At 37.8% G+C, this 72,089-nt stretch overlaps 3 protein-coding genes and 1 long non-coding RNA gene across 17 annotated transcripts in view; 3 read left to right on the forward strand and 1 right to left on the reverse strand.

Moving 5' to 3' along the window:
* The first annotated feature begins 777 nt into the window (after nt 1–777).
* On the forward strand, nt 778–15,364 carry LOC106077143 (uncharacterized). 2 transcript variants are annotated; one of them, XM_056016064.1, is made up of 8 exons: nt 778–794; nt 1,131–1,284; nt 1,442–1,476; nt 2,036–2,182; nt 3,342–3,445; nt 8,413–8,589; nt 10,849–10,876; nt 13,229–15,364. In XM_056016064.1, exons 2-8 carry the CDS (start codon nt 1,155–1,157, stop codon nt 14,735–14,737), a joined length of 2,130 nt encoding a protein of 709 aa, XP_055872039.1. In that variant the 5' UTR covers nt 778–794; nt 1,131–1,154; the 3' UTR covers nt 14,738–15,364. The 2 variants fall into 2 exon arrangements, with proteins under 2 accessions (XP_055872039.1, XP_055872036.1); XM_056016061.1 differs by lacking the exon at nt 778–794 and adding an exon at nt 861–982.
* A 10,389-nt stretch (nt 15,365–25,753) lies between these two features.
* LOC106078007 (uncharacterized) lies at nt 25,754–35,539 on the reverse strand. 4 transcript variants are annotated; one of them, XR_008775716.1, is made up of 6 exons: nt 35,525–35,539; nt 31,201–31,307; nt 30,710–30,773; nt 27,679–27,814; nt 26,245–26,323; nt 25,754–25,839 (listed from the first exon to the last, which is right to left on the reverse strand). It is a non-coding gene; the product is annotated as an uncharacterized LOC106078007 (long non-coding RNA). The 4 variants fall into 4 exon arrangements; XR_008775717.1 differs by lacking the exon at nt 30,710–30,773; XR_008775718.1 differs by lacking the exons at nt 30,710–30,773; nt 31,201–31,307; nt 35,525–35,539 and adding an exon at nt 30,529–30,549.
* Nucleotides 35,540–36,680: 1,141 nt separating this feature from the next.
* LOC106078006 (uncharacterized) lies at nt 36,681–53,745 on the forward strand. 4 transcript variants are annotated; one of them, XM_056016089.1, is made up of 7 exons: nt 36,681–36,819; nt 38,505–38,673; nt 38,892–38,926; nt 39,075–39,227; nt 42,382–42,491; nt 43,407–43,583; nt 51,939–53,745. In XM_056016089.1, exons 2-7 carry the CDS (start codon nt 38,559–38,561, stop codon nt 53,077–53,079), a joined length of 1,731 nt encoding a protein of 576 aa, XP_055872064.1. In that variant the 5' UTR covers nt 36,681–36,819; nt 38,505–38,558; the 3' UTR covers nt 53,080–53,745. The 4 variants fall into 4 exon arrangements, with proteins under 4 accessions (XP_055872064.1, XP_055872056.1, XP_055872046.1 ...); XM_056016081.1 differs by lacking the exon at nt 36,681–36,819 and adding an exon at nt 36,826–37,036 and having other exon boundaries at nt 38,492–38,673; XM_056016071.1 differs by lacking the exon at nt 36,681–36,819 and adding an exon at nt 36,826–37,036.
* A 16,704-nt stretch (nt 53,746–70,449) lies between these two features.
* Nucleotides 70,450–72,089, forward strand: part of LOC106050751 (shiftless antiviral inhibitor of ribosomal frameshifting protein homolog) — an 8,724-nt gene continuing 7,084 nt past the window's right edge. The window contains exons 1-2 of one of the 7 annotated variants that reach the window (XM_056016156.1): nt 70,450–70,579; nt 72,066–72,089. The exon at nt 72,066–72,089 is cut by the window's right edge and continues 82 nt beyond it. The gene's annotated coding sequence lies outside the window, so the exon portion shown is untranslated. Of the gene's footprint in view, nt 70,580–71,002; nt 71,510–71,602; nt 71,693–72,065 lie in introns of those variants that run through there. The other 6 variants (XM_056016116.1, XM_056016139.1, XM_056016107.1 and 3 more) reach the window with 6 other exon arrangements.

Below are 72,089 nucleotides of genomic sequence, written 5' to 3' on the forward strand. Positions count from 1 at the left end.
AACAGTTAAGTACCATTTCTTTCCCTTGTTCGATACCAAACAAAATAAATAATTACTAATAAATAATTAACCAATTGACTATTTTTATTGTTTTTTTTTGTTGTTGTTTTTGTTGTCAGGTACAAGAAATATTTGTGCGAAGGTTCAACTTGACCCGTTAATCGGTGTGGGAGAAATAAAATGTTCAAACTTTTTACAAGAGAGATCACAGACAGACAGATAGACAGACAGAGGGAGTTGTTATAGGTTTTGTAAAAAAAAAAAAGAGAAGGAAGGCAGATATTAGAAATAATGGATGTGTTCAACACTGAGGTTATTTTAAAGACCACAGTTAAGCGGTTAAGGTCACACAACGACTTCAAGGAGATGTCAATGTACAAATGAAGGTAATACTCTGCAGCAATAATTCACTGCTAATAATGATCAAACCATGGTTTAAAGTAGTTTAAACTAGTTGCAAGCTTCTTGGTGTATCCGGTTGACAGAAAAAAGGAAATGTTAAAAAGGTTTTATTTTTTTAAAGCTTAATGATAACTGAAAATTATTATATAATAATTAAATAATTTATATTAAATTGAATCATTTATATTATACAATAAATAAAATTGTCTCATCTCTTCCGTTGTTTTAGCTTTGAGTTAGTTGGCAACAGTGAGGTTCTATCAAGCGTCCTTGACATTGATTTGGTTTATAGTGATAGTCTTCCATACAGAACCTATGCTGACAACACATACCACATGTTTATACATAACTTTATCTAGAGCTCATGTAACAAGTAATATAATCACTATAATGTAGGCATTTAAACTTAAGAGAAATTATCAAGATTGTGTCTGATAGTGATAATGTATGATTGTATGATACTATTATCTTCTAGCTTTATTAGAAATGGAAAAGATGGTCATCATTACACTGATCTGTTTCGATATTGATTTGGTTTCAATAATTGTCAAGAGTGTACATTGATTCAGACGGAAATTATGTAGATTATAATGTTTCGTTTAAACCAATTTGACAATTTATTTAAATTAGGAAACGTCTTAAAACTTACAGCATTGTATCTTTGAATTGATTTTTTTTTCTTTATTTAAATGCGTAAATAATGCCACACTCTCATTATGCATCTTTAGACTCAGAGACTAGACTGTATAACCATGGAGCATATTAGTTTGGAGAATGAAGCGAGAAGACTGCGTGAGCTCTTCAAAGGAAGATTTAACCAACGAGACGCCATACTGTTAGTTACACATCACGGAGAGAACGCAGCCAATTATGTGTTACAAGGTAATCATTGTATATAATTGTCATCTACACCGTTCACGATATTACATTACAGTACACTTACATATGTTGACATTACCAGTAGTCCCCTTGTGTTTAGTCCTTTATATTCTACAGTGCCGATTAGTAACATTTCTAATATTAAAAATTTTGTTTTCAGAAAGTCCAGAAAATGTTGCTAAATTTCTTGAAAAGGTAAATTATTTCTGATTGGTATTTTTCTCTGTATATATTATTGTTACGGAGTGTATGCGCGTGTTTCTGATGTAACCTTTATTAAAGGTGGGCGGATGGTTTGGTTGTCTATGATAAACAAATTCTGGTGGAAGCGATAGGTCGTCTGGCGTGATTCAAGTGAACAAATAGGGGTGAGAACAAGAGACGAGTGTCAGCCAGACAGGCATTTTTCAGAGTGAGTTATATTTTGTTTAAAATTTTTAAAGATCTTTTTTTACTTGTGTTTCTTCATACATCTACATTGATGTTGAAAGCTGTGTATATTTATTAATTAAAATTGTATTCAGTTTGTTAGCATTTATTATAAGTTGTACATTACAAATATAATACTCCCACTAAGTTTAGTTGTACTAGCTGTTTAGACCTGCAAACCAACGACCAAGGTATCAACAATAAAGTAGAAACATTTACCTACCAATCATAGAATTTTATCACCAATCATTTGCTCTGAATTGAGAAAACGTTTTTTTCACTTCAACACTAGTATGATAAGTACAAACATCATTATCTTGTGCAGGACCGCACTGTCAGGTTTTCAGAAGAGGAAGTTGCCAGAGTGAATCGTCTGCTTATTGAAGGACTGGAGTCGGAATCTAAACCTCGTCTTTTTGCTTGTCGGAAGTGTGAAAAATGTTGGTGGAAAAGAGTTCCAACTAGAAAACAGGTACACGATGTTGTTTATGGCCGACCCGTCTTTCTTGTGATACTATTGTCAGTGTACATGGACTTTCCTTTCTATAGTTTCTTTTGTTATGTTGTCCAATTAAAAACTGAATCTTATTAAAGACTGGAAATAAAAAGTCCTGATAAAAAATTAGGTTCAAAGACTCAAAAACACAGATTTACTGCTGCACGGGTGATCGACTGTATAGAAAATACGATAAATTTGCATATTTGTAACCATGTCGGACCAAATAAAACAAAGGACATTAGGGCTACGAGGTCTTCCTCAGCTACAAAACAAACAAACAAAAAAAGACAAATAATTAACACAAGCCACAAGTTACTGGTTTTGATTTAGTCTTGAGACGGGGCAGAATCTGGAGCGACTAATCTAGCCAATTCTGCAGCGGCAGAGTTTGTCTAAGTTCATACATGTATAAGCATCTATTTTAGGGCTAGCTGATAGAGCAGCTTTCTTTTTCTTTCTCTTGACTAAGGCCGCTTCGTTTCTTTTGCTCTCGGCGAGGTTCGTACCAGCCTGCACAGTCTGTCTCCATGCTGTCCTGTCTTGGGCTATCTCCTCCCACATCTTTCTATTTTAAGGATTCAAATCCAATGACCCCAGTTGAATCTTTATTTCGATGAATAATCATTACGAAAGAAGGGACTCTAATGATTGAAGTAGAAATCATAAAACATTTGAACTTACAATAAAACGTAATTTCTGAATAATTTACACAAGTATTCATCATGAAGCTTGAGAGTTGTGAACTGAACAGACTGATCTCTAGACCCTGTTATATTCATAGACATATTTATTGAAAGTACATGAACTTGATCGGCTACTTAGCTACTGTGACGCAAGTCATTGTGTCTTCCCCAGTTATAGCCGTCATTCTTGAGTGTAACTTGAAATAGTTACCTGTAATACAAAATCAAAGACTCTCGTTTCCCCCCCCCCCTTTTTTTTTAAAGGAAACATAAAAATAAAGAATTATTTGTAATTATAAAATTGATACAATTCCAATGCTTGCGAACAGAGCGAAGTATAGATACTGAAAACTGCTCTCTATTAAAATTTGTTTAAAAATAATTTCACTAAATGAAGAAACAACAAAGACATTAGTTCGACTAAAAACTAGAGGTTACCGTATCGTCAGGTATCAAGATGTTTCCAATGTTCCAAGAAATACGATCCAGTGCCAGAAGAGGATGAGTGGGGGCTTGGGGAATTCGAATGCCACTTCTGCGGTTACTTCTTTCGGTAAGTAATATTCATAATTCCTTGTCATGTTCTAGACTAAAATACTGCACTTTTTGGGCTGAGTGTTTAAGCGCTCCGCTTTTGAACCTGGGGGTCCTGGGTTCGAACCTTGGTGAAGACTGTGATTTAGAATTTCGGGATTTTTAGGGCGCCCATGATTCCACTCAACTCTAATGGATACCTGACTTAAGTTGGGGCTAGTAAAGGCGGTTGATCGTTGTGCTGGCCACATAACACCCTGCTTGTTAACCGTTGGCCATAGAAACAGATGACTATAACATCATCTGCCCCACAGATCGCAATGTCTTAAAGGGAAACTTTACTTACTGCTCTTTTTACACTGGTTCAAATTGTCGATACTAGGTCGTTGGTTTGAAACTCCAAACAGTACTGGATTTATTTACCTGTATCCAAACGAAGCTATAGCTTGGTACCACAACAAATATTTGAGACTCAAAGAAAAGCCATTATTGAAGACAGGCGCAAAAGACGGACGACGGCTTTGTCTGCACAAAATTCGGGAAAATATGAAGGTCGCAACTGGGTTTGCGGAGTTATGTGAAACACTGGACTCAGCCTTAATCTTCGAAATTGAAGGCAAAAACAGCTCATATTATCATTATACAAAAATTATGTCAAATAATTTGCAGTGATTACACACAAAAATTAATCTCATTCTCATGACTTTCTTTAAAATCCTAATAATAGTCCCTTTTTTAATTTTTGAATATTAGGGCCTACTGTTTTTAGGTTTAATTGTCATTGAACGTAGAACATAAAGACAATAATAACAACTTTAAGTAATATTCCAGTACATACAGTGAGTTTTCGTAACAACACTTTAACAATGTTTTTTGTTTAAAAAAAAAGGTTAAATTATTCTATTTGTTAGCTTTTTTTCAATTAACATTTACATATCAATATTAATATAACCCTGTCATGCACACCGCCATTCAGGGCAGTGCAGAAGGTGCGCACTGCTAGAAACTAGACTGAGAAGGATGTTGACAACTAGAGAACGAGTCCCGCCCAAGTCTAGAGCCGATATGAAGAGACTGTGCTAAAGATAGATGTTGTTTTATGTACTTGTAAATAAATATCGTTGCCTCGTTTTTTTTTCAATTAACATTTAAATATTAATATATTAACATATGTAGATCAAATAAACTATAATGTAAAAGGCGTATTACCTACTTTTTTTTTATCAAATCATAAACGTTTACGTGGGTAAGATCTAAGAACACTAGATACCCTCCGATTACAGCGAAAGAGCAAGAATTTAAAAATAGAAAATGGGATTCCGGAACTCAGTTTCTAACGTTGTTTCTGTACTTAAATTAGAAGCAAGCTAACCATAATTTGTCTATATTTAGTTTGACAGCTTAAATTAGCGCCCCCCCCCCCAAAATCTTGAAAACGTCCCCAAGGGGGCGATAGCGCCCCCGTTGAAGGCCACTGCTGTAAATGAACGCCCCTCAACGTTGTAAGTAAAATGTGACGACTGCTCGCGAGTGAAGCAGTTTGAGCCTTATATGTCGCTTGGTCGGAAATAGGAATTGGAATGGACAGCATGGGATAGATCACGAGATAGGTCAAGATAGATAATGTGACATCCGGTCAAGATTAGCTATAATTGTGCACATATAAACCACATTGGCGAGATTGCGCACATGTTAACCCCAACTGGGTGCAAAATAAACGTCGTGGCCAGTAATGGGACTCATGTCTATGAAATACAATTGTGTATGCACCAAATAATGTTGAAGGTTAACAAGCATGTTAGATCTATTTCACTTGCTGGTCTGAATCTTGTTGCTAATGTATCGACTGATTGCATTAAATTTTGTAAAGACCTGTTAAAGAACATATCTCACTTCTTGTATAGGTATATTATTTTATAATCTTTATAATTCTAACTTCTATATAAGTTAAATCCTCTAATAATCCGGAATTCATATTTAGTAATGACATTTCCCCCTCCCCAAAGTCAAATAGCTTATGGCTTTTTGAAGTCTATAACCGGCCAAGGCTTTAAACTTCTAGTACATCTAAGCCGGTGTACATCAGAAACACACGTACACACTCCGTAAAACATCTTTAAAATTGAAGATTCTTATATACTCAATGTTATTCACAAGGATGTGTTCTTTGCTAATATATAGTTGATTAAAAAAAAAAAAAATAAAAAAAATACGAAAATGATAAAAATTGTTGATAGTTTTTTTTAATGTTTAGTTGATCAAACTATCTTATTTTGTACACTAAAGGGACGTTTATATTTTTTCTCTACAATTTAAGAAAAGGTAGAATAGTGTTAGCCTGTGCTAGAAATTACTACTTAAATTAGGAAGGTGTACTTGTGAATACGAACTCTACTATCCACAATAGCAAATATATCTTGAGAAATAAAATAATAATTCACAATAATTCCTATAATTGACTTAGACCTTATAGCAATATTCTCAAACTGTGTGCCGCGCACGTGCTGCCGAAGATTTGCAGGTGTGCCGCGGGAGTTTTCAGAACGCCACACGTGCAGCGTTACACAGGTCTGCCTACTAGTAAATTTTTATTTTACGTTGCGATGACATCCCCACTTGCAACGACCAGCAATAGTAGTGGGTCGCTCCATATTGACGGAAAGGGCTGTTAACTCTTCAGTTCATGGAATTGTCCACTATACATATATTATTATAAAGACTCAAATGTAGGCCGCCTTAGCAGACGCACAGCAGTTCTTGAATTGGTAACGATAATAATAAGCGATGTGTTTCATGTAAATTTGTTAGGTTACTAATAGTAACAAATTATTAATAAGCATTATTCATTGTTATCCATGGAGAAATACGTTAGCAAGAATGAAACTGCGAAAGCGTTAAATGAAAAGCAAGGAACCAAACGAAGGTACAAAGACTATTACATCGGATATGTTTTCATATCTTCGGGACCTGTAGATGCTCCTTTCTGTCTGATCTGCAATGCAAGTCTGTCGAATGAGGCACTTGCTCCAAGCAAATTGAAGAGACACATGGAAAGAAAACATCCAGCTGTAAAAGTGCAACCGAAGGAATACTTTGAAAGCATCAGGGCTCAACAAAATAAACAAGCTAAGAAACTTAAGAACTACCTAAAGCTTCCAGAAAAGATATTGATTGCAAGTTATAAGGTTGCTCAGTTATTAGCAAAACGCAAGAAAGCACATACAGAGGCTGAATCAGTCATTGCACCAGCTTTAGCAATAGTTGTTGAAACTATCCTTGGACCCGATGCCGCCGAAAAAGTTAAAAAAGTTCCTTTGTCAAATGGTACTATTTTGCGCAGAATTGAAGACTTATTGTCAGATCTACAAGATCAAATATGCGAACACTTCGACGTGAGTGACGATGAAGTGTCTCTGCTGTGGTCTCTTCAAGTTGATGAATCCGCTAACATTAGTGGCAAATCCCAGCTGCTAGCTTTTTTTTTCTTATTTTGCAAAGACTTACCAACTACGACCAAAGGCGAAGATATTTTTAAGTGGTGAACAAAAACATTTTGCTCTTCAAACTACAGAGGAGAAAAACTGTGTCAGCGTTTGCACCGATGGCTGTCCTTTAATGCAGGAAATAGAAAGGGATTCGTCACTCTTGTGCGTCAAGAAAATCCAAATGTATTAGTTGTTCACTGCATGATCCACAGAGAAGCTCTTGCCTTCAAATCTTTGCCGAAATGTTTGATGTCTGTTCTGGATCAAGTGATTGAAGTTGTAAACTTCATCAAATCTCGACCGCTTGCATCCCGACTTTTCTCAGAACTTTGTGAAGCAATGGATTCAGACTACAAATGTCTCCTGTATTACACCAGCATTCGTTGGCTCTCCAGGGGAGAGGCTGAGCTGACTTTATTCTTGGAGGCTGAAACAAAAGACTTTGGATTTTCTATTCATGACGAGATCTGGTGGGTTAAGGTGACATTTCTCTCTGATTTATTTGACAAATTAAATTCATTGAATTTGTCTTCAAGGACCATCGGAAACCATCATCATTGCATCCTCAAAACTGAAATCATTTGGTGAAAAATTTATTGTCTTTGTGGCAAAGTAAGATCTCGAAAGGACTGCTTTCCTACTTACAATGAATGGGCTTCAAATAAAGAAATCACCCCCGAAATTCTGGACACTTTGACACACCTGCAGTCAGCATTTCAGCATTACTTTCCAACTGTTGGAAGTCATGAGTATGGATGGGTCAGCTCTCCATTTGGGAACAATGGCAAACAGAGTACAAATACTCCTTCTTCCCTAGTGCTATTAGAGCATGGAATGGGTTGCCTGAGCTAGACTGGAAAACCAGTGACTTGGCAGAATTTAAGTCATTGGTTAATATGCATGACTAAATGCATGACACGTAAGACGTAATCATCTTCTTTTTTGAAGTAACGTCTGTATTATATAAGATAAGAAGAATGAAGCTACAAATCTTACAACTGAAGAAAAAGAGCAGCTCATTGATTTGAAAAAAAAACGATGCAGTTCTTAAGTCGAGTTTTGCCGAGTTTTGGATTTCAATCAACAATTTATATCCAGCAATCAGTTTAAAAGCAATCAAAATAATTCTTCCATATGCATCTTCATGGTTTTGTGAGTTTGGATTTTCAGCACTGACTGAAATCAAGTCTAAGAAAAGAGAGAGACTTTTTACAATAGACAATGAAATGCAAGTTTGTTTGTTGACTTTGGAGCCTCGATTAGATCGCATTTGCTCTCAAAAACAGGCAAACCCTTCACATTAAATATAATACCCGGTACTTAAAAACAGGTAAAATCATTTTTTTAAAATTATAAAACAACTGTTCCTCTTCGTGGTGTGCCGCGAAATTTTTGTAGTTTGTTTACACAAAAAAGTTTGAAAAACACTGCCTTATAGAATTCAAAATATGCACCTTTCTTTCTATTTACATTTCAACTAGAATCTATTCTATTTTTTCAGCTCAACGGCTATTATGAATATAACTGAGTGTGTATGCCATAAGTGTAATCATACTGTTAAAGTAAGTAGAATTACTCCTCCCAGCAAAAAACGAAGACAGGTTCCCAATAGACAGTATCACCACTGCAATGGAGAAAACTGTTATGCTCGGTTGACGCTACCCTCAAAATGTGATGGGTAAGTCCATTCATTGGCCGCCTTCAGTCTAAGACTGCTAAGGCACCTCTCGTAGAGATTTTTTTTCTGTTGTTGTGGCTATAAAACGCCTCACCCTTTTAAGAGACATTTTATCACGCATACTTTGGTTGTGAAAGTAGATTTTCTGTTGGAGGAGCCAGTCTTTTTTTTTTATTAGCTTATATCATCTGAATCCGTCTGTCTGTTTGTCCGTCTGTCTGGTACACATTTTGTATATGTTATTTTTCAAACTTCCCATTTTCAGATCAAGTTAAAACTTTGCTCAATTAATCATTATCTCTAACAAAACAGGAATCCGTGAAAAAATTAACCAGTTATTTAATAAATGGTACCATAGCAAAACAAGACTCTCGTGGGGGTGCCTAAGGAGGTTGCGAGAGCATCCTTATTGAACTGTGTGGGGTTGTATTAGAGCTTCCACAACCGTCTCACAATCCAGGCGCCGTTCCTCAAAGGTCCGTTACATAAATGGCGTGTCCCGCACAGTTAGCCTGGTATAGAAAAAGAAAATGGAGGGGATCCCTGTGTACGCGGCCTCTGGCGTGACCTCCGTATGTCGAAGGTGCCGCCTCTGGCCGCGACTCTGACCCCCCCCCCCTCCCTTCGCCAGACAGAATAGTGTACACTGTTCTCATTCAGGCTTGTTTATTTTTCTTTATCGGCAGAGATCATAGCGACTTCGTGGTTTATCCTCTTAATGGAATGTAATAAGAACCAACTTAATCCAGATATTAACGTAACGTTTCGAAATGATTTGTTAGTTACGTCGTTACGACAGACGATGTTAATTTAATATGCCATGTTTTGATTGTATTATTAAGAAAAAGAAATGGGTAAGGAAGAAGCCGGTTACAGAGAGACTAAAATATAAAAATATCAATCTTATATTGAATATAATTGTATCCATTATTTTTAACCAATCTTGTAATTAATTTTATTTTTATCAGCGTAACAAAAATAAATTTTGTGCGATTGGGAATATTTTTACAACGCTTAGGCTCTGCTAATTCACTCCGTCTGTCTGTCTGTCTGGTGAAAATCTTGTACACGTCTTTTCTACTACTTCCCATTCTCGGATCAAGTTGAAATTTTCCAAAATTATTTCATAGACGATGTTCATATATATTTATATATTTTTTTTTACTTAAGTAAAGAATTTTTAAAATAATGAATGACCATAACAAAACTGTGTAGGGAACCATCAATGGTAGAACAAAGGTTTCATAAATCATGTAAAAAAGGGAAATCCAGATATTTTTATGATTTATAGTCCATAACTTTATTTATCTTAAAGTCTCAAAAAAACCCACTAAAACTAAAATACCAACCTATTATGGATTGTATGTGTGTGTGTGTTTCTATGGTGACGTTGAAAAGAAGTTAGCGATAGGTTGGTAGCTATGCAGTGTAGATGATGCAAGTAAGCGGAACTATCATAAGATATCTTCGGTACGCCACACTTCTCCAGAATGCCAGATTGAAAAGACGTGTATTTTGTAGTGAGTTAGATTTTTGTTTAAAACGCCATTTTATATTATTTCTAAAGTCTATTACATTTTTTCATTTTATCTAGAGTTAATTTTTTTCTATATCGTAATAAAGGTTATATTTAGTTTTGTTACGCTCTCAGTAAAAGGGATTTCAACAGAGGATGCACAGCCGTGATATGACTGCATTTAAATATTCCTGTTAAATATCAAAACTGTGGTCAAAATGAAAAATTGTCATTTTTAGCTATTCCTTAACATAAACAGCTGAAACTAGATTTAGTGCTGTAAGAAACTGAATGAGTAATCAAAGAAATAGACTGGATGCAGCCACTAGTTAATATCTTCGCCTTACTTTGACCTATTTAAAGCCTGGCATTTCTCATATTACCAAATTGCAATAGGCACAAATAAAATGCTATTTTCTAAATTTACCTTTTCTTAACTAGTATTTGGGGTGCAAAAAAAAAAGGTGGGGAGGGGGGGGGCGCTGGGAGATTTTAAAACAGAAAATATACGAAAAGGGGGCGTGGGTAAAAAAAAAGTTTAAGATTAGTGATATAATAGATAGGTCTGTGAGCTATACATCATGTCAGTTATAACGTTCTTTAAAGTAAAAGAAGAGTTTCATCTAATATATTATTATAATGTACATTGATAGTCACATTAGTGATATGTCCAGTATTTCTTTTTGTGTCATAACGTTTGACGTTTAGTTCAGTATTAATGAAAACCTTTGTTTCTGCTACAGATGTGCAAACAATGAAAACAAAGACGTGGTAAAGTATACAAAAAGTATTTGTAGAATTCATAATTTATATAATACAATACAGTATAAAATACACGACAATAGAAGCAACGCTCATGCCGACATGGTAACAAAAAGATACTTTAAAAAGTATTATAATGATATCTGCTCTAACAAAACAAAAAATTAAAAGAATATAAAGTTCAAAAAGATCAAATAAAACAAGCTAGCTTTATTTAAAACATCTATCATCACATTTTCCACTATATATACGAAAATATCACTGCCGTACGGGTTACCATGAAATTTTGTACACAGGTTAATATTATCTCCTAGGCGCTCACTAAAAACCGGTTTTGACAGATTCGCAACCTGACGAGCGCATTCGCGAAAAACAGCAAACTTTTATCAAATTCAAACCTTTACATTTTATTTTCGGTATTTCCCCAAAAGTTCATATTTTTAAAATATCACACATATTCCGTATTTTAAAGCAATTTATATATTTTTTCTTAAGTCTACTTATTTTTAATAATGCCTTGCGTTATTTCTGCTTACTTTTAGACGCGGTCAAATAAAATAAAAAAAAAACTAAACCTAAAAGCATTAAAAAGATAGGTCTAAATTCTCTTTCTTATCATTTAAGGGTGTAGATAAAATGTTTAAAACTAACCTTAAATCCTATATATAGATTCAAACTCTGAATAGTGTGTGGTGATCAATCGACTAAATACAATTTAAAAAATGATATAGGTTAAATTGTGAAGCCGAAGAAAAGTCATAGAGTGTACGAAGGAACACATTTTTGTGTTGGCCAGGGGGCGGGAGTAGGGTATAAGTCAAAGTGATACTAGAATTAACGGGCCCAAAATATGAGAACGTGTGCGATTCGTGGACGCTATAAAGTGTGTCTTTCCAAATCAAGTCAAAAGTGTATGTCGGAAAAATTACAGTGCGCTGGTTAAAGCTCAACAAAATGGAGGTTTTCCAGAGAGCAAAGAGAGAGAGAGAGAGAGAGAGAGAGAGAGAGGGAGCGGGCCATGAAACTTCATTGTAACAGATACATTAAATGATGTGCTAAAAAAAAGTATGTTACATTGATAATAAAAATAAAAAACAACAAAAAACAAATGGGTGTTCCGGCCATAATAAACATTATAAAGTCAGGGAACATATCAACGGATGTAGCCGGTATGTACTGCTAGTATTATTTAAAAAAGATGCCTTTCATTAACATTTAAATCCTTAAAGACAACTAGCAACCATTAAATCACAGATCTAGACGAAATGATCGCCCCCTCTCTTTAAGCTTTGTACTGTAAGATTTTAAAACTTCATTATTCCACTTTAAGTCAGAATGTCGCCGAGAAGTGCCAAGAAGTCTAATCGCTTAACGCACTGGTAGTGTATGTGTGTGCGTGTGTGAAGCACGTGTACATGTTCTTTGTGTTTCTATCTACAGGATGGTCGCTAGAAAAGCGGAAAGTTTAAGGGTCAGGTGAGCTCATGAACAAAATGCGTGCTTACTTAGGTCTATTTTGATTTGGAGCTTGTTATTAACAGAGCTTCAGAATGGACCGCATTCACCAATCGTAAACAAACAACATTTAGCCACGTGCTGCTCTATCTCTTCTATATAATTTACGATCTCATGTTTAATTCATGATGGTTGTCACGTGACAGTTTATTTAGTTGTTTTATCAATAAGATCACGTGACTAAATGTTGTTTGTTTACGATTGGTGAATGAGGTCCATTGTCGACGTGTCATAAACTCTGTTAATAATTTGAAAACGAGCTTGGGAAGAGCTCTGAACGAAACGAGATCTCACAAGTTACACTTTAAAACACTACAAGAGCTTGGTACGAGATCTCACAAGTTACACTTTAAAACGCTACAAGAGCTTGGTACGAGATCTCACAAGTTACACTTTAAAACACTACAAGAGCTTGGTACGAGATCTCACAAGTTACACTTTAAAACGCTACAAGAGCTTGGTACGAGATCTCACAAGTTACACTTTAAAACATTACAAGAGCTTGGTACGAGATCTCACAAGTTACACTTTAAAACGCTACAAGAGCTTGGTACGAGATCTCACAAGTTACACTTTAAAACGCTAGAAGTGCTTGGATTTCTAGGTTAAGACACTGCCCTAAAGTAAACGGACAATATTTTGAGTATCTATGAATGCAGTATAACATATGCCTTTAAAACGTAGTAAAAGTTATTCTTCGTAAAAATAAATTGCTCTTTTGAAATTTTGAATTTTCATTTGTTTGGACCAAAACAATTATATATAATATTAATATTATTATTAATTTCTACTGGATTGCAGCCTATAATATTTTAATTTTATATTTTATATATATATACCCTCTAGCCTCACAATGATGTAGTTGCCGAACCTGAAGCTGACACTTGCAAATGTTCTAGGAGACCTGATCGAAGAGGAGGGCTTCAAAGACCATTCAATGACAATGAAATGGTTCAAATTCGTGCTAGCGAGCCACAAGGACCAGGCCACGAGAAACAGACATATCAAGATGGTAATTTTGTAGGGATGAAGCTTCCTAACAAAGAGCTGAAGACTCGTCAGATGCAGCTAGACTCTCATGAGATTGGCCTGAAGCTGCAAGAGGTTACGTTGGAAGAACTCCACATAGACCTCGGAAAGCGGGAAGCTTGTAGGGAAGAACAGGGAATGAACCGCAAGAAGAAACTGGCTTGCCAGATACAACCGGCAGGAGAAATGAAGGAGAAACTGGCTTGCCAGATACAACCGGCAGAAGAAATGAAGGAGAAACTGGCTTGCCAGATACAACCAGCAGGAGAAATGAAGGAGAAACTGGCTTGCCAGATACAACCGGCAGGGGATATGAAGGAGAAACTGGCTTGCCAGATACAACCGGCAAGAGAAATGAAGGAGAAACTGGTTAGCCAAATACAACCGGCAGGAGAAATGAAGGAGAAACTGGCTTGCCAGATACAACCGGCAGAAGAAATGAAGGAGAAACTGGCTTGCCAGATACAACCGGCAGGAGAAATGAAGGAGAAACTGGCTTGCCAGATACAACCGGCAGGAGAAATGAAGGAGAAACTGGCTTGCCAGATACAACCGGCAGGAGAAATGAAGGAGAAACTGGTTAGCCAGGTAAAACCGAAAGGAGAAATGAAGAAGAAACTGGTTAGCCAAATACAACCGGCAGGAGAAGTGAAGGAGAAATTGGTTAGCCAAATACAACCGGCAGGAGAAATGAAGGAGAAACTGGTTGATCAGGTAAAACGGAAAGGAGAAATGAAGGAGAAACTGGTTAGCCAGGCAAAACCGAAAGGAGAAATGAAGAAGAAACTGGTTAGCCAAATACAACCGGCAGGAGAAATGAAGGAGAAACTGGTTAGTCAAATACAACCGGCAGGAGAAATGAAGGAGAAACTGGTTAGCCAGGTAAAACGGAAAGGAGAAATGAAGGAGAAACTGGTTAGCCAGGCAAAACCGAAAGGAGAAATGAAGAAGAAACTGGTTAGCCAAATACAACCGGCAGGAGAAATGAAGGAGAAACTGGTTAGTCAAATACAACCGGCAGGAGGAATGAAGGAGAAACTGGTTAGCCAGATACATCTGAAAGGAAAACGTTTGCTCCATAAGGACGAATTAGAGCATGATGAGCAAGCGCTGAAACCAAATGAACCGGTTGTTGAACGACCACTTTGTTACCATCCGTTTTCTGTTCAATACTTACCTAAAAAGGCTGTGGTTAGAAAATTTAGTGAGGAACACGAAAGTAAAGCATCAACTGTCACAACTTGCTTAGACCAGGGTAGTCTGAAGACCGAGCCTCTTCGTGTTGCTTACACTTTGTATTCTAAGCAGAAAAAACATAAACATTAGTTGAATCACAGGCAGTTCTCAATCTTGTTCTTTCTCTCCATCTCTTCTTCTCGCTTTCTCTTTCTCTTCTTTTTATCTTCCCTTTATCTCACTTTCTTTCTCTTCTCTAATCTAAGTTCTCCTTTCAGATTTTGAAATCTATTGTGGATGATGTTACTAATGTCGGGTACCCATTATAGACGCGCAGTTCTGGAATCCCCAAAATAAAAAAAAATCCCAGTCTTCACCAGCATTCGAACCCGGGACATCCGGTTCGGAAGCCAAGCGCTTTACCACTCAATCACCTAGCTAACAATTAATCGCTATTATGAAATGAAACTGTATATGCATCTAAATTTCAAAATTTCTTGTATAGTCATGTTTTGGTTTAATAGTTATAAATATTTGATAATGACATGTTATAATTTTGATGTATTCTCCTTACAATGGAAACAATTATCACATGTTTTAAAATAGTATTCTTTTAAATATAACGAACAATCCATCGTGACTTAATGTAATTTATGATAATCTGTTTGATTGTCCCCACTTTCATTTGAAATGAGATCATTTTTTAATGCAACTTTATTGTTTCAATATGATAGTTGTGATTAATGTCAGTTCTTTATTAAATTTTTTTACATAATACTTCAAGGGCCTTTTTACAAATGGAATTGTTTTGGCGTATTCTGAATATTTGTTAGTTTTACATGTTTCGGGTGTTCTATCAGAGTCATGGTCGCCCGAAGGATTTTTTTGCAGGGCGGTGCAAGCTGCCACCTATGGCTTCAAGTCTTACCCTCAACTTTCTTGTTTCGGAGAATATTAAAGAAAAGAACTGTCCCCTCTCGGCACATACCTAATCGATATTAAGTGCACTGTAAATACTTTTTCAGGAAATAAAAATCTAAGAAACTAAACACGTGAACAAAGTATTTACTGTACACATTGTTAACTTTAACCGTGAGGCCCGTGCTTGCCTACGTTCGATCAAACAAAAACTGCAAACGTTGACTGTAGCTGCCGAAACTGTCAATAACTTTACTAATGTATTGCTTTTCGTCGCGATGGACAAGCTGGTGATGAACACCTATCGTGCAGTTCTGATATTCTTTTTTACGTTGCAGCTCTTGCATCGTTTTAGGATGAAGACAAAACAAGTTAAACTGACCATTTTTATCGCTCAAAAAGCGAGAAGTAATGGAAGAAACTAACGAATACGGAATGTAGAGCCGTGCTCTTTAATTACTCCCGAATCCAAACATGTGGGTTTTGCCAGGTGTGTCTCTCGACTGCGAATTGTCGGCAGCACCAACTCAATATCCGGTATTAAGTTTTTCTGCCACCAGTCTCGTCCTCCTCAAGATGCCATCTCCGACTTGTTCCTCGGCATGGTCAAGTTGGTTTTGGATTATTTCATTAATGTGATTGCTGATGTGCCGTTCAACGGCCTCTATGTTAAGTTGGATAGAGTGCAACATCAGAGAAACTGGTTCAAAAACAAATGAATATTTGATGACAATGAAAAGACAAATCAGAAACAAAGCATTTACTACACATGCGCAGTTTGTCTGGTTTCACTTGCAGTCGTTATTTAAAGATCCACCAAACAGTCAAAGATCTCAAAGTTGAGACTTAAAGTATTCTCGGTTTTGTTACGGGTAAATTTAGCACCATCGATATCGCTAGGTAATGTTAAGGAAGAAAAATACTGGCTATCACGTGGAGGCCTTGGCCGATAGTTTGTCCATGTCTAGAATGTACATAATGTACCTGCTGACAATGACAACAGGAACTAAAACCAATGAAGTCGAATACAATTGCCTTCAACAAAACGAACACTCAAGACATCTGCTCAGTGCCTGAGACATCTGCAGTTTAATAATAAAAAAATACCCAGCAAATGCAGTGAATTCATGATGCTGCTGCTCGTATTTCCTTGTTTCTGACAGTGATTTATTGATTAGTGTTGGCGTCTCTATGTTACTCTATGTTACGTTTTACTGGTAAAGTATGACATTTATCATTCTATAGAAAAACAGAAGTATGCCCTTTTTGATCAGCTTTGAAAATAAAGAATGGGAAAAAGTGAGCTTATTCAAACAGTGCTGGGATCAGCCCAAATAACAGAAGTCGTCAAAGATTCATGTAGGCAAACATTAAATTTTAACAAGAAAAACATTTTTAACAAGTTTACAAAGACAGTTTGTGTGGAAACACAAACTCAAAATCGGCCCCCGAAGTGGTCCACCCAGGCAGGCTTCAATATTTTCAGAAAGAACATCCGAATGACATATCAAAGACAAATGAGAGATAAGAATGGAGAAAGAAGGTTAACAGATCTTGTGTAGTGCCCCAACTTTCCCGCAGATCAAAAGATAGGTGAAAGTGAATGTAAAGTTAGATGTGAACCTGGCCTAACTAGTTCCCCTTTCAGACCTTGTGGTCTATAGGGCAGATGATGTTAAGTTCATCTGTTTTTGTGGCCTACAGTTAACGAGGGTGTCATGTAGCCAGCACAACGACCAACCTCCTTTACTTTTCCCCAACTAATGTCAGGTACCCATTAGAGCTGAGTGGACTCAGAGGCGCCCAAAGATTCCAAAGTTGAAAATCCCAGTCTTTACCAGGATTCGAACCCGGGATCCCCGGTTCGGAAGCCAAGCGCTTTACCCCTCAACCACCGCACCTCCCCTGGCCTAACTGATGTCTTATAATTGATCTAATTGTTTTGAAAAATTTCAATCTGTTCTTTTTTTTTTTTTGTCAAGAAATTACAATTCATTTAATATCTACTAATTTGTAGTCATTTTCAAAAAAACTAAAAATAAAACATTAGTGGTCAAGAAATTACAATTCATTTAATATCTACTAATTTGTAATCATTTAATTGATCTAATTGTTTTGAAAAATTTCAATCTGTTATTCTTTTTTTTTTTTGTCAAGAAATTACAATTCATTTAATATCTACTAATTTGTAGTCATTTTCAAAAAAACTAAAAATAAAACATAAGTGGTCAAGAAATTACAGTTCATTAAATATCTACTAATTTGTAATCATTTAAAAAAAATAATAAAACATGAGTGGTCAAGAAATTACAATTCACTTAATATCTTCCAATTTGTAGACATTTAAAAAAAAAAATTAAACATTAGTGGTCAAGAAATTACAATTCATTTAATATCTACTAATTTGACAACGCTGAGGTTGTCAATTGTAGTCAACCTGAATTTAAGTTATCTTATCTTGTAGACATTTTCCAAAAAAATTAAACGAAACAAAGAAAACTCTGTAGTGTGATTGTATCCAATTAGTTTATGTTTCCTTTTAAGCACTTGGCATTTGTCATTGTCACTCTATGGCTAAAGGGGACATAATGTATTGAACTTGGTGGTAGTACGAAGAGAAAAAAGTGACTGATTTCATCCCAAGCCTCCATTCTGTCTCGTCAAATAGTATTTTAGACATATAATAATATTTAATTTTACACAACAGAACCACATCTTTTCTATGAAGTAATACAGAGAGAAAGAACTTCCTTGATAAGTAGACTCAGTATTATTGCTTTAACAGTAACAATCTTCAACATAAATGAGTTCATTAACAAAGTTGCACAGCAACATTAACAATCTTTCAGGAAATTGACTCTGAAGCAATGCTATGTTCCCAGGTAATAGCAAGTAATTAGGCAAGGCAAGCCAATATAGGGTTTTATACAGCTGCCCTGTATGCCTTATGTATTTAAAAAAAAACTGATCAGGTCTCCTTGAGATGTAAGAGGGCTACTCTGGTATCATCAAGGTGGCCCTTAAAGAGTCATTTTGGGATAGTTAACTAAGCAAAGGTACTGCTGTATCACAATTGTTCAGGGTTCTGTTAGGGTCATGTGTAAATTATTTCAGGATAGGGGTGTCGATTAAAGATTCTTTTTTCTCTCATTACGAGGGGTTTAAAAAAAAAATAAATAAAAAAATAGCTAATTTGTCTTAAAATATTACATTATTCATAAAAGATTCTTGACTTTCAATTGTCTGCCCTTGTCTATATTCTTTAGGAAACTAATGCAGAAAGAGTTTACAAAAAGTATATAAAAATTAAACACTTAACCCAAAAAGTAAGCAGACAGCTGCAGAGTGAATACATAAACAATGTAATATCTAAAGATAACAACAAAAACCTATGGTCATACAATGTCATACATTAAGTCTAAGAAAATGGAAACAACAGGCGTAGCGCCATTAAAAGATGAACATAACATAATACATAATGATAATGAAACTAAAGCAAACATTCTAAACAAATTCTTTGCATCAGCATTCTCAGCCCCAGGAGACAAAGACATATTACTGAATTTGAACCAAGTAGACAACATAGAAGATATAGTAGTACAAGAAAATGGAATTCAAAAACTATTAGCCAACACCAAACCAAATAAAGCTTCTGGACCTGATGGTATTCCAGCTAGATTACTCAAAGAACTAAGTAATGAGCTAGCCCCAGTGTTCAAAATACTCTTTCAGGCTTCACTTAACCAGGGCAGAGTACCAAAGGACTGGAAAGAAGCTAATGTCACCCCCCTATTTAAAAAAGGAGAAAAATCTGACCCAGGAAACTACAGACCAGTATCACTTACCAGCATCACATGTAAAATCCTAGAACACATAATATGTAGCAACATCATAAACCACTTAGACAAACATAATGTCCTCACACCATACCAACATGGCTTTAGGAAATATAGATCATGTGAAACACAACTAATAGGACTAATTGATGATTTTTCAAAAGGTTTAGATAATAGTGAACAAATAGATGCTATCTTACTAGATTTTTCTAAGGCTTTTGACAAAGTTCACCACCATAGTTTGCTTAAAAAATTAAAATATTTCGGCATTAATGGTCCACTGCATCAGTGGATTAAAGACTTTCTGATAGGGAGAGAACAAACTGTAATAATAAATGGCTCTAAATCAACACCGATAACAGTAAACTCAGGTGTACCTCAAGGTACAGTCTTGGGTCCACTACTATTTTTAATTTACATAAATGATTTACCAAATTGCATTAGTTCAGGAACTACAGGGGTCATCCCGAAGATTAGTCTGTATGTTATTTCTCTGGATTTGGGTGTAATGTGTTTGCTGTGTAGATTTATAAAAGTGTCTGAAATCTATTACACCTAACTCTCTACTCCATTTGATCCTATTGAATAATCATTCTTGTAACTGTTTCTTAAGTGTTCTATATGTGTCTTTTAATTTACTGTGTATTAGATGTTCATTGCCGGGGAGTATTCTTGATATGGATCTGTAAAATGGATGTGTGTTTGTACCAAAGTGGTGTGGGGTGTCATTTTTTATTGGAATTATTTTATTTAACCTTAAGCCGTAGTAGTATATTGTTAATGGAAAATTGTTTGGGTTCTTGGCTACTTGTCCTATGTATTTTAATCTAAGTGCTTGTATTTTGGTTCTGATGTCCTCTAAGTTTATCCCTCCATCCTCTTTGTTTTGTATAAGTGTTGTGTGTTTAATGTTTCTGATAGTGCTTTTAAATATAAAATTCCTAATGATTGTGTTTATGCTTGGTATAAAAGTTGGTGGAGGCTCTGTGATGTTTGCTAAATAAACTTCTTCGGGATGACCAGGTTGTTTACTAGTATTGCTCTACCAAATATAGTAGTTGCTGCATAATGAAATCTTTTAAGTGTGTTTTTGGTTTTCTTTAAAATATTTTCCCACTGCTCTGTATGGTAATATGTTGGGTTGCTTGTCCACGTGATGCCGCATATTTTAATTTCCTTCTCTATTTTAAGGTTAAAGGGGATGTTTGAGGGGATTTCCCACCTTCCCAATCCCAAAATACAAGATATATTTATGTTGATTTTTGACCCGCTTTCCCTCCCAAATTGAATAAACTTATCTATAATTGCGGCTATGTCTTTTTCTGAGGATGGAAAAAGGGTGGTGTCATCAGCGTATGCTTTAATTTTAACTAGGCTTTTAATTAGCGTCCATATTTGTGTGACTTTGAAATGGGGTGTGTTTGAGTTATGTATTATATTTTTGAGGAGGTTTGCGATTGTTTTTAAATAGAGCGTGTCATTTAGGAGGTCGTTGTTAAGTTTCCAGATCGGTGTTTTTTGTTTTTTCTTTTTTTGTTTTGGGTTCAGCAGTTCCACTATGACTCCTTTGTGGTCTGTATATTGTAACGTCTCTACGAGATGTGTTACACTTTTTGTTTCGCACGCCCTTGGCACATACACTCTATCTATCCGTGTTTCTATTTGGTGTGCCTTGTCCCTGAACGTGGTGACCCGGCCCGTGACCTCTACTTCTCTATAGGCATCTACTAACAGGAAAGCCTTGATGACTCCCCCCAAATAGTCATGCGTTTTAATTGTTACATGAGGAGCAGGACCCTCTGTGTTTGTGTTTTGCTTGTCTAATTGGGAATCAATGTAATTTAAATCACCCCCTACTATCAAATTTTCTCCTGCGTACTGAGTGTGTAGAATGTCACTTAGCATTCAAAAAAACTCGTGTTTCTCTTTTTTTTGAGCGGGTGCATAAATGTTGACTAACGTGTATGTCTGTTTTTGTGAGCTTGTCCTAATTATTACTATCCTCCCGCTATTGTCTTGATAGGAGTGTGTGATTGAAAACCTATTGGATGTTTGTAAAATGGCTGTCCCTCTCGGCTTTCTACCTAAACTAAAATAACCCTCCCGGAGGCCCATAAGAGAGACTGCTTTTTTGGCCTTGAAGAAAGATAAAATCTGGCTTGTATTTCCTTGTGAGGTGTGCTATGTATGTGTGTTTATTGTTTAGCCCTCTGATGTTGAGTGTCAAAATTTTGATGTCTGCCATGAGTGTGTGTGAATGGTTTGCGTGTTTGTTATTCTATTGTGTGTGTATGCATTTTATCTTTAAGAGTTGCTTTGTTGTTTATGTGTTTGAATGTGTGTTAGGGTCCTCACCCTCATCTATGACTAGCACTGACGGGGAGTCTGGAAAGTTCAGCTCGAGCTTGACCTGTTCTTACTCTCTTTTCTCCTCCTCTACCCGGGGATCCTCGTTTAGATCCTCTGATGAGGAAGAGAGAGAGAGGGCCCTCGTTCTTGTTATTTTGGTTGGGGTGGTGGGTGCTGAACTTGCCCCTTCGGATGTTTAAATTTTTTCACTTTGCTTAGATTTGTTTTCAGGACTGTTAGGTGGGGGGAGACCACTTGGAGTAGCTCCCATACCTTCTATTTGTTTTTTTTCCCCTTCTTTGCTGCTTTCAACCATTGTGAAGCCATCTTTTTTTAGCTGTTGATCAATCTCGGATTGCTTTTTCTCTCCCTCCCCTTTAAGGGTCATGGCTTAGGAGATTTTCCCTCCTACCTCCTTTGCACCTTCTGTGGGGTTTTGGTTCCGTCTGGGGTTCGCCCTATTTGGACACTGGTTTGACAAGTGCTGATCCTGTCCGAAATGCCAGCACTGTTGTCTACGTCCCGGGATGGTCACGAGGACCTTGTAGGTCCTCGGATCATCCTCGTATCGTAACTGAATATATTGGGGGAGTTCAGTCTGTTTGCGGATTTTTATCCAAGCCGCCCACTTATCTGAGCTGCCTAGCTTGATTGGCTCTATCTTGAAGCCTTCTTCTGCAAAGGCTCCAAAGATTTCTCCTATCTTTGATTTGTTTATGGTTGGTGCTACCCAGTGAAATGTAACCCTGATTTTTTCGTCTTCTAAGGTACAGACATCTACCTTGAAGTCCTTCTCGTTCCCAAATGATTTCCCTAGTATACGGGTTCTCACTCGGGCGGATGTTGGGACCAGGAACCAGACAAAGGGGTTCTCGAAGCGATAGAGAGAACTCACTTCGTCCGGTTTAGCTTCAGGCACTCTATTAGGCTCGCCATAGTGGCCTTAACAGCTCCCTGGCCTGACAGCTTTAGAAGCAAGGTACCTTGAGGCGTGGACAAGTCCACCATCCAGGTCCTTTATTTCAATAAAAAATGTCTTAACTGACATTTTTAAAGGGGCTTATCACAAGTACAGAGACAGAAAAGAGACGATAACTACACTACAAACTACACAGTACTTTACTACACAACCCTCGCGCCGTCTACTCTAAACAGTAACACACAAAAATCCACAGAATCACAAAAAAAAAAAACCATAGAAACACAAGTAATCCACAGAATAAATCCTCAAGTGTTAGCTACTTAATCAATCTCTTATTCGAATCCTCAAAAAAAAAAAAAAAAACAACTATGTATGGCCACGGCTTTCAAAAACAAATTCAGAAAAATTAAGTTTACAAGATTACTGTTCGTTTTAAATTAGGTCTAACTTATAATGCATACTAATTAGCTTTTTCTCTTACAAAACTGCTTGCATAACTGATTTTAAAAATTAGACTTTTCGCTTTCAGAAAAAAAAAGCCGTTGCATCAGAACTTTGAATGGTCTAAAATATTGTGATGTCGGATTTTCAATATCTTTTCTAGTTTACGAGATCTAAACGGGACAGACGGACAGACGGACAGACATTTCGCACAAAACTAATAGCGTCTTTTCCCCTTTCGGGGGCCGCTAAAAATCAGTCACATAAATCCACCCCCGCCCCGGCTAGATCTATTATAAATTTAATCACATGATTGTAAAATTAAGTAAAATTTCCCCCTTTCAGACCTTATGATATAAGGGGGCAAATCATATTAAGGTCATCTGTTTCTATGGCCGACGTTTAACAAGCAGGATGTCATGTGGCCAGCACAACGACCACCCGTCATTACTTTCCCAACTAAAGTAAGATACCTATTAGAATTGGGTGGACTTTTCTAGTTTACGAGATCTAAACGGGACAGACGGACAGACGGACAGACATTTCGCACAAAACTAATAGCGTCTTTTCCCCTTTCGGGGGCCGCTAAAAATCAGTCACATAAATCCACCCCCGCCCCGGCTAGATCTATTATAAATTTAATCACATGATTGTAAAATTAAGTAAAATTTCCCCCTTTCAGACCTTATGATATAAGGGGGCAAAACATATTAAGGTCATCTGTTTCTATGGCCGACGTTTAACAAGCAGGATGTCATGTGGCCAGCACAACGACCACCCGTCATTACTTTCCCAACTAAAGTAAGATACCTATTAGAATTGGGTGGACTTAGGTGTGCCCTAAAAATCCCAAAATTCAAAATCCCAGGCTTCACAGAGATTCAAACCCAGGACCCCAGATTTGGAAGCCAAGCGCTTAACAACTCAAATTATATTTATTTTTGTTATTCCAGGTGGTGACGGGGAAAGTAAAAAAGAAACAAAAAAACTTTAAACTTCAGACCAGAGTTGTGTGGGAGGTTTTATCAACGTGACATACTAGATCTAGATCTCATTATGTTATTTTAGCGGTGTGGGAGGAATTCAGCCCAAAAAATTATGTGAACATAAGAAGGAGGCAATAATAACATACAAAATATAAAAATTACTTTTAAAAAGTATATATTAAACATTGTTCTATTAATTAGTTCGGATCAGTCATGTAATTAAATTTATAATAGATCTAAACTAACAATAAAAAGCATTAAGATAAAAAAAAGGGAAGGGGAAAGACCTGAATTAGAACTCATGGTTCAATCCTTCACGTGTTTATCAAGCCAACACGGTAACCGCTCTGCTAGTGGAGAGCTTAGGAACCCGGAAGATTGTATAATTATCTCATGTTTCTAAAGTCTATTCCAATTTTTCATGTTTTGGTCACTAAGACTCAGACGACGACCTACCAAGAGGACTTACACCACCACTGCAGTCAAGTCCTATTTTTTTTCGTTGTTCGAGATATTAAAATAAAAAAACTTTTTATCAGACAGACAGACAAACAGGATTACAGAGTTAGTTAATAAAAGCTTTGTAAGAAAAAAGCTCTTGCTGAAAAGAATCAGAGAGCTTTTCAAATGTTTTTTAAAAAAGTTGATAAGTCAATGAATACTTAGAGTTTCCAGAACTATTTTCTTTAGCGTAGGGAGGGGGCTGTAAAAAAAAAAAGCGATAAAATATATGTTTGGGAGGGGTAGCATTATGAAGAAAGCTAAGCCAATTTGATATAAAAGATAATAAAATTGAGGTTTGTATGGGGCGGAGCGAAAAGGGTGGGGGAGAGAAAAGTGATATCGAATTGACAGGTCAGAAGTGTGTTTGGGAGGACGTTTTATCTATCTATCTATCTATCTATCTATCTATCTATCTATCTATCTATCTATCTATCTATCTATCTATCTATCTATCTATCTATCTATCTATCTCTATCTCTCTATCTATCTATCTATCTATCTATCTATCTCTCTCTCTATTTATCTATCTCTCTCTCTCTATCTATCTATCTATCTATCTATCTATCTATCTATCTATCTATCTATCTATCTATCTATCTATCTATCTATCTCTCTCTCTCTCTCTCTCTATCTATCTATCTATCTATCTATCTATCTATCCATCTATCTATCTATCTATCTATCTATCTATCTATCTATCTATCCATCTACCTATCCATCTATCTATCTATCTATCCATCTATCTATCTATCTATCTATCTATCTATCTATCTATCTATCTATCTATCTATCTATCTATCTATCAACCTATCTATCTGTATGTATGTATGTCTGTCTCTCTGTTCTCTGTTTATCTGTCTCTCTGTCTTTATTAATGTCTGTGTCTGTGTCTTCATGTTGTCAGTCTATTTATCAAATTCTTCTTTCTCTCCTCTCTCTCTCTCTCTCTCTCTCTCTCTCTCTCTCCCTCTTTCACTCTAATGCTCATTATCTGACGCTGCCAGAATTTAGATTCGTTTGAGGAAAATAAAATTCATTTGATTTGAATACCAAATAATTGAATTCTCTGTTGGAGTTTACGTTCATACAGTACTTGAGTTGTGAGAGCTACTTGCATTTAATTAGAAAATGAAAAGGCTATAAAAAGTTTTCTTACAAACACAATTAATTTACGTAATGAATAGATTAAGAACAAGTTTTAGAAGGTGAATTTGCTTATTTATGCTTTATTAAATTTAAAACAACGAATTTCGAATTTTCCAGAATGTCAGCCAGTTTACTGTCTGCTTAAAAGTTCTGAAAAAGAAATGTTTCCAAAATGTATTTAGAAAGAATGGCATAAACATATATAAACATATTAATATATTCAAACAAATGATTAAACTATTGACTCTTTCTGTGTTATTAATGTTTTATTAGTGTAAGTGTTACTAGTTAATTACAACTTACGAATCTAACATAAAATTTAATTATCTAAAAAGGAAGATAAAAAAGGAATTTGTTTTTTTTTCAAGAAGGTCATTTTTTTGTTTGTTTCATATTCAATGGTAAGTAACACTTTATCATTACTTGCCCAGTCCTGGATGCCTGCGTGATGATTATCACTAATAAATGTATTTTATTAAAACAATGGGTTAATTGCAGAAAAAATATCATCATAGACATATAAATTCAGACAGTAAAATAAAAGAAAAAACTTACATCAGTATCATTATATACATAAGTAAGAATTGAAACTGCAACCATACATTACACGTTTCTTTTTCTCAGTGCTTTCAGCCTGAAAATAAAAAATGTGAATTTCTAATGTTGATCTCTATTGATTAGATTAAATGCTCAGAAAATATGTTTGAATAGAAAATAAAGTATTTTTTTCTGAAATATGTAGAAGTCTTAGAGTGCAAGTCTAATGATTCCCTTATATTGAAATTATTTTGTGCATAGAAAATTGTATTCTGCAGTTCTAAAAATGTGCACAAAAACTCTCCTAGACCTCTAAAATAACATAGATTATGATCACTTCCTTTATTCTGTACACAAGATTCACCAAATAGCTAGCTAGTTATAGTTTTACTGCCATATGTGAAAATCCCCAATGGTTGCACACTTATGGTGACTGTATTATAAAAAAGGTTCCGCAAGGTTGTTAACGCCGGAAGTAGTAATGGTCTTAAGCCCATCATTACCTATAAAATGCTTCCAATGGCATGCGTCTCAAACAGCCTCTGACAACCAGTCCAACTCCTAGCCTTCGCGAGCGGTTCAGTTACTGAGCCTGGCGGAACCGTTACCACAGACAGGAGAAGGGGCAAAGGCGAGCAACTGGCGCCTAAACTAGTAAGCTTCAGGCAGGAGGGGCTTGTTAGCCTTGGTTGGCTACCCATCTAGGAGAAGGAAAACTCTGAATCCAAACCTCCGCTGCCCTGCGGCTATACTCAAACACGGGAAAGGCTTCGGGAGACAACCCAGAGGAAATATCAGGAGCTGGTGACCCTTAGGCAGATTGTGGCACACCGTGCTACAGCCTAACAGAGCCTGCGGCGCTACTGATCCCAAACTGTATCGGATATTCCGTTCCTTTGGTCACATCAGCTGCGCGGAGAGAGGGGGGGGGGACTGCTGTGTGGGCGACAACGTTCCGACCATAAACAATGCCCAGGTTTTCATCTCCCTTAAGTGTTTGTAGTGTACCATTGTCATTCTACGACTGAAGGAGGCCAATTATAAAAAATATTTGAATAAAACAGGTTTCAAAGAAAGTTACTAATTTGATTAGGTAAAAATGTTACCGGTCTTCCTCTGTTATTCAATTTAATGTTTAACTTAGAGAAAATTAAGTCTATTTTGTGAGTTATTTTCTTAATTTCGAAATGCTGTTTTATTTTAAACTTTTTTTTAAAAAAAAAAAGCTAATAGTATTAATCAACATTATAATATTATGTTTTTTTTAATTTGCACACTTATTTTCTTATTAACTTAAATCTTACATTAAAATTGTGGAAGATAAAAAAATTCTAATTAACAAAATATGCAAATGATACATTGGTAAATTATTTAAAAAAGGTTTACACAAATTATGTCTTACATATATATATATATATATATATATTGAGTCAATAAAAAAAAAACTCTTACCAGCTCTGTTTCTACAGCATTATTTTCATTCACTGCTCTGGTTTCTTCAGCTGACATTTCACCATATACAGCACAAGAGACCAGCAAAATGGTTAAAAGAATGATTGCCTTCATTGTTAGGGTTAGGGTTAGGTAGCTAAAAAATAAAGGGTGTATATATGTATATATCAGAGATGGGATTTTGTACCCAACATTTAAAGTTTTATGTTCAAGTTCGGTTTGATTCGATAACAGGTATAGTTTGGGTTCGGTTCGGTCAGATCTTAAGTTCGGTTTCGGTTAGATATTAAGAAATTAGATAACAGCAAAAACCATTCACGTGTAATAATGTACAGTTTAATTTGTTAAATAAAACAGTGATGCCAAATACATCGTACAGACGAGCCATTTTAATTTCCGACATTTGTCGTTGGTCACATATCAGAAAAGATACAAAAAACATTAAATAAAGAACAATACACTTTTATTAGATTTTAGTAGATACAGGTGTGATCGCAGCTGTGTATCAAGGATTGGCCTCTTTAGTCACACTAGAAGTTGCAAAGGGAAAAGATCATCTCCCGTAACGTAAATTGCCACAGAGTATGTACACTAATTCTTGGGATGTATGAAGTTTATCCAAAACCTAATTCTGAAAATTCCGCATCATTGATAAGACACCCAATTGAATCACTAAATCTAGATGTTAGTCTGTAAGGCCTACTAAATGAAGAGTTGTAATTTCGTTTAAAATCGCTTATTTCAGCTATTACATTCAAAATTGAAATGTTTTTTTCTTGTAGTTTGTTGTTGAGTTCATTTAGATAGAGTATGATGTCACTTTAAAAAGTCAAATCCCACAACCATAAGGGGTCGTTGAGGCACTTATTTACATTTTTCTGTCATACAAATGTCCGTTTCATGTTTTATATAATAAAAAAAAATGTTTTAGAACTTTTCCTCTGCTTGCCAGCGCACTTCGCTGTAAATAAAACGTTTTTCTATTCGGACTCTATTTCTGTCAGAGAATTCTAAGACGTTATATGGTTCTAAGCCTGAAACGTTATCAAATGGACAGTACTAAACACATCATCCTATGGTCCTGATACAACAGTTTGTCACAGACGTTACTCTATACGACATCCAACCATACTTGTGGTGGTTTCTGGAACTACTTCCACTAATATCCCCAAATAAGAGAAACATTCTCAATGATGTCTGGAACTACTTCCACTAATATCCCCAAATAAGAGAAACATTCTCAATGATGTCTGGAACTACTTCCACTAATATCCCTCAAATAAGAGAAACATTCTCAATGATGTCTGGAACTACTTCCACTAATATCCCCCAAATAAGAGAAACATTCTCTCAATGATGTCTGGAACTACTTTGAACAGGTCTTTGCTAGTGATGGTCTCATGCGAGCTCCTCATAGCAACTATCTCCTCTGTGCTTTTAAAATTGCATTTCGTACTGCGAATAAGTACAAAGACTTACGCGATATTTGGTACGTCCTCGGACATTTTGAATTCTGCTACGCTATTGAGATTTCGAATTGCCATGCGAAAAAAAAAAAGGTGGCGGCTTCCATGCACCCTTATAACACATGGATTCCTTTACTAATAGTAACCACTCTTTACGCATTCACCGTCGTAAAAGGCTTCATTTCACTCTTTATAATGTGAGCAACTCTATAACATACTCTTACCGCCGTTTTTTTGTCCCTTCTTCGTAAATATTCTCGCCAATCCTCTAATCTCTAGCCGTTACTTATCGAGGTTTTCTTCGCGGCTAAAACTAATACCGCCTAATGTGTTTACGTATTTAATTTTATAATGCAGTTTACATTCTATAGAAAAAAAAAGCCACTGACGGCTGTATAAAAATCAAAGATATCGTCTTATTTGACTGCGTCACAACAAGGTAAAGATCTATCCACTTTACCTGGTAGTTTCTACATGCAGAATTTTATTTTTGTTTCACCGAACCCCAAATTTCATTTATTCACAAATATTAAATGATACGACATCTTTGCGTTGATTCCAAATAAAACCAAGCCATAATGGTGCCTAAAGGATGCACACACAAGAAGTCAAGGACATCTCAATCTCCAGACAGCTGAAGAATTTTCCAAGAATTAAAAATCTCTGTCAAATCATGTCGCTGAAAACTTAGTTGTTGTTTTTTTTACAATAATATTGCAAAATCTTGATTCAGTTCGGTAAAAGTAAGGACAGTTCGATTTATTCGGTTTGAATCAATCAGTTTTAAAGTTCGGGTTCGGTTCGGTTCGGTCGAAAATGAGGTGTTCGAGCTGGGTTCGTTCTGTTTGCGCTCAGGTTCGTTTCGTTTCTAATCTCTAAAATATATTATTATACGTCAATTTACGATAACTACATAGAAAAACGTTTACCCTGAATAGCCTGTCAATGTCCCAACGTTTGGGTTGAGTACTATATATACATTATAAGATCTGACAGATCATGATCTATTACCGATGAATTAAAAAACAAACCAAAACCATATGGGTATAATATACATACATTTGACAGACTTGATTATTTACAGCTCTATTTTTGTTTATACCCTCATAGAATGTTCTCTTTTGATTTATGTAAAACACCAGCTGATGAGAATTCTGAATGATTAAGCTATATAAAAGCTATATTTCCATTTTTGTTTTCTATTATTCCATGGGCTGGTGATCAAAAGACTTGAAGCTCGGTTCCTATTTTTCTCCAAACAGAATTTGGAGAATCTTTAAACAAAAAGTTCATGAATACCTAAACTGGGTACTTAGCATTAATAAAAAGCGTAGTTGGTGAAATTTTGTTTAAAGGTTTGGTTAAAAGGGCACAAGGTACTTACTAGCGAGCTAACGGCTAAGACTTCTGTCATTTAAATAATTTTATAATAATATACATTATAATGATGTAACTGCCTTTACTTTTACTTTGAAAGTAAAGGAATACAAATGTCTCAGTTGGTCTTCTACTTTTACTTTGAAAGTAAAGGAATACAAATGTCACAGTTGGTCTTCTACTTTTACTTTGAAAGTAAAGGAATACAAATGTCACAGTTGGTCTTCTACTTTTCGTCTTTCAAGCTTGGTTCTAAAAAAAAAAAAAAAACAGTGATATCTCCTTTATCGAAATTGAAATGTATGCAAGAACATTTTTTTTAAAGAACGCTAATCATTTTTCAAAAACGTAAATATGCAAAACTGTTCGACCATACATGAATCATTTTAATCAATATTAAGTCATAAGGTATAGTTCAATTATGTACACATTGTGTATCACACATCATATCTATTATTAAAAAAACGAAATGAAAATAAATAACAATAATTTAAATTCATAGTTTTAATAGCATTTAGAAAACATTAAACTTTTAAAAAAATAAATTTAATTAACATGTTATCTTCTTATGTTATTTTATTTGACGGTGGAAACAAAAAAATGGCTAGAATCCAGGGGTGGGGTCCAAGTGCACCACCTTGATTCCCTTCGGGCGCCCATGATCAGAATTGTAAATTACCACATCCTAGTCCAAGACTCCCGAATGACCATGAGGAAGGGCAGCGAGCAGGATTCGAACTTGAAACGATCGTCACGAGCAAAAGCTACATGATCTGGCAGTCGAAACTGTGAATTAAAAAAAAATCCAATTTATAATATTTTCATATCTATATTTTATTTTAATATATATTATATACATGGGCGTAGCCAGGATTTTTTTTCGGGGGGTGGGGAATGGTTTAACCCCCCCCCCCCGAAATGAAATCCCCGCTCCCCAGCAGGGAATTTAGTGACTGATTTTTTGCTTTGATTTTGTTTATTTTAGTTGAGATTTTAATACTAAACCATCACATGTCCCAGCAGAGCCAAGGTTTTTTTTTTAGTTTTAAATACCCTACCAAAGGGTTTTTGCAGTTACATCCCTCTCTTCTATAAAACAAAACAAAAAAAATGCAAACGACAATCCCCAAATTCCAAGAGCACAGTTAAGGAATATTTTGATTTTAAAACCTCCTCCAAAATTTACGATACCCCCCCCCCACCAGTAACTGCACAAATGCACAAATCAATTACACCGGTAACTGCACAAATCTATTACACCAGTAACTGCACTAATCTATTACAACAGTAACTGCACAAATATATTACACCAGTAACTGCACAAATCTATTACACCAGCAGCTACACAAATCTATTACACCAGTAACTGCACAAATCTGTTACACCAGTAACTGCACTAATCTATTACACCAGTAACTGCACTAATCTATTACACAAGTAACTGCACTAATCTATTACACCAGTAACTGCACAAATCTATTACACCAGTAACTGCACTAATATATTACACCAGTAACTGCACTAATCTATTACACCAGTAACTGCACAAATCTATTACACCAGCAGCTGCACAAATCTATTACATCAGTAACTGCACAAATCTATTACACCAGTAACTGCACTAATCTATTACACCAGTAACTGCACAAATCTATTATGCCAGTAACTGTACTAATCTATTACACCAGTAACTGCACAAATGTATTACACCAGTAACTGCACAAATCTATTACACCAGTAACTGCACAAATCTATTACACCAGCAGCTGCACAAATCTATTACACCAGCAGCTGCACTAATCTATTACACCAGTAACTGCATAAATCTATAACACCAGTAACTGCACAAATCTATTACACCAGTAACTGCACAAATCCATTACACCAGCAGCTGCACATATCTATTACACCAGTAACTGCACTAATCTATTACACCAGCAGCTGCACAAATCTATTACACCAGTAACTGCACAAATCTATTACACCAGCAGCTGCACAAATCTATTACACCAGTAACTGCACAAATCTATTACACCAGCAGCTGCACAAATCCATTACACCAGTAACTGCACAAATCTATTACACCAGTAACTGCACTAATCTATTACACCAGCAGCTGCACAAATGTATTACACCAGTAACTGCACAAATCTATTACACCAGTAACTGCACTAATCTATTACACCAGCAGCTACACAAATCTATTACACCAGCAGCTGCACATATCTATTACACCAGTAACTGCACAAATCTATTACACCAGTAACTGCACTTATTTATTACACCAGTAACTGCACTAATCTATTACACCAGTAACTGCACAAATCTATTACACCAGCAGCTGCACAAATCTATTACACCAGTAACTGCACAAATCTATTACACCAGTAACTGCACAAATCTATTACACCAGTAACTGCACAAATCTATTACACCAGTAACTGCACTAATCTATTACACCAGTAACTGCACAAGTCTATTACACCAGTAACTGCACAAATCTATTACACCAGTAACTGCACAAATCTATTTTACTAGTAACTGCACTAATCAATTACACCAGTAACTGCACAAATCTATTACACCAGTAACTGCACAAATCTATTACACCAGTAACTGCACTAATCTATTACACCAGTAACTGCACAAATCTATTACACCAGTAACTGCACTAATCTATTACACCAGTAACTGCACAAATCTATTACACCAGTAACTGCACAAATCTATTACCCCAGTAACTGCACAAATCTATTACACCAGTAACTGCACTAATCTATTACACCAGTAACTGCACAAATCTATTACACCAGTAACTGAACAAATCTATTACCCCAGTAACTGCACAAATCTATTACACCAGTAACTGCACAAATCTATTACCCCAGTAACTGCACAAATCTATTACACCAGTAACTGCACTAATCTATTACACCAGTAACTGCACAAATCTATTACACCGGTAACTGCACTAATCTATTACACCAGTAACTGCACTAATCTATTACACCAGTAACTGCACAAATCTATTACACCAGTAACTGCACTAATCTATTACACCAGTAACTGCACTAATCTATTACACCAGTAACTGCACAAATCTATTACACCAGTAACTGCACTAATCTATTACACCAGTAACTGCACAAATCTATTACGACAGTAACTGCACTAATCTATTACACCAGTAACTGCACAAATGTATTACACCAGTAACTGCACAAATCTATTACACCAGTAACTGCACAAATCTATTACACCAGCAGCTGCACAAATCTATTACACCAGCAGCTGCACAAATCTATTACGCCAGTAACTGCACTAATCTATTACACCAGTAACTGCACAAATGTATTACACCAGTAACTGCACAAATCTATTACACAAGTAACTGCACTAATCTATTACACCAGTAACTGCACAAATCTATTACACCAGGAACTGCACAAATCTATTACACCAGTAACTGCACTAATCTATTACACCAGCAGCTGCACAAATGTATTACACCAGTAACTGCACAAATCTATTACACCAGTAACTGCACTAATCTATTACACCAGCAGCTACACAAATCTATTACACCAGCAGCTGCACATATCTATTACACCAGTAACTGCACAAATCTATTACACCAGTAACTGCACTTATTTATTACACCAGTAACTGCACTAATCTATTACACCAGTAACTGCACAAATCTATTACACCAGCAGCTGCACAAATCTATTACACCAGTAACTGCACAAATCTATTACACCAGTAACTGCACAAATCTATTACACCAGTAACTGCACAAATCTATTACACCAGTAACTGCACTAATCTATTACACCAGTAACTGCACAAGTCTATTACACCAGTAACTGCACAAATCTATTACACCAGTAACTGCACAAATCTATTTTACTAGTAACTGCACTAATCAATTACACCAGTAACTGCACAAATCTATTACACCAGTAACTGCACAAATCTATTACACCAGTAACTGCACTAATCTATTACACCAGTAACTGCACAAATCTATTACACCAGTAACTGCACTAATCTATTACACCAGTAACTGCACAAATCTATTACACCAGTAACTGCACAAATCTATTACCCCAGTAACTGCACAAATCTATTACACCAGTAACTGCACTAATCTATTACACCAGTAACTGCACAAATCTATTACACCAGTAACTGCACAAATCTATTACCCCAGTAACTGCACAAATCTATTACACCAGTAACTGCACAAATCTATTACCCCAGTAACTGCACAAATCTATTACACCAGTAACTGCACTAATCTATTACACCAGTAACTGCACAAATCTATTACACCGGTAACTGCACTAATCTATTACACCAGTAACTGCACTAATCTATTACACCAGTAACTGCACAAATCTATTACACCAGTAACTGCACTAATCTATTACACCAGTAACTGCACTAATCTATTACACCAGTAACTGCACAAATCTATTACACCAGTAACTGCACTAATCTATTACACCAGTAACTGCACAAATCTATTACGACAGTAACTGCACTAATCTATTACACCAGTAACTGCACAAATGTATTACACCAGTAACTGCACAAATCTATTACACCAGTAACTGCACAAATCTATTACACCAGCAGCTGCACAAATCTATTACACCAGCAGCTGCACAAATCTATTACGCCAGTAACTGCACTAATCTATTACACCAGTAACTGCACAAATGTATTACACCAGTAACTGCACAAATCTATTACACAAGTAACTGCACTAATCTATTACACCAGTAACTGCACAAATCTATTACACCAGGAACTGCACAAACGATTACACCAGTAACTGCACAAATCTATTACACCAGTAACTGCACAAATCTATTACACCAGTAACTGCACAAACGATTACACCAGTAACTGCACAAATCTATTACACCAGCAGCTGCACAAATCTGTTTTAATATTAAGTGTTAAAAAAATGTAAGCCATTGGGTTGGACTACTGACCTATTTATCCCATAAACAACAAAGTCAGATACCAGAGAGTCTAAATGTAACAATCCGCCAAGTGTATTGATTTCTGTCAATCTACTTCAACCTTTCATTAAATAGTCCACTGCTCAGCCTGCAGTCCTTTCACTTCTACGTCATCAAGACACCTAAAAGAATACTTCTAATACATTGTAAGACATCTACGGTTCAACAAAAAGTTAAAACAGTAATAAAAATATGAGGAGACTTAAAGTAGTTTATACTAAATTCCATGTATTGGAAAGGTGAAGCATTTTTAAACTAAAGAAATGTTTGATTCATGCATTTTAGTGTTGGCGTCTCTATGTTACGTTTTACTGGTAAAGTATGACATTTATCATTGTATAGAAAAACAGAAGCATGCCTTTTTTGATCAGCTTTGAAAATAAAGAATAGGAAAAAGTGAGCTTATTCAAACAGTGCTGGGATCAGCCCAAATAACAGAAGTCGTCAAAGATTCATGTAGGCAAACATTAAATTTTAAGAAGAAAAACATTTTAAAAAATACTTTAAAAAAAAAAAGCTTATAGTGAGCGTACTTGTATCAATTAGTTTGGATAAGTCATGTAATTAAATTTGTAATAGATCTAAACTAACACTTAAAAATCATTTATAAAAATAAATTAAAAAAGAAAGAAACGGCTTGAATTCAAACATTTTTTTTAATTACCAGTAGTTAAATAACTAATTGGTTATTTCTTTTTTATTAATCCTTGAGTTGTCAGGTAAAATAAATAATTGTGCAAAATTTCAGCTTGATCCGAGATTGGGTGTCTGAGAAATAACGTGTACAAACTTTTGGCCCGACAGACATAAGCACAGACAGACAGAGTGAGTTGTAATAAGCTTTGTAAAAAATGTAAACTTCAATGTAAACAATTTTTACGTTTGCTCTAAGAATATCGTAGACAGAAGTAAGTTTACATTTTCTTTAATATTAATCTTAAAGTTTCTTTCTGGTCATGTTGGAAATTTTCAAAGTTTCTGGTGCCCAATTTTCTGGTGCCCAATTTTTCAGTTTCCTTTTTTTTTCCCCCACAAATAGGAAATATATCCACATCTATGTCGCCCCAGGTGACGCCAATGCAAATGACGCCTCAGGATACTTCTGTACTTTTCGTCGGCTAGATGTAGATCTGTGACTCTGGTCTTGAGAACTGCTGGCTTAAAACCATTGTGTCGCTTGTCTCCGCGTGCAGTGTGCTCTCTAATTTCACCTGCCAGCCCCGCGCACACACTGAGTGACTCAGGGACACAGGTCATTGTGGCATGTGGGTTTCCCTTTAAACAGGAATTAGATATCTATCCCTTGTTTTCATTTCGCTTAAGCTTATGTTCTAGGCCTATCGGATATTAGTTTCGTGTTATGTTTTGTGATGTAATTGCATTGACTTTACAGCCTAAAGATAATGCTAAGGAATATCTCAACTGTTGTATTGACTTAAGCGGACTGTAATTAGAGAGTGGCTAATACATGGTTAATTGATGGTAATATGTTGGTTTTCTGTTTAAAACTTGTGGTTTAACTCAAGAGTAGCTAATGGTTGGATTAAAGGTTCAAAGCACCAAGCGTAGCATAGTATTGCTGCCCGGTCGTGTGGTACGCGCTTGAGACTGTCGTTACAATGATCCCGAGTTCGAACCTTGCAGATCGTCCTCACCTGCTGTCCTCACATACCGTCCTCACCCACTGTCCTGACCTGCGGTCCTGACCTGCTGTCCTGACATGCTGTCCTTACCTGCTATCCTGACCCACTGTCCTCACCTGTCGTCCTGACCTGCTGGCCTGACCTGCGGTCCTGACCTGCTGTTCTCACGTGCTATCCTGACCTGCTATCCTACCTGCTGTCCTGACCTGCTATCCTCACCTGCCTTCCTGACCTGCCGTCCACACCTACAGTCCTCACCTCCGTCCTCACCTGCTGTTCTTACCTGCTGTCCTTACCTACTGTCCTCACCTACTTCACCTGCCGTCCTCACCATGCAGCAGAATATTTGAGCTAGGACGTAATAATCTCCTTCTCTGAAGGAACGTCGGAAATATGTAAAAAAAATCAACTTAAATTTAAACTATCATGAGTGTCACAGTCTCAGTTGACATTGCCTGATGTAATTTTAACATAGCCAGTAATGGGGAACGAACCCACGACATTCGCGTTATCAGCACGATGCTCGATATGTTTTTAATAGTTTGGTGAGACTCTTAGCTCACAGATGTAAATTCCAAAACTTTTCAGGTTAGTTTTATGTTGTTCCTTCGCCGATATCCATACCTGCCACTCCTTGTTAAACGGGAACATATAGACTTAGTACGACTGTATTAAACCTATTTTGCCTGCCTGGACTTCTGGTTTGCGCTTAGGACTATTGTCTCGATGATCCTGGGTTCGAACTCGTCGATGCTTGCCGCCATTCTATGTTGTCTTATAGATGTTTGGCTCAATGAGTACCTTTAGTCGTCTCTCGAATGAATAAAATGAATGCATGTGCTATGTTAGATCTTTGTGTTACCATCAAACTGCTTTGGTTATTGTTAAATGTAGTTAGTGTGTTTTTTTTATAATTACACAATGACTCATTGATTTGTACTATGTTAAAAGCTTGCAGTGTGTTGGGATATGATAATACTAATTTATTATAACTGTGTGCAACGAATTTATTGTAATATTTTTCCTAATTATTACTATTATTATTAAATCATTTTAACAATTATCTATATTTAGATTGCTATGCCATGTTTTGTACTCTTATAGTTCACATTGTAAAACAACCCACACACAAAAAATAACACAGATGTTATGAATGATAAAGATCTGGACGTTTTGTGTTATGCTGAGATCGTACTATGATATAGTCCTATTATATCTACTGATATATGTGTGTACAGTGTGTTATGTATTGATAAAAACGTAAGTTGCTATTCGTTGTTGTCTAAAATATGATCTAACATAAACAGGTGAATAGTTTTGATAGGGACCAAAGTTAACTACAAACCAGTTTTGGGCTCACTATGGAGATGGAAGCCAAGAGACTGCGTGAGCTGTTCAAAGGACGTTTTACTCAAGACGAAGCAGTGCAGCTGATTGCACATTATGGCGAGGAAGCAGCCATCAGAGTTTTACAAGGTCAGTCTCTCATCTTCGTGCGCGTGCTCGTCTGTATCATTTCCAGAATCAAAATGTCAAAAGTTTTGTTGAGTGAATATTTTTTTTAAAGACAATCGTTTCCAATGGCAGTATTAACATTTCTTTGTCAAGGAGCGCTAAAACTTGCTCAGAAACGTTTCAAGAGTATGTTTATCTTTTAAAACTAATATTAACAATCAAATATTTTTCCCTTACAGCGGAACCAGAAGAGATTAGCAGGATTCTTGAGAAGGTAATTTTGTATGAGTTGTTTCTCCTGTCAGTATACAAACATTAGTTTCTATATTTTATAGTTTTTGTTTAAAAAAAAAAAAGACGAAAGACGTGAGATCTCAGTAATAAAGCCTTGGCTTGATTGACTTGCAAAATTTGTCGTGCAGGATGCAGAAGACGTCCTAAGGCTGTCTCTAGAAGACTCTGAAAGAATTTACCACTTGCTGGAAGAAGGATTGGAAGCAGACTCTGAGCCTCGCCAGTTTGCTTGCAGGGTCTGTGTGCGGTGTTGGTGGAGGGTAGTCCCTGGCAGAAAAAAGGTTTGTATTTGGCTCACACACAGACACGCACAACCATGTTGCTTTTAGACCTCGAACTAGAATTCTCAATAATGATTACGTCACTTAAAGACATTGTTCAAATTAGGACCCCCCAACCCTTTTTTTTGCATGATAAATTAAAAAGAAGCTGTTGAACTTATATGGAGAACGACGCGGGTTACATTTTTGTTTTCTAAGACTTAATCTTGACAAAAATAGGGTCGAACAGTCGAACAAACAGTACAATCACAATAAGAATTCCTGTGCAGAATTCCATAACGCAATGTGTTAAGTCTAGAAAAAAACACAATTCATAATGATAAAAAGAATCAGTGTCACTAGCTGAATGACCGCTATTTCATTTCACTAAGACAACATGGTCATCAACGCTAATTACTTGGCAACACACAGATCACAGAAAGGTTTCATTTTGTTTCGCCTTTAAATGATCCACAGCATACGTTACATCCTGTGAGAACTTATGGAACTCATCTAGTGGGATTTGTGGCTGAGTAACATATATCACGTGACTACCTATCAAAGGGGCTCGAGTTCAAATCCATACGCTAGCAAATCTAAGTGTTTGCTGGGAGTCTAAAGGCAGTTCCGAAACCTCCTCCCAAATTTCCCCTCTCCCCGCACACACGCTGGTCCACAAAAGAGATTGGACTAGGTCACACTGGGCATGCTATGACAAGAAAGATACGCTTAATAGAACAATTTTCGAAAAATTAGAACAAAATAATTTTAAGTAAAACTAATAGTGGTAATAGTGTTTTTTTTTTTTTTCTAAAATGTGAACAATAGAATTTTAAAATATTTAACAAAATCGTATTGAGGTTTGTGAAAAGATATGATTAATAATTATTTAAACTAAAATGTATCAAATTCTTATTCATTTCCCCCCAGCGTCCTTTAACTTCAATTCCCATGTCATTAACGAAGAATTCAAACTAAGTCCATTTCTTGTTAATTATGAGCAAAGATTTGTTTAAAATCTGGAATATAGAACACAGCGCACATACGACATTTGTTTTGAAGCAAAAGGTTATTTTTTTCATTGTATGTAGTTCGTTGAACTAATAAAATCTTGTAAACGAAAATTCCCTAGAGATATTTTATGGCTTACATCCTGGTAGCACGCCACACACACGCACAAACACACGCACACAAGGATTATAAATTACATGGGTCATAAAACTATGGGTTGACGCGATTCAGAGCTAACTAGTCATTTTACTGGCCCTTTGTCTTCTACACTTGCTGAGCTATTGATGTATGTCTTTGGTGTACTACAGCCATTCTCAAGTTCCTTTCCATATACCCTGAATGATACGTCTTAACGTTACCATGTTTCTTTAGCCCTGAATGATAAGCCTTGTTTGTTAGAATGAATGCTTCTTTATCATGAATGTTTGTTTGTTTGTTGTTAAACAGTCAATGAGTTTGTTTGACTATTGACATTGGGTATCCTAATATTCACCACCTTCACGTCTCCCCTCACTTAGTCTGTTGAGCCGTGGGTGTACCACACGGGATCTGTAGATCGTCTTTCTACACTCCTCTGTCTTTTGCCTTGGATAGAATTTTTTTCAATGACAGGCGCACTTCTTCTTTTTCCTGGTACTGTTCCCTGAGCCCTGAGGACATTTTGTCGGTACATTATCCTATGAATTTTATTGCATTTCTTTGCAAAATACTTATGAAATTTAAGTAGAAGTAACTTAAAATCGAAATTGAGCTTTGCATAAATCACTGATTAAAACGTTACTTCTCATATGTAGAAGTTTTGGGTGTTTTGTGAATGTTCTCGTTGTTTTCGTTGATATTATGTTTTGTTGTACGCAATGCACTATTGGAAAATATTTTTCTTTCAGGACACTATCATTATATTTTTATTGATTAATACTATGTAAAACTTTGAATCACACCAGTTTTAACTTCAACCCTGTAAATTTATAAATTTATATAAAAGGTATAAAAATATCACAATGCATACGATATCGCTAGCAAAGTAACCTTACAATACACGTGGTTATTATTGTATCACATTTTTCCTTTTCTGGTCTTGTGTTTGTGCAACATAACGTGATGGGGTTTCATTATTGTGTCAAGGCCCTGATAGCCCGCAGAAAGATGTCGTTCTTTTTTGTTAACTAGAATCACGCGGGTGTCAAAATATTGTAACTTGTTAGAAGTCGTTACTAAATAGAGTGTATAAACACTGTTAGTTGTGAAACGTAGTACATTACTTTGGAATGCACTTTTGTAAGTGCAGTTATGCTTGACGGATTTTTTTTCATTACATTCAGCTTTCGAGTTTCTTGGAGGGGGGTGGGATGGGGGTATGAATGTACGGTCGTTGGATTGCAACTCCAGATATCTCGTCCAACTAAACCGTTATAGGCGAATTGATGTCTTGATGTAGAACTGAACATTTTTTTAAACAATCTTTTTTTTTTTTTTTTTGAGTACAAATAAACGTTGACAATAATAATTAAAGTGATGGCCATGCCTACGATTCCGAATATTAAAGATGCCTGCAGTAATTCACAAGACTATGTAGACCCAGTTGTGACCTGCATATTTTCCCGCAATCCAAGCCGTTGTTTTCTTTCCATCTTCTGCATCTGTCTTCTATAGTGGCTTTTTTTGAGTATCAAATGTTTGTCCCGCAGCCTTTGTGAGAGCTCCCCAACTGTCACTTTCTTTAATAATATCTACTCAGCTTTCAACTTCAATGTATATCTATTGAACCAACAGTACGTCGAACAATTAAACAAAATCTTTCAGTCTCATTCTTGTCTCCCCCTACTTTGACCTTTACTCCCCCCACCCCAACCTATATATTCACTTAACTGCGATGGACTTAGTCGTTGCTACTTCAGATGTGGTGGTTGGTAGAATTTAAATTATCACTTTGAGGACTCTTGAATCCTTTAGGAACATTTTGCATGCATTTAAAATACGATCATGTATACTTTCACAGAGATACCCCCATCTTTGTGAAAGCGACCATACCGGCCCATTTTTGTACCGGCCCACCAGGTATTTGCCCGGATGCACATATAGCCAGTCCGCCCCTGTAGGGTATTTATTAGGTAATTACTCAGAGCTTACTAGTTCTGATTATTTGAATTTCTAACCCAAACAGATATCAAAATGTCGTCAGTGTAAAATTAAATATGAACCTATCCCTAGAGACAAAGAATGGGGAACTGGAGAGTTTGAGTGTCATAACATCAATTGTCTGTACACCTTTCGGTAAGTTTCATATTGTGTTGCATGTGATGTGGAGAAATAGTGTTACAATTATTTGTTACAACTATCTTAGCACACTTAATATATTAGTAAGTACGTGTCCATGAGAGATAGATATATATATATATATAGAGAGAGAGATAAGATTTTTTGCTGCTTTTAGAAGCACAGTTAACACAAATCATTTCGAGTAATATATCTATTTTAAATAATTTCTTTTTTTTATCCCCCATCTCTCTCTCTCTCTCTCTCTCTCTCTCTCTCTCTCTCTCTCTCTCTTTCTTTATTTCGCTTACTTTAATTTGCATTGCAAACCTATCAAAAGATGTATGAAAAGTTTCGGTCATTCAAATATTGAATAGAAATGTTAAGTCTGTATGCATATAACTACTTTTTCATTGTGACATATTACGAAAAGTTAGTAAATAGTGAAATACTCTGGAAGAATATGGTATATGTAGATGCCCGCTAAAAATCATGTAAATGGTGAACACATGACAATATAAATGCAGTATTGAGCCCATGACGGTATTGGTGTATGTTTAATGGTAAAGTTAGAAACGGCTAAACCTTTGTATTAATGATTGGTGCAATTGGAACACAATATGGCAGGATGTTATTTCACTTTTTGATGCACAATTTCTCGAAGAGAAAACAAATCTCTAAATAGGATTTTATTAAAGATTCATTTTTTGTAATAAAAATTTCACACAGGTCCTTATAACGTAAACAAAATATACTCCAGACATTTAGAATATCTTTTTATATAGCACAAATGCAATATTGCCAATCTATTAATATGTACTAAACTAAACTTTAAAAACAAAATACGTAGAGTTTAACATTTTATATATCTCTATCTACACAATTCAAACACTGATCATAAAAACCTGAACTGAACACGCATTTCACTTGCAGTGCCGCTGCCATAATGGGGGTGACAGAGTGCGTGTGCCACCATTGTAACCACACTGTTCGCGTGAAGCGCATCACCCCTCCAAGGAATAGAAGAGAGGACGCCCCAAGAATAGACAATCATGATTGTAATGGCATCAACTGCTACCGCCAATATGTGGAGCCGCCCTTGTGCCACGCGTAAGTTGTTCTAGCATGTTACATCTATTGCTACCATTTCTGTATTCACCTTTAGGGAACATAAGCTATATCTTAGGAACCCCTCTTGCCTGGAGCCCCCCCCCCAGATAATTGTTTTGTAGAAAAAGCAAAGGAATAAATTACCTTATGTTGACAACAAGGGGCCGCATATCTCAAAGAGCTTAGGACCTTGACAAGTCTTAATCCAGTACTCTCTGCAACCACAACTATATGAAGCCGCCCCTGTGTATCTGTGTTGTCCAAGGTAGTTCAGACATTGACATCAACTGCTTAAGACTAAATTACGCACTTCTTAGTATATACAGATTCAACAATTGAATTATAAACATGGCATTGCCGAAGTCCAGAAAGGGAATGGAAAGGGAATGGAAAGGGAATGGCGTCTTATCTAATTTCCCTTTCGCCTCCCCCCTCCAACATATTCCCAATAAAAGTTGTTTTGTACAACGGTTATATTAACTTCTTCTGTATCGTTCTTGGATGCTGTTTACATTTTTTTCAATAGATTTTTCGACCACTTCTACTCGTCCAATCATCATCAAATTTTGCAAACAAGCTCTGCAGTCTGACACTCAACCGACTGAGCTAACATGGTGTTTTTAAAATCAATGGAAATTACACACTAAAGTTAAACAGAACCAAAACGGTGTACTTTTTGTTTTAAAATGTCGATTTACAAAATAATGCTTGGGTCGAAATCGCAAATAAAAATCGTTTTTTGTTAATTTAACCGCTTTGATTTCGATCCTGAAAGATGCTGTAGTTTTTTATAGGCACACGGAAAATAATTATTTGTTAAATTTTGGTATTTTTTTCGTCCACGGCGAGTGAGAGAATTAGTGCTATGTCAGTCTGTGAATCCATCAGGGCCCCCATTACTCTTATAAAATAGATTTAGTTTTAAAAATGTAATAATGTATCAACCGGTCCAACTTCTGGCCTGCACGTGGATCTCAGATCTTGAGTCCGGAGAAATTGTTTTCACTAACAGAAGAAGGAGCGAAGGCGAGTAATTGGCCCCTAAACCAGTAGGCTACCCACCTAGGACAAGGAAAACTATGAAATTGCAGCTATGTCCTATCCACTAGCGGATCCAGAACTTTGGAGTGGGGGGGGCGATTTTTTTCCAAACCCTAACCCTAACGCCCAGTAAACCCTAACCCTACGCATAAACGTGCATACAGCGCGCGCGCGCACACACACACACACACGCGCACACACACACGCACACACATATATATGTATATGAGAATAAAAAAAGCAGCATTTCTCAACCTTCGGCGAAAACCAAAACAACTGGGGCAGCGCTATAAGGTTCTCTGGTGAAGTTCGGGGCGAAGCCCCGACGCCATAAGCGTTTTCTTGCTTTTTTGACTGCATAAACGCATTCTCCTGACAAGTACAGCTCATTATTCATCAATGGAGTTCGGGGCGAAGCCCCGACGCCATAAGCGTTTTCTTGCTTTTTTGACTGCAGATACGCATTCTCCTGACAAGTACAGCTCATTCTCCACAATGGAGTTCGGGGCGAAGCCCCGACGCCAAAAGCGTTTTCTTGTTTTTTTCACTGCAGAAACGCATTCTCCTGACAAGTACAGCTCATTATTCATAAATGGAGTTCGGGGCGAAGCCCCGACGCCAAAAGCGTTTTCTTGCATTCTTCATTGCAGAAACGCATTCTCCTGACATCTACAACTCATTACCCATAAATGAAGTTCGGGGCGAAGCCCCGACGCCAAAAGCGTTTTCTTGCATTCTTCACTGCAGAAACGCATTCTCCTGACCTGAAGCTCATTATTCATACTATTCAAAAACGACCTTTCGAATAATGTTGTACTTGAAAAATATTCTAATTTGAATTTATAGACCCATAATACATTGCAAATAAAACCGATTTGTTCCTTGAAAAGATAGGATACCCCACGTATTTAGATTTTTGCTTTGAGGATCGCCGCCGAAAAAAAACTTATTCGATAAATAGTATTCAAGAAAACTCTAGCATAAATTGTGAGTTATAGTCCCAAATTTATTTAGCTAGAAAAATATCAGATTGAGTAAAGGTTGGGAAAAGGCGACTATGAAAATGTTATTTGAGTCTAGAACTCATCTCAATCATGACTCTTATACTGAAAAATTTCGTTTGAATTCTAACTTTTCCAATGCAAAGTCTTTCTTAAAATACTTATGATAACTTCATGTGAAATTACAAAAACTCTGTCTGGAAATGGGAATGGCGGTAGAGTGAAAACGATTAATCCTCGCTCCTTTACTAATTTCTGCTAAAGATTGCATTTGGCATTAAAGAATAGGTATGGGGTGACTCGATATAAGAATTTAATTTATAGTATATATTAATTATATTAGTGACAGATTTTTTTAATTTTGTAATTTCTTAACTATAATACAAAAAGAAAAAGTATTGATTTGTCCGATGGGGGAAATGCGATTGCATGTATCGCCCCTCCCACCTGGTACAACCATTTTTCATTTAAATTTTCTAATGATACAATTTGAGATTAGAGTGTGGTACGACATATTTACAATGGGTCACATATCAATACGTAGTTTATATTATATAGATATTCAACTAATTTTATTCACAAACTATGATTCTCCACAAAAATAGGACCGCCCCCCCCCCAGCACTCAGAGGGCTAGAGTGGGGAGGGCAGTACTTGCAATAGCCCCCCCCTTACCCCACCGAATCGGCCAAAATACCAGAAAGGGAGCGACATAATATAAAATTTATATATTAATTCAACTAATTTTGTTCACAAACTACGATTTCTCAATAAAAACGGACCGCCCCCCCCCCCACTCAAAGGGTTTAGGTGGGAAGGGCAGAAGAGATATTCGTCCCCTCCCCCCACCAATCGGCAAACAGGGAACGACATAATATAAAGATCGGTTAAAATATCAATAACAAGTTACAAGGATATAGATATTTAATTGATTTTGTTAGCAGGCTGTCATTTCTACCAATAAATTGGACCGCCCCCCCCCACTCGAAAGTTAAGGGGGGGGGCCGGATTGATACCATCGCCCCCTCCCGACCCCACCAAATCGGCCAACATACTAGAGGGGGGGGCGAAATAATCTAAAAATAGGTTGAAATATAAATAATTAGTATATATTTTTAACATAAGTAATAAATTCGTATACAAATTGTGTGAATCCTATACTAAAGTTCGTCCGCCCCCCCCCCCGGGGGGGGGGTCGGCCGAGTGGGGGGGGCGATCGCCCCTACCGCCCCCCCCCCCTGGATCCGCCAGTGGTCCTATCATGGGAAAGGCTTCGAGAGTCAACCCTGAGGAAAAATCAGGAGCCGGCGACCCTAAGGCAGTTTGCAGCACCCAGTGCTACACCCTGGCAGAGCCCTGGCAGAGCCGTGTAAGTCTCATCGCACTAGGGCACCGTGTTGAGAACTCTATTCTCTGATAACACGGACAAGGAAAGCGGCAGTTCTTCTCAAATCTTCTCTGTCTCTGTACAGACCAGCTTTTGTTTCACGCAAATGGCCATGTTTAGGGTGTAGTGTTGCGCACTCGTAAAGGATGTGGTTAACTGTCTCGACGTCGTCCTGACAATGCCTGCAGCGTGAATCGAAGTTTGGTTTAAATTTAGCAAAATAGGCACCAATTGGACAGTGTCCCGTTCTGTACCTAGCGATTGTCACCTGTTCTTCCCTATTTAGCTGCCACCATTCGTCCGATTTTGAGGGCCCTTTTAAGTTTTGCCAGACTTCCCTTCCCGTATTACCGCTCTCCCAGCTTTTGCACCATTTTTCTCTTGCCCATTCGTCCACTATCGCACGCGCCTGCTCAAAAGTCTGTGGCTCGTCCACAGGGTCCAGTTTTGTGCCGAGCTTGATTATAAGTCAGCCTTCGCGTTACCTTCCACACCCACGTGTCCAGGTATGTATTGGAATGTCGTCCGAATTTCGCGTTTTTCTTGGAGGCGTCCCACGCACGCCAGCGTTTTTGCCAGTGGTTCCGGGAGCGTATCAGCAGGGCTTTCAATGGCTTGTAGGCTCGACAGTGAGTCTGTAAATAGCACAATAGGACTGGGTTGTGCTGTTTTCTCGTTAAGTCGTTCTTCAATGTACTCTACTGCATTTTGAATTGCAACCATTTCAGCTACGTAATTACTCCTGCCAGAACACGCACCTAGAATCTCATCGTTCTCGGTCGAGCCAGGGAATCGAACCACCACACCATACCCAGAGATTTTTTGTCCAAGGTTCTCTCTCGTGGAACCATCTGTGTACACCTTAATGGAGTCAGCTGGGTACTGGGCGACAGTTTTGCTGGCAGTGTTTCGTAGGACAGTTTTTGTGCATTTCTTGTTAACTTCTGGGTCAATCAGCGATTTCCTCACCTCTGGGACTCCAGGAGCATTCGCCGGAGAAGAAGCCCCATGCAGAGCGAGAGCTGCTCTGTTCTGGGGTAATTTGACTTCTTTGGACAATTCCCGCACCGAGTGCATGAAAGAGTTCCGTTTCAGCCGATTTCCGCCCTGCCAATTGTCGACCAGACTTCTGACTGGGCAGCCTTCTTCTAGCCGTTTGAATTTTTCACAAGCGATCATAACGACTCGCTCCCTTCGTAATCTCAGTGGTGGGAGATTTGTCATGACCTCACATGCCGCAGTTGGCGTCGTACGAAATGCACCACAAATGAGTCTAATTGCTTGGTTCTGCACTGAGTCCAGCCCCGCTAGAGACGTTTGTGAGGCATAGACCTGTGCAAGAGACGAGTACTCCATCCTCGACCTTACCGCTCCAATGTAGAGGGCTCGTAACACGTTCGCTTTGGCCCCCCACTTGGTCTTGGCTAACCGCTTGACTACCTTAAGGCTTTCTGACGCTTGCTCTCGCACTGTTCTCACATGGTCGGACAAACCCATTTTTGGGTCCAGGGTGACTCCCAGGTACTTCGGCTTGGCTTCCATTTTTAATTCGGTACCATTGATTGAGAGAGAAATCTTTTCTTTGTAGATATCTTTGCCAAGAGTGAAGAGGGTCCAGACTGTTTTCGCACAATTTACTTCCATATTCCACAATCGTGTGTAGCAGGAAATCGTGACTAGGTCACGTTGGATTTCCGCAGCTATAGCGGCTGCGGATCTCCCAGTTTTTTAGATCAGCAAATCGTCCGCAAAAAGTAATGAGCGACACCCTAGGCGTTTGGTCAAATCGTTGATGAATACCAGAGAAAGTGTGCATGAGAGTGACGAGCCCTGAGGCAACCCCTGCTCGAGTACCTTCTTATTTGACAGTTGCTCGCCATAAAGTGTCTGAACTAACCTGTTCCTTAGGAAGCTTTTGATCCACCGGTACATATTGGAGTTTACCCCAAGGTCCATCAACTTAAGTAGCAAGCCTTGTCTCCAGACTCTATCGTATGCCTGTTTCAAATCTAAAAAGACCTCGAGTGTCGACTCACCCTTCTTCTCCCTTCCGCCTCTCTGAAAACCGTCTGCCACCTCTTGCATAAAGACTGTAACCTGGTCCATTGCACTACGCCGTTGTCTGAAACCACCCTGCTCCTGGCAAATGAAATTGTGGGACTCTAGGTACCACGTAAGCCGTCGGTTAATGATTCTCTCCGCAACCTTTCCCACACACGATGTGAGGGAAATTGGTCTGTAACTCTCAGGGCTGTTTGCATTCTTGCCCTTTTTAAGAATAGGAACAATGATAGCCAATCTCCATGCCTTAGGGAAGTCCCCTTGAGTCCATGTCCGATTTAGTAAGCCGTGAAGTTTTAGAAGGCCAATCGTTCCAAGATTTTTTAGCATCTCAGCGCTGATGCCATCTGGCCCCACTGCCTTGTGTAGTCTAGCCTTTTTGATCGCGAAAGCCACCTCCATCATGGTAAAGGGCTCTGAGAATGTTTCCGTCCCAGCCTTGCCGTCGACCGATTTGCGTTTTTCATTGGCTCTTCTAACACGGTCAAGGGCCATCGACACGGAAGATTTTTTGTGTGCTTTGGAGACTCCAGCAAAATGTTTGTTCAAAGCCTCCGCTCTCTTCTTGTCAGTAATAACAGGGCCACCTGGCGTTTGCAGGGGTTCCACTACCCTCGGTTCCCCCACTCCAGCCAAGTTGTTTAATAACTTCCATGCCTGTCGTCCATCCGCGAGGTCCAGGTTCGCACAAGTATCCGACCACTTTTTAAGCGATTCTTCTGACACCGTATCCCTTACCAATGCCGTGAGTTTATTGTAGGCTCGTCTCGTCTCCTCCGTTTTTTGTCTAGCATGCCGTCTTCGTGCTGCTTTTCGTTGCCGGACAAGACGTGCCAACTTTCGAGACCAAAAGGACCGGTACTTGCGCTTACCACTGGTTCGCGGAATGGCCCTACGAGCCGCAGATAAAAGAGCCTTCACAAAGAGACTGTAAGTTGCGTCAATGTTTTCAAAATCAATATCAAGTTTTTCCAGGAGCGCATCCGATGAACTCCTGAAAAGCTGCCAGTCCGCCTTAGCGTACACCCACTTACGTCTAGGACAGGCTGTTTGTTTTGTCGTTCCGAGATCAATTGAGACCATTAGCGGCAGGTGATCCGATTCCAAGTCCCCCAGGAAGTCTAGTCGACTCTTAGCAACTATGTCCGCAGACACCAGGCACAAATCTGGTTTCGATTCCCCTCCATGCCCGGAGTGAATGAATGTATTTGGAGAATCAACATCGTTGAGGAGAACCAAATTTGTTCCGTCGCATAAGTCGAGTACTTTCTGTCCCGAGAGATCGGTTGTTGTACAACCAATAACCTGGATTTTGTTATCGAGTGTAAGGACACTTCGCGGTGGGTTATAGACATTTAGGCATTCAAATCTCTGTTCGTCCTTAAATATTTCAACCAAGAGCGTGTCGGTCTCACCACATCCCCGTGAGGCGGCCTCCTTCACACGAGCAAGCAAAGGGTTCCTGACAAAAGTGACTAACTTCTGACATTTTACACAGGAACAGGTAAAGGCCGTGAAGCCCGAGAGCGAGGGCACACAGCTCCGTTTCCTACCAGCGTTGCCTGCTTCCTGCACCAAGAACGCATCAACCTCGAGTTCCGACAACAGTCTCTCAATTTCAGGCTTTTTGAGTCGCAATTGCCTGTTCGCATTAAATGATATGATTCTGAGTTGCCCAGTACCTTTAACATGTTTGGGCCTAGAAGGACCGTCCCTCTTGCGTTCCTTTTCCGAGCTTTTATTGGTCACATTTGGTATGGGGGTCACGACTTCCCCGTCCGTGGTTTTTGAGGGGTAGCTTGGCTCGACTTGCGTCGAGGGGCGCTGGCCACCCGGCAGCAACCCTTGGTTAGTTTTTGCTGTCAATATCGGTGAGCTTAGTGGGCGGACATCTTGAAGAACAACGACGGTAGCTAACTTATCGGACATCAACCCGTCGTCAGGATTGATAGAGCGGGGCCTATCAAGTGAGTAATGCCCATACTCGGATTTAATAGATAAATTTTGTAAAGCCATTTGAGTGAATTACCCGAGTGCGGGCGAAACTGGTTGCATGTTAGACTGTTGGATTCGATCTCCTCAAGTGGGATCAGTGCTACCTACTCAGGAATTCGTATTCACTGAGCTAGCTTCCAATGTCACGCTTGCCGCGAATACCTTGTGGTATAATGAGTGGTTGTCTAGACTCGTTACTTTCACCGCCAGAAAGTTCGCCATCAGTGGGGCGACTAGATGCAATGTCGTGCATCCGGAAACGTACCTTCTAGAGCCTACGGCGTTTATGGGGCGCGCCTCGCATTCTGGCGCACCCTAATCCAGCTTTTAACCAGGCACCCACACATTGGGTTGGACATCCTGGATTTAACAAGCTCCATCCACTTGGCCTTGGAAACCGTAGATGGAGGGGGATCCCCGTTAGCCGCTGTTAGAGGCGTTCACAGCGTTACCAAAGTCCGCCGCGAGGAGGCCAGGATCACCATGGGACTTTCCTGGCAGAGCCTGCGACTCCGCTGGCACCAAACTGTATCGGCTAATGCCCAGGCATTCATATCATAATCCATGAGATGATCCAAAGTTTCGTCGTAATTTAAAAATAAAAAAAAAGTGTCGGGTGTGAATTTGATTTTAACTGATACTAAAAAGAGTATTGTCTTTTTTTTTCTCTGCGTTTTAATATAAGCGTGTTTTTTTAAGAGGAGCTTGATTAAGTTTTATATCTATTTTTTTATGTTCATAATTGTTGATGTAGTTATAGTGATCATATTTTAAGTGAGCAGAACAAGTGCACATATAGTTATTAGAACTTTTCATTAGATTTCAATTAGCTAAAAACAGGATAAGTCAAATCATATTTTCACATTTCAGGTGTCCTAACGCTATGAATGAAATCGCTGCTCGAATCGGTAGATTACCTGTAATATTTTATGGCAATAACAACAGGGGTCATCACCATGGAAACAACAGGGGTCATCCCCATGGAAACAACAGGGGTTATTCCCTTGGAAACAACAGAGGTCATCTCCATGGAAACAATAGGGGTCATCACCATGGAAACAACAGGGATCCTCCCAATGGAAACAACAGGTGTCACCAAGACAGAGAAGACAATGACAGTGTAGGAAGGAGTTCTAGAGGACCTGACAACCCTGGAGATGGTCCAGCAGGTTCACGTGTGATCATGAACAGCAGTCAACAACAGTGTCCTCCCTTGGACAGAGCTAGCGATCTGGAACTGATGCCGTCGGCTGTTGAAGCAGAACAAGCGTCAAGTCTTGACATCCTTATATTAAACAGACCTGCTAACTCAACACTAAAGAATGAAGCTGAGATTATCAAAAACATGAAATGCGTCGTCGGTGGGGAGGACAATGCTGACACCAATGCTAGACTGTCTCAAGCTAAAGAAAACTCAAGTCTTATGCTTTTACAAGGTGAAGTTTTAACCAGTGAATTAAGCCATTCTTTACAGGATGAGGCTTCTACCAGTGAATCTTTTCATAATGAGGCTTCTACCAGTGAATCTTTTCATGATGAGGCTTCTACCAGTGACTTAAGTCAATCTTTTCAGGACGAGGCTTCTACTAGTGACTTAAGTCAATCAGAACAATCAGGAAAGCAAATGATGAAAAAAAAGAAGACAAGGGTAAAGAGAATGAGAAGAAAGAAAAAGCAACAAGAAAAGACAACTCTGGAGCAAGAAATCACATCATTAAAGCTCAGAGTTGACCAAGACCGACAACCCAAGCGCACCGCTCACGATGTTAATCCTTTCCCAGAAGAGGTACCAAAAGATCCAGAAGAGGAACCGAAAGAACAAGAAGATCGTATCGACTCTCCACTTTGTTACCACAAATTTTCGGTTCCGTATTTACCCCTCAACGCTGTGGTCAGGACGTGGAGTGAGCCACACATCAGCTCAGGTTCAACTGTTTCTACCGTTCTTGACCAGGCCAGCCTTATGACCAAAAGTATTCGCCTGGCTTTTAAAATGCCCTCAGATGGTTAGCCTAAACATTTCTACCCTGCCTGGGAGGTAAAGTTGTATGCGTAAACAGCAGATGCATTTTAATGTCGATATAATTAGGCCACAAAAGTCTCGCTGATCAATAGTAAAAGTAAAGTTTCCCGTTTCAGACCTTGCGATCTATGGGGCAGGTCATGTTAAGGTCAGACAGACAGCTGATCAATAGTAAAAGTAAAGTTTCCCGTTTCAGACCTTGCGATCTATGGGGCAGGTCATGTTAAGGTCAGACAGACAGCTGATCAATAGTAAAAGTAAAGTTTCCCGTTTCAGACCTTGTGATCTATGGGGCAGGTCATGTTAAGGTCAGACAGACAGCTGATCAATAGTAAAAGTAAAGTTTCCCGTTTCAGACCTTGCGATCTATGGGGCAGGTCATGTTAAGGTCAGACAGACAGCTGATCAATAGTAAAAGTAAAGTTTCCCGTTTCAGACCTTGTGATCTATGGGGCAGGTCATGTTAAGGTCAGACAGACAGCTGATCAATAGTAAAAGTAAAGTTTCCCGTTTCAGACCTTGCGATCTATGGGGCAGGTCATGTTAAGGTCAGACAGACAGCTGATCAATAAAGGGGCACACTTTGATTCTATTTACTGTGTTGATGACGGGAGACTTGTTGAACTATTGAAATAAAATGAGCACAACCATGAACCTAGTCGTTGAATTTCTATGCTTCTAGTAATGAGATGTTTCATTCAGTCCATTCTTTGTCATTTCTAATTTAACGTAAAAGACTAATAAAAATGTTGACATCTCCCCTGTGACGAGACAGAAATGTTGACATCTCCCCTGAGACGAGACAGAGATGTTGACATCTCACCTGTGACGAGACAGAGATGTTGACATCTCCCCTGTGATGAGACAGAAATGTTGACATCTCCCCTGAGACGAGACAGAAATGTTGACATCTCACCTGTGACGAGACAGAAATGTTGACATCTCCCCTGTGACGAGACAGAAATGTTGACATCTCCCCTGAGACGAGACAGAGATGTTGACATCTCACCTGTGACGAGACAGAAATGTTGACATCTCACCTGTGACGAGACAGAAATGTTGACATCTCCCCTGTGACGAGACAGAAATGTTGACATCTCCCCTGAGACGAGACAGAGATGTTGGCATCTCACCTGTGACGAGACAGATGTTGACATCTCCCCTGTGACGAGACAGAGATGTTGACATCTCCCCTGTGACGAGACAGAGATGTTGACATCTCCCCTGTGACGAGACAGATGTTGACATCTCCCCTGTGACGAGACAGAGATGTTGACATCTCCCCTGTGACGAGACAGAGATGTTGACATTTCCCCTGAGACGAGACAGAAATGTTGACATCTCCCCTGTGACGAGACAGAGATGTTGACATTTCCCCTGAGACGAGACAGAGATGTTGACATCTCCCCTGTGACGAGACAGATGTTGACATCTCCCCTTTGACGAGACAGAGATGTTGACATTTCCCCTGAGACGAGACAGAGATGTTGACATCTCCCCTGTGACGAGACAGATGTTGACATCTCCCCTTTGACGAGACAGAGATGTTGACATTTCCCCTGAGACGAGACAGAAATGTTGACATCTCCCCTGTGACGAGACAGAGATGTTGACATTTCCCCTGAGACGAGACAGAGATGTTGACATCTCCCCTGTGACGAGACAGATGTTGACATCTCCCCTTTGACGAGACAGAGATGTTGACATTTCCCCTGAGACGAGACAGAGATGTTGACATCTCCCCTGTGACGAGACAGATGTTGACATCTCCCCTTTGACGAGACAGAGATGTTGACATCTCCCCTGAGACGAGACAGAGATGTTGACATCTCCCCTGTGACGAGACAGAGATGTTGACATTTCCCCTTTGACGAGACAGAGATGTTGACATCTCCCCTGTGACGAGACAGAGATGTTGACATTTCCCCTTTGACGAGACAGAGATGTTGACATCTCCCCTGAGACGAGACAGAGATGTTGACATCTCCCCTGTGACGAGACAGAGATGTTGACATTTCCCCTTTGACGAGACAGAGATGTTGACATCTCCCCTGTGACGAGACAGAGATGTTGACATTTCCCCTTTGACGAGACAGAGATGTTGACATCTCCCCTGTGACGAGACAGAGATGTTGACATTTCCCCTTTGACGAGACAGAGATGTTGACATCTCCCCTGAGACGAGACAGAGATGTTGACATCTCCCCTGTGACGAGACAGAGATGTTGACATCTCCCCTGTGACGTACGTAAAGTCTACGTTGTACATATGTTTTTAGTGTCGCTGATTTTTGTTTTCACTTTCTAAAAGATAGATTGCAAAAAAAAAAATTAATTTTATGGTATCACAACAACAAATGTAAAAACTTTGTTCAAAATTGTTCATAGGTCTTGCGTTCATTTGCTTGTCCTTTTTCCAGCCATAGACGCTTAAGAGTCCGCATACAACCCACATGAGCTTACATCTCACACGAAATGCATGATCTTCGAGTTTTGAAGGTCAATATCTTTAATTACTAGCTAAGTCTAACAGTTCCGGGACCATACACACACAGAGATGGTGTGTTCTCAGTACATTCTGACAATGGTAGGGAGGCTTATTTATACAGGCTCTGCTATCTTTGTAGTCGCAGATTTAAATTTCATATAAAATTATATTGTAATGTTTAAAAAAATGATATGCTGTTAAAATAAATTTTAAAACTTAATGAATGTTGAGAGCTCTCTAAAATTTGCATAAATTGTACTGTCACTCAGCACAGATTGATAAGTAAAAGTTCAGCTTGATAGGAGAATGAAAAGAAAAAAAGAATTTTTTTTTTATTACTAAGATGAAAGTGAGATTTAATAGTAAGAATTGAATACATTATTTCAATGTAATGATATTAGAAAAACAATTAACGTCTAAATGTAATATAATAATGCTAATTGAAGGGCAAAATTTACAGCATCCAAATCAAATTATTTAAGTTTAGAGAATGAAATGAAATATAGAATGATTCTTAAATACCTGAAGTCAGAGTACATGATACCCATGTCTTAGCACTTTGTTTTTAATCTGTTTGAACACAAACCAAACTGTGCACAGAGGAAGTTAGTTCATAAGATAACAAACTAACGTAACGTGGTTCCAGTTATACTTGTACTAGTTCAACATAGACATTGAAAGCACGTATTGAAATGCAGATTGAAAAAAGAAATAGTATTACAACGATGTAAACACAATTTTGAGAAGGCAAACCGAGCACTAAGCTAAAAGTATTGATAAGATAACAGGTCATCAGTCCAGCGCTGGGTGGTCGATAATTGAATTACATATGTCAAAGTACGGAGCGAAATCTTGGACTAGTTGACTTGAACTAAACAGAACTACAATTAAACCATAAAACTACCTCTAGTGTACTACATATTAAAATGCAAATATCTAAATTATTATTAATTTGCAGTGTCTTCGATTCCGAAGATTAAGGATGCAGTGGTTCAAATGACTCTGCAGACCCAGTTGCCACCTGCGTATTTTCCCGCATCTCGTGCAGACAAAGCCGTTCTCTTGCCGTTTACATCTCTGCTAAGTCGTTGATTTTCCTGGCTGATTGCTTACATGAATATATTAATAATAATAAGGCCTGTCTTCGAGTCTGAAAATTAATCAGGATTGCACTAGGCCTTTTTCCCGTTGCAACGCAGCCTCGGCTGTGACCTACATATATGAATATATTATTGCTTATATAAATATATTATATTACTAAATAGAAATTTTAAATAGGTATCTGAGATTGAACCAAAAACCTTAGTATTTGTCTTTAAGGAGACTGTTTTTCTGGCTGACAGTCTGTGTCAAGGTCACGTCTGCAACACAGATCTTCTGCTACAACATATCGTGTGCTGCACTGTAAATATAGAATTACACTTGCTCTAGCACATTGCAACAACTCAGAGTAAAAAAAATACGAAAATACATTTCATTGTATCGATCAAGAGAGTTCTCTTCAAATATGGAGCCAGTGAATCCTATGAATACAGTTTCACACAAGATTGAAGCAATAGTCTAAGATGTCATTTAACTAAATATTGTGAACACAGATTCTTCGAAATGTTGAGCAGTCCTCGGAGCCTATTACAATAACTTGTGTGATTAGTACTTCTAGTAACAAAATTAGGAATTCGGTCACTTATTAAGAAGCAGATCTAACTACATCTCAATTTATTACATTTGCGTTACTGCCCTTTCTACTACCTGTGATAGAGACTCAGTGTACTTCATAGAACAAAAGTTTTAGATAGTAATTGCTTTGAAATCTCGACTATAGAAGCCGCTGCACATTCGCGGTGTTCAGAAAGAATAGAATCAAGAATAAGTTTAAATGCTGAAATTGAACACCAATGTGTTAGCTAACTTGAGCGCCTTAGAAATTATAGGTTGGGGCTCTTTCTGGGCTTACAACCTCATTTATGAGATTAAATAAAATTGTGCGTGTGTGTCAAAGAGCTTAAATATCGTTAATCCAAATAAATATACAACTGTCTGTAATCCATACGGTGGTATAATGTGGTACTGCTACTGGTACTTATGTAAACGATTGGACAGCGTACATTAAGGCTTTTAAATTGCTTTGTCTTTTTTTTAAAAGGAGGGAATATGGAATAGACCAAAAATGAATACCACTTGGTATGAAATAGAAGCAAGTCAAGCCATTTAGCTGTCCATATTCTCTGTATAGGGGTATTTAAACTCAAAACCTTCTGGAGGGGTTTTAAACTTTTTAAAAATATCCCCTCTGGAGAAGGGGATTAAACTCAACCCCCCCCCCCCCCCTTGGTTTGGCGACGCTCATAGAATTTTGAGTTTGTAGTGTGCACGTCTGTGTATTGTCCTGATCCGGCAACCATCAGTTTAATTGGTTTACCTTTATGACACGTCTACTAGATATAGGTCAGCATGTCTGTAATCATCTGTAATTACTGAGCACTGTTTAATAATTGATATCACGTGACCAATGCATCACACAGTACAGTGCTAAAATCAAGTGTGTTATTGTGTAAATGGCAATATGGGCAGCTGTATGTGTGAATTTGAACGTTTATTCAATTAGTAGACTTGTTGTTATAGAAGTATATATCAGCGGTTCTCAACCTTTTCTGCTCGGCGACCCCTTTTTACAATCCACCACTCTGCCGCAACCCCCCCCCCCCCCCCACACACACACACATACAGCAATAGATTCATAGACAATAACAATCTATTTTTTCGATGGTCTTTGGCGACCCCTGGCAAATCGTCAATCGACCCCCAAGGTGGTCGCGACCCACAGGCTGAGAACCCCTGGTATATATGGGAATCGGCCTCTGCCTAGAGCACAGTAGAAACAGTATCAAACTTTATAAACATTGAAACGATAAGGCAACGTTAAGTTACAGTAAAGTTCTCCCTTTCAGACCATGCGATCCATAAGGGCAGATCATGTCAAGTTCATTTGTATCTGTTGCCAATGGTTAACGAGGGTGTTATGTGGCAAACACAATGACTAACCGCCTTTACTTTTCCCCAACTAATGTCAGGGACCCATTAGAGCTGGGTGGACTCAAAGATCCCGAAATTAAAAACCTAGGTCTTCACCAGGATTCGAACCCAAGCGCTTTACCTCAGCCAGTTATGGGAGAATAATTACTAATTAATATTTAGTGTTACAGCTAGAATGATCTTTAGATGTTCATATGTAACATTTGTACCTTTCTCTCTGTCTTTCTCTCTCTCTATCTCTCTCGTTCTCTCTGTCTCTATTTTTCTTATCTTATATATTACGCCCTACACGTAATCATGTGTCTCTTTTTCTCTCTTGTAGATCAAGTTTCTTGTTACATCTAGATCTATAGTTGTTAATACGTAACCGTTATTACTCTTTCTCTAGCTCTCTAACTCTCTCTCTCACTCTATCTCTGTCTCTCTCTTTCTCTTAACAATCTTTGCTTAATTTTTAAAAACAATTTTTACAATTAAAATCTAAACAGATTAGCTTTTGGTTTTCATTTGTGTTGGAACATATTATGTTGGCTGGTGTTAGCAGGCTTAACTAACATTCACTTTGTGTGTCTCCTAACATTGCATATACCCTGTATGTCTCCTAATATTACATTCACCTGTATGTCTGTCTCCTATCTTAATTACATTCACCTGCGTGTCTTTTAATTACATTTTCCAGTATGCCTTCTAATTACAATCACCTGTATGCCTTCTAATTACATTCACCTGTATGACTTCTAATTACAAACACCTGTATGACTTCTAATTACAATCACCTGTATGCCTTCTAATTACAATCACCTATATGCCTTCTAATTACAATCACCTGTATGCCTTCTAATTACATTCACCTGTATGACATCTAATTACAAACACCTGTATGCCTTCTAATTACAAACACCTGTATGACTTCTAATTACAATCACCTGTATGCCTTCTAATTACAATCACCGGTATGCCTTCTAATTACATTCACCTGTATGACTTCTAATTACAATCACCTGTATGCCTTCTATATACAATCACCTATATGCCTTCTAATTACAATCACCTGTATGCCTTCTAATTACACTCACCTGTATGACATCTAATTACAAACACCTGTATGCCTTCTAATTACAAACACCTGTATGCCTTCTAATTACAATCACCTGTATGCCTTCTAATTACAATCACCGGTATGCCTTCTAATTACATTCACCTGTATGCCTTCTAATTACAAACACCTGTATGCCTTCTAATTACAATCACCTGTATGCCTTCTAATTACAAACATCTTTATGACTTCTAATTACAATCACCTGTATGCCTTCTAATTACAATCACCGGTATGCCTTCTAATTACATTCACCTGTATGCCTTCTAATTACAAACACCTGTATGACTTCTAATTACAATCACCTGTATGCCTTCTAATTACATTCACCTGTATGACTTCTAATTATAAACACCTGTATGCCTTCTAATTACAATCACCGGTATGCCTTCTAATTACATTCACCTGTATGCCTTCTAATTACAAACACCTGTATGACTTCTAATTACAATCACCTGTATGCCTTCTAATTACATTCACCTGTATGACTTCTAATTATAAACACCTGTATGCCTTCTAATTACAATCACCGGTATGCCTTCTAATTAAATTCACCGGTATGCCTTCTAATTACAATCACCTGTATGCCTTCTAATTACACTCACCTGTATGACATCTAATTACAAACACCTGTATGCCTTCTAATTACAAACACCTGTATAACTTCTAATTACAATCACCTGTATGCCTTCTAATTACAATCACCGGTATGCCTTCTAATTACATTCACCTGTATGCCTTCTAATTACAAACACCTGTATGCCTTCTAATTACAATCACCTGTATGCCTTCTAATTACAAACATCTTTATGACTTCTAATTACAATCACCGGTATGCCTTCTAATTACAATCACCGGTATGCCTTCTAATTACATTCACCTGTATTCCTTCTAATTACAAACACCTGTATGCCTTCTAATTACAATCACCTGTATGCCTTCTAATTACAAACATCTTTATGACTTCTAATTACAATCACCGGTATGCCTTCTAATTACAATCACCGGTATGCCTTCTAATTACATTCACCTGTATGCCTTCTAATTACAATCACCTGTATGCCTTCTAATTACATTCACCTGTATGACTTCTAATTATAAACACCTGTATGCCTTCTAATTACATTTACCTGTATGACTTCTAATTATAAACAGCTGTATGACTTCTAATTACAATCACCTGTATGCCTTCTAATTACAAACACCTGTAAGACATCTAATTACAATCACCTGTATGCCTTCTAATTACAAACACCTGTATGCCTTCTAATTACAATCACCTGTATGCCTTCTAATTACATTCACCTGTACGTCTCCTAAGATTAGAATCATTATATGTCTCTTAATTTTATTCAAATGGCCATCCGGGAATAGAGGAACTCTCTGGTCGTGTGGCATGTGCTTCTGTCGTTACGACAGTCTCGAGTTTGAGTCCTTACCCGCTTTGCAGGAACTCTTCCCAAGGAAGTTATCATTTTCATTCCCAAAACGTGTAAAACCAACCAATTTCCTGCGGAGACGGGACTTCCTCTTGAACTAGATCTGGTTGGTGTCTGCTGAGTCTTGCGTTTGTCTGTATTACTACTTTACTACTGATGCTGAGTTTGATTTAATCAACGGACGAACAAGACATATACAGTGTCAGATGAATGTAGAATGACTAAGTCATAAGATTCAGGGACTCAATCAGTATGAAAGAGATGTTCATACTATTAAGTTATCTCTGTTTCTTAACTACAGTCTCGGTTACAATTAATATCATCCTCTTTATGCTTTCAGTGTTGGTCGCATGAGTCCCTAGTATCTCTCCACTCTCCACCAGTAAGACAAACTACATCCTAGCCCGAAACTCCCGCAGGAATGGCTGCGGGAAGGTTTTGAACTCGGGGCCATCGCCACAGTCCAGCGCACATACCGCATGACCAGGGAGCCAGAACAACGACCAAGTTTCTTTATTTCACCAAGCTAATGTCAGGTATCATTAAAGTAGGGTGGACTTAGAGGCGTCAGGTATCGTTAAAGTAGGGTGGACTTAGAGGCGTCAGGCATCATTAAAGTAGGGTGGACTTAGAGGCGTCAGGTATCATTAAAGTAGGGTGGACTTAGAGGCGCCAGGTATCATTAAAGTAGGGTGGACTTAGAGGCGTCAGGTATCATTAAAGTAGGGTGGACTTAGAGGCGTCAGGTATCATTAAAGTAGGGTGGACTTAGGGGCGTCAGGCATCATTAAAGTAGGGTGGACTTAGGGGCGTCAGGCATCATTAAAGTAGGGTGGACTTAGGAGCGTCAGGCATCATTAAAGTAGGGTGAACTTAGGGGCGTCAGGTATCATTAAAGTAGGTTGAACTTAGGGGCGTCCTCACAATTCTCAATCTTCATGAGATTCAAACCTCAGACTATCGGTGGCAAGGCCACAACACTACCACACGTGAAAGCCAGCTAGAGAGTGATGTTTTAATATAGTTCTTTTTATTGTTCCTATTGATAAATCAACGAAAAACAATCCGAGATTGGAAGAATACCGTGTACTAACTTTTGAACAGACCCAGAGACAGAGGGAATTAATTTTAGTAAAGGGAAGTAATATATCTTTGGACAGGCGAGAACTTATCAACGAACTAGGAAATGTACCTCGTAGATAATGTATTTGTTTAGGCTGTTATTGATTTAGATTGCTGATAATTCTTCAATCAATGTTAATTTTCTACTTGTATGTGTCTTATTAATCTATTTTCTTATCAGTACTTATATCAAGGGAATGAAGTTGTTTTGTTTTGTTTGTTTCTATATTGCTGGTATTTATTACTAAAATAACCAGCTGTGTGCATCGATCCTGGTCTAGGAAGTTCTTCCCAAAGCAGTCAGCGTACGGGGAGAGAAAAGCATGCCAGTACAGGCTCAACAGTGACAACATGCCTGGACCTAAGTGAACTGGGGACGGAGACCCTCGGTCTGGCATACACGTTAATAACCATCTGCTCGTCATCTATGTTTGACATATTGCGGTCTACTTACATCTATGTTTGACATATTGCGGTCTACTTACATCAATGTTTGGCATATTGCGGTCTACTTCCATCAATGTTTGACATATTGCGGTCTACTTACATCAATGTTTGACATATTGCGGTCTACTTACATCAATGTTTGACATATTGCGGTCTACTTACATCAAAGTTTGACATATTGCGGTCTACTTCCATCAATGTTTGACATATTGCGGTCTACTTACATCAATGTTTGGCATATTGCGGTCTACTTACATCAATGTTTGACATATTGTGGTCTACTTACATCAATGTTTGACATATTGCGGTCTACTTACATCAAAGTTTGACATATTGCGGTCTACTTCCATCAATGTTTGACATTTTGCGGTCTACTTCCATCAATGTTTGACATATTGCGGTCTACTTCCATCAATGTTTGACATATTGCGGTCTACTTCCATCAATGTTTGACATATTGCGGTCTACTTACATCAATGTTTAGCATATTGAGGTCTACTTCCATCAAAGTTTAGCATATTGTGGTTTACTTCCATCAATGTTTGGCATATTGAGGTCTACTTCCATCAATGTTTGACATATTGCGGTCTACTTACATCAATGTTTGACATATTGCGGTCTACTTACATCAATGTTTGACATATTGCGGTCTACTTCCATCAATGTTTGGCATATTGCGGTCTACTTCCATCAATGTTTGACATATTGCGGTCTACTTACATCAATGTTTAGCATATTGAGGTCTACTTCCATCAAAGTTTAGCATATTGTGGTTTACTTCCATCAATGTTTGGCATATTGAGGTCTACTTCCATCAATGTTTAACATATTGCGGTCTACTTACATCAATGTTTGACATATTGCGGTCTACTTACATCAATGTTTGACATATTGCGGTCTACTTCCATCAATGTTTGGCATATTGCGGTCTACTTCCATCAATGTTTGGCATATTGCGGTCTACTTCCATCAATGTTTGACATATTGCGGTCTACTTACATCAATGTTTAGCATATTGCGGTCTACTTACATCAATGTTTGACATATTGCGGTCTACTTACATCAAAGTTTGACATATTGCAGTCTACTTACATCAATGTTTGACATATTGCGGTCTACTTACATCAATTTTTGGCATATTGCGGCCTACTTACATCAATGTTTGGCATATTGCGGTCTACTTACATCAATGTTTGGCATATTGCGGTCTACTTACATCAATGTTTGACATATTGCGTTCTACTTACATCAATGTTTGACATATTGTGGTCTACTTACATCAATGTTTGGCATATTGCGGTCTACTTACATCAATGTTTAGCATATTGTGGTCTACTTCCATTATTGTTTGACATATTGCGGTCTACTTACATCAATGTTTGGCATATTGCGGTCTACTTACGTCAATGTTTAGCATATTGCGGTCTACTTACATCAATGTTTGACATATTGCGGTCTACTTACATCAATGTTTAGCATATTGTGGTCTACTTCCATTATTGTTTGGCATATTGCGGTCTACTTCCATCAATGTTTGGCATATTGCGGTCTTCTTACATCAATGTTTGGCATATTGCGGTCTACTTACATCAATGTTTGACATATTGCGGTCTACTTACATCAATGTTTGACATATTGCGGTCTACTTACATCAATGTTTGACATATTGCGGTCTACTTCCATCAATGTTTGGCATATTGCGGTCTACTTCCATCAATGTTTGGCATATTGCGGTCTACTTCCATCAATGTTTGACATATTGCGGTCTACTTACATCAATGTTTAGCATATTGCGGTCTACTTACATCAATGTTTGACATATTGCGGTCTACTTACATCAAAGTTTGACATATTGCAGTCTACTTACATCAATGTTTGACATATTGCGGTCTACTTACATCAATTTTTGGCATATTGCGGCCTACTTACATCAATGTTTGGCATATTGCGGTCTACTTACATCAATGTTTGGCATATTGCGGTCTACTTACATCAATGTTTGACATATTGCGTTCTACTTACATCAATGTTTGACATATTGTGGTCTACTTACATCAATGTTTGGCATATTGCGGTCTACTTACATCAATGTTTGACATATTGCGTTCTACTTACATCAATGTTTGACATATTGTGGTCTACTTACATCAATGTTTGGCATATTGCGGTCTACTTACATCAATGTTTAGCATATTGTGGTCTACTTCCATTATTGTTTGACATATTGCGGTCTACTTACATCAATGTTTGGCATATTGCGGTCTACTTACGTCAATGTTTAGCATATTGCGGTCTACTTACATCAATGTTTGACATATTGCGGTCTACTTACATCAATGTTTAGCATATTGTGGTCTACTTCCATTATTGTTTGGCATATTGCGGTCTACTTCCATCAATGTTTGGCATATTGCGGTCTACTTACATCAATGTTTGGCATATTGCGGTCTACTTACATCAATGTTTGGCATATTGCGGTCTACTTACATCAATGTTTGGCATATTGCGGTCTACTTCCATCAATGTTTGACATATTGCGGTCTACTTACATCAATGTTTGACATATTGTGGTCTACTTACATCAATGTTTGGCATATTGCGGTCTACTTACATCAATGTTTAGCATATTGTGGTCTACTTCCATTATTGTTTGACATATTGCGGTCTACTTACATCAATGTTTGGCATATTGCGGTCTACTTCCATTATTGTTTAGCATATTGCGGTCTACTTACATCAATGTTTGACATATTACGGTCTACTTACATCAATGTTTGGCATATTGCGGTCTACTTACATCAATGTTTGACATATTGCGGTCTACTTACTTCAATGTTTAGCATATTGTGGTCTACTTCCATTATTGTTTGACATATTGCGGTCTACTTACATCAATGTTTGGCATATTGCGGTCTACTTCCATTATTGTTTAGCATATTGCGGTCTACTTACATCAATGTTTGACATATTGCGGTCTACTTACATCAATGTTTGGCATATTGCGGTCTACTTACATCAATGTTTGACATATTGTGGTCTACTTACTTCAATGTTTAGCATATTGTGGTCTACTTCCATTATTGTTTGACATATTGCGGTCTACTTACATCAATGTTTGGCATATTGCGGTCTACTTCCATTATTGTTTAGCATATTGCGGTCTACTTACATCAATGTTTGACATATTGCGGTCTACTTACATCAATGTTTAGCATATTGAGGTCTACTTCCATCAAAGTTTAGCATATTGTGGTTTACTTCCATCAATGTTTGACATATTGCGGTCTACTTCCATCAATGTTTGGCATATTGCGGTCTACTTCCATCAATGTTTGGCATATTGCGGTCTACTTCCATCAATGTTTGACATATTGCGGTCTACTTACATCAATGTTTAGCATATTGCGGTCTACTTACATCAATGTTTGACATATTGCGGTCTACTTACATCAAAGTTTGACATATTGCAGTCTACTTACATCAATGTTTGACATATTGCGGTCTATTTACATCAATTTTTGGCATATTGCGGCCTACTTACATCAATGTTTGGCATATTCCGGTCTACTTACATCAATGTTTGGCATATTGCGGTCTACTTACATCAATGTTTGACATATTGCGTTCTACTTACATCAATGTTTCACATATTGTGGTCTACTTACATCAATGTTTGGCATATTGCGGTCTACTTACATCAATGTTTAGCATATTGTGGTCTACTTCCATTATTGTTTGACATATTGCGGTCTACTTACATCAATGTTTGGCATATTGCGGTCTACTTACATCAATGTTTAGCATATTGCGGTCTACTTACATCAATGTTTGACATATTGCGGTCTACTTACATCAATGTTTAGCATATTGTGGTCTACTTCCATTATTGTTTGGCATATTGCGGTCTACTTCCATCAATGTTTGGCATATTGCGGTCTACTTACATCAATGTTTGGCATATTGCGGTCTACTTACATCAATGTTTGGCATATTGCGGTCTACTTCCATCAATGTTTGACATATTGCGGTCTACTTACATCAATGTTTGACATATTGTGGTCTACTTACATCAATGTTTGGCATATTGCGGTCTACTTACATCAATGTTTAGCATATTGTGGTCTACTTCCATTATTGTTTGACATATTGCGGTCTACTTACATCAATGTTTGGCATATTGCGGTCTACTTCCATTATTGTTTAGCATATTGCGGTCTACTTACATCAATGTTTGACATATTGCGGTCTACTTACATCAATGTTTGGCATATTGCGGTCTACTTACATCAATGTTTGACATATTGCGGTCTACTTACTTCAATGTTTAGCATATTGTGGTCTACTTCCATTATTGTTTGACATATTGCGGTCTACTTCCATCAATGTTTAGCATATTGCGGTCTACTTACATCAATGTTTGACATATTGCGGTCTACTTCCATCAATGTTTAGCATATTGCGGTCTACTTACATCAATGTTTGACATATTGCGGTCTACTTACATCAATGTTTGACATATTGCGGTCTACTTACATCAATGTTTGACATATTGCGGTCTACTTACATCAATGTTTGACATATTGCGGTCTACTTACATCAATGTTTGGCATATTGAGGTCTACTTACATCAATGTTTGACATATTGCGGTCTACTTACATCAATGTTTGACATATTGCGGTCTACTTACATCAATGTTTGGCATATTGCGGTCTACTTACGTCAATGTTTAGCATATTGCGGTCTACTTACATCAATGTTTGACATGTTGCGGTCTACTTACATCAATGTTTAGCATATTGTGGTCTACTTCCATTATTGTTTGGCATATTGCGGTCTACTTACATCAATGTTTGGCATATTGCGGTCTACTTACATCAATGTTTGGCATATTGCGGTCTACTTACATCAATGTTTGGCATATTGCGGTCTACTTCCATCAATTTTTGACATATTGCGGTCTACTTACATCAATGTTTGACATATTGTGGTCTACTTACATCAATGTTTGGCATATTGCGGTCTACTTACATCAATGTTTAGCATATTGTGGTCTACTTCCATTATTGTTTGACATATTGCGGTCTACTTACATCAATGTTTGGCATATTGCGGTCTACTTCCATTATTGTTTAGCATATTGCGGTCTACTTACATCAATGTTTGACATATTGCGGTCTACTTACATCAATGTTTGGCATATTGCGGTCTACTTACATCAATGTTTGACATATTGCGGTCTACTTACTTCAATGTTTAGCATATTGTGGTCTACTTCCATTATTGTTTGACATATTGCGGTCTACTTCCATCAATGTTTAGCATATTGCGGTCTACTTACATCAATGTTTGACATATTGCGGTCTACTTACATCAATGTTTAGCATATTGCGGTCTACTTACATCAATGTTTGACATATTGCGGTCTACTTACATCAATGTTTGACATATTGCGGTCTACTTACATCAATGTTTGACATATTGCGGTCTACTTACATCAATGTTTGGCATATTGAGGTCTACTTACATCAATGTTTGACATATTGCGGTCTACTTACATCAATGTTTGACATATTGCGGTCTACTTACATCAATGTTTGGCATATTGCGGTCTACTTACGTCAATGTTTAGCATATTGCGGTCTACTTACATCAATGTTTGACATGTTGCGGTCTACTTACATCAATGTTTAGCATATTGTGGTCTACTTCCATTATTGTTTGGCATATTGCGGTCTACTTACATCAATGTTTGGCATATTGCGGTCTACTTACATCAATGTTTGGCATATTGCGGTCTACTTACATCAATGTTTGGCATATTGCGGTCTACTTCCATCAATGTTTGACATATTGCGGTCTACTTACATCAATGTTTGACATATTGTGGTCTACTTACATCAATGTTTGGCATATTGCGGTCTACTTACATCAATGTTTAGCATATTGTGGTCTACTTCCATTATTGTTTGACATATTGCGGTCTACTTACATCAATGTTTGGCATATTGCGGTCTACTTCCATTATTGTTTAGCATATTGCGGTCTACTTACATCAATGTTTGACATATTGCGGTCTACTTACATCAATGTTTGGCATATTGCGGTCTACTTACATCAATGTTTGACATATTGCGGTCTACTTACTTCAATGTTTAGCATATTGTGGTCTACTTCCATTATTGTTTGACATATTTCGGTCTACTTCCATCAATGTTTAGCATATTGCGGTCTACTTACATCAATGTTTGACATATTGCGGTCTACTTACATCAATGTTTAGCATATTGCGGTCTACTTACATCAATGTTTGACATATTGCGGTCTACTTACATCAATGTTTGACATATTGCGGTCTACTTACATCAATGTTTGACATATTGCGGTCTACTTACATCAATGTTTGGCATATTGAGGTCTACTTAAATCAATGTTTGACATATTGCGGTCTACTTACATCAATGTTTGACATATTGCGGTCTACTTACATCAATGTTTGGCATATAGCGGTCTACTTACATCAAAGTAAGGCTGATCCCAAACTGTATCGGCACTTTTTGTTCTTTTGGAAATCAGCTCCGTAGAGAAGCATTCATTCAAGACTAATCTTTATGGAAAGCCTAAACACCGACCTGCGACGTCAAGACATGTGGGCAGTTTGGACCAACAGCTCATTTCCACATCATAGGTGCGTATGACGTTGTAACTAGCCTTCGGTGTAAACTGCCCACAGGTGGTGACGTTGCAGGTCAGTGATGAGGGTTCCCGGTCATTTCATCCCCGGTCACTTCATCCCCGGTCATTTCATCCTCGGTCACTTCATCCCCGGTCACTTCATCCCCGGTCATTTCATCCCCTGGTCACTTCATCCCCTGGTCACTTCATCCCCCGGTCACTTCATCCCCGGACCTTCTATAGCGAATAATCTCGATTCATTTTATTTCCATGAGATGATCCATACTCGTTCACGACTGAAGGAGGCCTTAAATTGTAGGCCTCCTTCTGAACAAAAAGCTTTCTTTTTATGAATTAACCTCGAATAATGTTTGTTTATTTTTTGAAGTCTCCTATTACAGAACCTTAGAGACACTCTCTAAATTTTCCGCCTCACTGAGCGTTTGTGCCAAGGTCACGTTTTTTCTTCCTTTCGAGCGCAGCACTGTGAATATAAAATTACACCTGCAAATAAAACTGCGGTGCAGTGGCGTAGCTAGGATATATGATGCCCCTCGGCACTTGATGCCCCGTGCGACCCGCACCATCCGCAAGTTGCTAGTTACGCCTCTGCTGCGGTAACATTAGTACAAAAAAAAAAAGATTGGGTTATTGTTGCGTTACAAAGAGGGCTCTCCAAATATTTAGCCAGTGACTCCATTGTTTTGAGTACTATTTCACTACTCAAGACATACATAATACTGAAAGATGTCATGTTGGAGATGTCGACACTGGTCCCATTGAGAACTAGTAACAAAGTTCAGAAATTTGTCTTTTATTAAGCGGTAGATCTAACTACAAATCACAGACCCCAAACAATAGATTAGCTTTGTGTTAACCACTGACTGTGATAGGAGTAATTCATGAAGCGATTGTTTAGAGTAGTGTACCTGCCTCGACATCTCTAGCTTAAGAAAACCTTTGAGACCCGCTGTACATCTGAGGTGTTGAGAAAGAACAGTGTATGAAAGAGGAAATGAAACACCAAAATGTGTTAGCACCTCAGAACTTTGAGATTGGGACTTTTTCCGAGTTTCGGTGTGCTCAGAAGACTAAATGTTTTTTTGTGTGTGTGTGCGTGTGCGCGTTTCAAGAAGTTTGATTTTTTTATTAACAGAAACAGACTGTGGGATAGAAAGGGAAGCAATGGAGGTAGGAAGATAGCCTGACTATATAGTCCAAATTTACATGGGCGTATTCAAAGGAGCTGTTCTTCACCTCCTTCCCCCTCCCCCCCCCCCAAAAAAATCTAAACCAAAATTACAGTTACTCTATTCCATGTGCATAGCCAAGAAATAAAGGCTGGGCAGGGGCGTAGCTCAGAATTTTCCATCGTTTAGGGTCCCGGGGGCTTGATCTCTTTGGGGGCCCCTGCATTTTGCGTAATATTTAATTTTTAATGTAAAAAAAACTCATTTCGGGGCCCCCTCAATCATTTTTGAAGCTCAGAATACACGAAAAAGCCTGGCGCGAAGCACCGTCTGAGAAACCCTTGCTGTAAATACAATGAATCGATATTAGGAAGATTTAAAGATTTATATGTGTGTGTGTGTCTGTGTGTGCGTGTGGATGTAAAAAAAAAAAAGGGAAATCTCCCCCTCACCTATTAAGTTCCCAACGCGAAAAAAACAAACAAATCCTGATAAAGTCAATGCTATAACCTGTTATGTTAATGACTATGATTAATACCTAGTATGTTGATAGATTGACTATGATATTGACTCCGATTTAAACAACAAAAATAAGAAAGTAAAGTTAAACAAACAAACAAAGCTTATGTAGGCTAGTATGAAATTAAAACGATTGAGCAGTGTCACAGTTCAGGTGACGTGACAAGTGCCTAACACAGTCCTATAATGACTGGGTCGTAGTTGTGCAAGTGGGGTACAGTTGTTAGCTAGTGTGCGGGTGTGCCCGCGAGTTTCTATGCAACGTAAAACGTATTTCGAGTTTGTGGACATGTTCCTAGAGTGTTTAGAGTTAAAACAGGAATGAAATTGTCTCTATACTTAAAGCTCGATTAAAAAAAAAACATAATCAAGAAGTATGAACTGTCAGGTTGAGTGATCACACAAAGTGACAGTAAGTGGGAAATATTTTTGTATAGGTCATAGTTTGTGCTTCTCTCTCTCTCTCTCTCTCTCTCTCTCTCTCTCTCTCAATAAAAATAAATTTGTCCAATACTTTTTGTTTACAATTAAACTATAAACAGATTAAATATTAGTTAAACTATCGTATGTCAACTAAGGAGGTTTAGGTTGAAAGGTAATTATTATTTTCTGGGGAACACCGTAGACATTTACTTGAAAAACAAGCAAATCGTAACAAACTATTTTTTAAAAAAAACGTATTTTAATTCGAAGGAACATATAGTCCAATAGCTGTTATAGATCTCAATATTGCAAGAGTAATCACCTGTTTTTGTATTTGAATCAAAATAATAAATCAATACTAGTTGATAACCTAATTGGTTTTTTTTTATTGATTCGTGTGCTGTCAGCGACAATGGATAATTGTGCAAAATTTCAATTTGATCTGAGAATGGGAGTTGGGAGAAAAATAGTGTAAAATATTCCACCCAGACAGACAGACAGACTTTAATATGAATCATTAGCTCATTTATTTACTTGTATTTCAGCAATGTAATTCAAGCAATCAAGTT

The sequence above is a fragment of the Biomphalaria glabrata genome, chromosome 1 (assembly GCF_947242115.1).
Source record: "Biomphalaria glabrata chromosome 1, xgBioGlab47.1, whole genome shotgun sequence".
NCBI lineage: Eukaryota > Metazoa > Mollusca > Gastropoda > Planorbidae > Biomphalaria > Biomphalaria glabrata.

What these genes read in the sequence shown, in the direction of transcription:
- LOC106077143 (XM_056016064.1), top strand. Translation starts at nt 1,155, where the DNA reads ATGGAGCATATTAGTTTGGAGAATGAAGCGAGAAGACTGCGTGAGCTC. An exon ending in TTGCTAAATTTCTTGAAAAG is followed by an intron (nt 1,477 to 2,035) that starts GTAAATTATTTC and finishes TATCTTGTGCAG; the next exon opens with GACCGCACTGTCAGGTTTTC. An exon ending in GAGTTCCAACTAGAAAACAG is followed by an intron (nt 2,183 to 3,341) that starts GTACACGATGTT and finishes CCGTATCGTCAG; the next exon opens with GTATCAAGATGTTTCCAATG.
- LOC106078006 (XM_056016089.1), top strand. Translation starts at nt 38,559, where the DNA reads ATGGAGATGGAAGCCAAGAGACTGCGTGAGCTGTTCAAAGGACGTTTT. An exon ending in AGCCATCAGAGTTTTACAAG is followed by an intron (nt 38,674 to 38,891) that starts GTCAGTCTCTCA and finishes TTTCCCTTACAG; the next exon opens with CGGAACCAGAAGAGATTAGC. An exon ending in AATTGTCTGTACACCTTTCG is followed by an intron (nt 42,492 to 43,406) that starts GTAAGTTTCATA and finishes TTTCACTTGCAG; the next exon opens with TGCCGCTGCCATAATGGGGG.